Consider the following 71,454-nt stretch of genomic DNA (forward strand, 5'->3'; position numbering starts at 1 on the left):
GGGACATGCATCAACAATATTGATTCATTAAAGAGTGGGGAAAACGAAGTCATTAAAAAGTTATTCTTAGCTTTAACCGTGTTGCTGCTCGCAGCTGCGCTTGGAAAACTCGACTCAAACACAGAGAATAAGATGTTAAAAACTGAATAACTATCAATGCTGGAGATACTGTGATTAGCAAACGTGGTGTGAGGACATGTTTGTCCTCATGCACTGAAAGGGAAAGCGGAGGTTTCGTTTTAGACACAAGCGTAAGGTCAGAGTTGGTAAAGAGCTAAATACTGCATCAACTCCTAGTGTTTTTGCAATGAAGACCAACATGCACCGTGTGAGTGTGCATGTGTGTGAACCCTGCCAGCCTGAAAATCAGTTATGGCTGTGAAATCCCTGTCAAGACCCAGGGCTTAGGCATCCAGCACCGGCTTGGGAAAGCTGCTACACTAATAAATTGCAATTACCCGAAACGGTCACATTGTCTCATTGTAAATGTTCTATTCATTTTTCATTTGTCCGTGAGCAGCAGGCCTGCTCTCAACAACGTGTTCCTATTAGCTACGTACAGTAGCATGAGGGGTAAAATCCTACGACTTCTCTATAGAGCGTTGCTGCTTCGGGGGTTACTTTATAAAAGAGTTCAGTATTCAGTATTTTATGAAGCTCTTGAGTTTGCTGTCAAACCCACGTCAGGAAAATCAATCTGGTTTTGATTCATGTGCCTCCACTACAGAGGCTCAGGGCCTGTTAGAGGTTTGAGCTACAGTATAGACTTTTGTTGGTTGTGGAAGGCAGCATTCGTATTATGATACATGACTCAAGTCTTTTATTGAGGTCAAAACAATCCAAATGTTGTTTTCATCCAAATCCACATAAAATAAGGTCCAAAATATTGGACTGTCCCTTTAAACCCTTTGGGCTTCAACCCTCCTGCCCAGATACTGTACAGCCTAAAGATTTTACCAGCAAATATTTATACAGCTATAGACTGATGGTTGCATAAGTTAACCAGCTGCCATCAAAATATCATTAACAGTAATTGAAACTCTCCGTGGATCTTGTGCCCTCTAGGTGTTAGGGCTGTCAGAGTCAGTTATGTAAAGGAGGCCGGGGCGCGATGACGGTGGATGAGGAGTATGTGTGTGCGTGCGTGGCGAGGTGAGCGTGGTCAGGAGCTTGGACAGTTCGCGACCCAGCGGGGACTTTGGCGCTCCGGCTGGGTAGGTAATGACATCAGATGCCACACTCCACAACAACAGGTGCCTTGGCACTGCCACCTTCTACTTCCACGCTGCGTCAATGACATCAACACCGATGCTCCGGTTAATTATAGACCACCGATCCCGTGCTCTTTACCGTCGGCCATGAGGGGTTCTGCTGCAGGTTGACAGGTTTGCTACACAACATAGCATGGGTTGATGTGGGACGTATCCAACAGAAAGGTGCATTCAGTTCTTTGGTATAAATGATACTGTAATAATTACCATAAAAAGTGACTGCAAGTACTGGTCATACATTTGTGATCATCACCTATAAGTTATTGTTAGAAAAACTATATTTAAGACGTGGCAGCTGCACATATATTATTTTCTGATTGACAATATTTCAAATCCACACTTAATTTGTTGCATGCAGGCAGAAAATAATGTGAGTGATAGATTAAATCTTCCTTTTGCTATTAATTAATGCACATTGTTTTCTGTCTGTATAAGAACATATGATTTTTGTTGTCTGGTACCTCGTATGTCGAGAAGCCTTGTGACTAATTCAGTAGAAGCGCTCAGCTCCAGGGTAGAGATTGGGAGCAGATTTAGGTGCAGCATTTGGATGACCATATGGAACTCTTTGTGGCGCCAAGAGACCATGCAGCTCGGAAACCTGATCACCATCTCCCTGGTGACAGCTGGAGCCTTTACACCATCAGAACATTCGCAGACTTCTAATTTGTCATAACCACCTCCTGTGGCAAAGAAATATGCTGCAAAAATTAGGTAAGCAAAAGTTTGGAATTTCTGGGACAGAGCAGTATTTTGGGAGAAAGGCCAAGACGGAAAGGAAGACGGCGAGGAGAGGGTTACGACACAGACGCCAGTGTGTCAGTAAATGCAAGACTCCGCCGAAGAAGCATCGACTGCTTGAATCCCTTGTTGGTGTTTTCACACCAAAGAAATGAAGAACGCACCGTGCACATTTCGCCACGTCTGTTGTTTTCTCACAATATATACATACAGTATATTGCTCTCAATGTCCACTGGAGGTTTGAGGTTCACAAGTGCAAGCATGAGTGTGTTTCTGTGTCTGTGTGCAGGTCGTGCGCATGCACCTTTGCACCTATTGGCTGTCAGTCAAGCACAAACCCCACAGTATCTCCCTGAAGAGAGCAGCTGTTTACGGTAGGTTGTCAGTAAATTCATCTCATTAATATTTCATAAAACTGTTTTTTTTTTGGGTTGAAGCTTTCTCTCAGTACTTTGTCGCTGCTCCCCATTTGTCTGAATAGGCCATGTACCTTATGCTCATCAACCAGAAAGCGCCCCTCCCCTCTCTTGTTTCCCCATCTTCAGTGTGTAAAGTGTTTTCTGCCTGAAGGCACAATCCTCTTGTCATTGTCGAACACTCGGGGCCTTGTTGTGCTGTGATGTAATTGTTTTGCTCTGGAACCTTTCACGCTGCAAGCTGAAAACAAGGGACGATTTCATGATCTATACGGCTCTAAACCTTTTAAACTCACAGTTAGACTGGTTAAACCGTGATTGTTTAGCTAATGACTCCCTAACAATGGCTCACAGTAACAGAACTGTAATTGCTTGAATACAGCGCGTGTATCAGCAGTCGATTTGGTGGCGCGGGCCTGCAGCACCGGTAGTAAACAGAGACTTGAATTCTCATTGCACTTAGAAGTGCACTGGGAAAGGCTTGTAGGTTAGTATTTTCTAGTGGGAAATAGCCTGAGTGTTTTTTTTGTTGCATGGTGGTAATGCGCTCTAATGCTAATGGTTGACTCTCTGCAGGCAGTCCCACAATTCTCAGGTGGGCCTTCGCGAAGCACTAGCAGAATTAAGTGGATATGGCTGCGAGAGTTTTAAAGTGCGTCACAGCTACAGACCGCTGGTCTACTGTGACATTACTTGGTTGTTAAGTGTTCTTTAGTGGATTACAGCCGGCCTTGGCGCGTTTCTGACAAAACAGAATGGGGCTATCAAAACCAGTTGGCCTGATTGAGGGAGAGATTCTGTTTCTGTTCATTTGGTTCCAGTTGGCGCCTCTGGGAGAACAGCAGATAACGGACTGTCCAAGTGGGCATCGGGGATGGGTTGGAGGAAAACAATAGGCGAAAACATGGAATGTGGTTGTGTTTGGTGGAAGTGGTCCATAGATGAGGCCTCAGAGCTTGTTGATGTAGATGTAGAGAGTACGTCATGTCAAGAAGAGCTGGTTGTATTTTCTATACAAATCAGCTGAGTGTGTCCGTGGTTCTATTTGCTGTGCGGCCTGTGAGGAACACCTGTCAAACAGCCAAGAATCCTCGACCAGCCGTTTCCTGACAGAATGCTGTTCCATGTCGGCAGCCGGGAACAAAAGTCAGGCTGAGAGCACAAAAAAGAAGAATAAAGGGAAAGAGAAAGAGTCTGGCTGTGGAAACGCTTGGCTTCAGGGGCAAAGCTAACTGAACTGTAACTTAGATATGTAGTTGGGAGAGTGAGTGAGAGAGAGCGAGCTATGGATTTTAATCCGCCAGTCGATAAAGGTCAGTGCTCGAAAGGGCTTTATTCCTCAGCTCCACATCAAAGTGTAAATCCGCTGATTGCAGTCCCTGAATGGGGAGACAACAAGGCTCCATTTGTGGTCTTTTTCTATGGCTCAGTGTGTGTAAGACCCCGCGTGCGTGGACCTATAATACAGGGGGTTTCTATCAGGGGCCCCCTAGATCAATGGGCCGCCTGACCTTTGCATTGTGCTGCCGGCTTGGCCCGTGATGTCATGCCATCTATCCGGTGCTCCACTAAAGGGGTGAAAGAAAAGCAAGGCAGAGTCCCACACCTTCCTCCCACTGAGCCACAGAAAAGACAGCATGAAAGGCATCATCCGCAAATGTATCCACCTGAAACAGCATTTATTCCCCCTCAAAACACACCCTCGCAGATTACGGGGCTTTCTTCGCCGCGCGTAGGTGCTGGGAACGAGGTGCCCGCTGGTCTGGCTGATGTATGTTACAGTGACAGTTGTAGGTCGTTGCTGAATCACCCGAATGCGTTTGTTTGCTAATGTTAACGCAAGTCTAGGTGGCTGATTCAGACGAGCCCTATCACTTCTGCAGCGTTGTTCCGCATTGATCTATGGCCATTGAAATTAAACACGGTGCGGCAGAAACTCTGAGCCACGAAAAAAAAGAGAAGCCCTCTCATTGTTCCCGAGTGAAAGGTCCTCTTTATAGCGAGGAGAGACGATGGCAGCTGGTAGGTTCTTCCCTCTATAGAAGATAGAGCACTTTCACAGAGTTGTGGAGTGCATTTGAATGGAAATCTAAAGAGGTAGGCGTGGACCATTTGTTTTGCTATGTTTGTGTTTGCTGTCAACATGTCTGTCTGTGTTGTGGGGCGGCCCCTTTTTACTGCACAAAGTGGCTAACCCTCTTCCACCCACATGACCCCACCAACTCCCACCGCCCCCGAACCAAACCCAGACATAATCGCAGGGGAGGAAGAGTTGCCCCAAAAGGAGAGTACGGGAAGCCATCTTTGCATGCGGCTTCGTCATGGCGACAGATGTTGTAATTGCCGACTGATGGATCACTTGTCAAGGACGTCATTAGGTCTTTTGGTCGCCGCGGTCGGGCCCGATGGCACAAGGGAAGGGGTTAAAAGAAGGACTGGGAAAAGATGGGGATGGTTCAGGTGGGGATGGATGAGCGATCAGGTCACATATATCAGCCTTTTGACTGCAGCCACGGACATAATGATGTGATTGGCCACGCGTTAAAACCACCGTCAAGGATAAAAGGACCTTTATGCCTTCCTGTGATGGCATGAAAGGTTCGAGAACAGAGTATGTAAAAAAAAAAAAAAAAAAAAAAACGTCTGTAGAGCTCTATTCAGTGCACTGGTATTATGGTACAAGCAACAGAAATGATTTACACATGCGCATATTCCCACAAATACTTAATATTTATGTAATTTAACTCTAAGTGCTATCTCTCCCAAACTACAGCAGCTTCCCTTCCGGAGTGCTGCTTCCATGTTGGGGCCCTCAGTGCAGGGTGAGGTTTCTGAGGGGCCCACTCAACACAGAGGGACTATTCTCTGGTGGCACATTCAAGGTCATTTGAGGAAGTGTCCCCGCGTTTCACAAAGCGTCACTCGGCACCAAAGTAAATTGTCAGTTTGTTTATACTCGCCATTTGATTGTGTAAGGCGCCCTCCAACACAACACACACACACACACACACACACACACACACACACACACACACACACACACACACACACACACACACACACACACACACACACACACACACACACACAGCAAAAGCTCCCCAGAGGTCAATTAGGACAGACAAGGGGTTTTCAAACAAAGGGTGCTCGTGGCCCAGAGCAGCCGAGAGAACCACATAATTAACAGTTATAAAGTACTTTACTCTGTTAATTTAATTAGTTAATCCTTTTATCAGTGATGCTTTGTTGAAGGGAGTCATTACAGGGCTCCTCTTCCAGTGTCACACATGGACCGGGCTGCTGCTCCAGTCTCAGGGCTGAATGGCCGGTAATGGAGCTTCAGATGTGATCTGATCTGCATCCGGCTACAAAGACGCTGGGAGAATTACACGGCGCGCCGGAGATCTGTGGCCTTACATAATAACGAGCCCAGTCCAGCGTTGTGATGTGCTAATTGTCCTCATTAACGTAGACTACGGGCCTCAGTGTGACGTAGGGATGTGACAGCACATCCGCTTTTTGAGGCCTTTGGTCATTTTACTTTTTCTTGTACAATCCCGCAACAAGTAAAGAAACACGACCGGAGCAAATGAATCTGAGGAGGTGGAATCACAGGATTCTTGTCTCTGTTTAAATTGGAACGTTTGAAGTCGAACGATTATTTTCATGTGCTGCCAAGTCTCATCTCTTTGTCTGCCTTTTGAAACGGAGACTTCCTGCCTTCAAATTTATATCTGTCGTCTCTAAAAAATTATTCAAATGAACCAACCTTTTCCTTTACGGCGCTACTTGAAGCGTAGATAATAACATGCATGTAATCCTGTGTGATGCAGCTGCGCGCGCCGTCACCTCATTTCAGGTGCGGCACCTTTGAACATCAAATCTTTTTTTTTTTGGAAAATATTTAAATAATCAGCTCTGCCGAACCCCCCGTCAGGTGGTGAACCCGACATCCTAAATTCTTCGGGAGCCACTAGACAGGCGCCCTCCGGCCCTCGCCTCGCCGCACTTACACGAGCATTTAACTCACACCTAGAGGTGGAAACGCGGCGTTCAACTTCAGCTCCGTCAAATATGCACAAAACAAAATCATCAACAGGCTCTGCGTGTGTCTGCCCTCACCCCACCCCGCTCCACATTAAAGTGGTACACAAGGTCCTGCTGATTGCTACAAGCCTTACAGTCACAGCATAACACCATTGCGGTTGAATGCGCTGGGCTGAAGATAGATTTCATAGCTACGGTATGCACACATTTTTGCACACAGTTTGCAACACCTTCGCGCTTTCTATGTTGTAATTTATTGCTGCAGCACGAGCGAGAGTGTGTTGTGATTGCGGGCCGCGGCGCGTTGACAGAAAAATATATATTTACATACAAAGGTGTTGCATTTGTTAAATTTTTGCATCAAGACCGTGCATAATTAAAGTCTTTGTCAAATGCAGGTCAGTGTCAAGACAATGAGTATAGAGTTTGCAATCAAACAAAAACTCATCTGACCAGATGGCTGATTATGGAAAAACATATCTCTGATTGCAATCACTCCCAACCGTCGCGGCTTCATTAGGCAGGGCTGCAAAAATCACGCCGGTGTAAATACGGAGACACCTGTTAGTCGCCACGTTAATGATAATCTGGACCATGTGCATCTTCCTGAGATGCCGCCTAAAGATGAGTCCTCCTCACACTGGAGAATTAGCCCCTGGTTAATTAAATGCACCTGCCTGAGCATCCCCTCCAGTGCCCCGCAGACCTCTGCCCTGCGGCTTCCAAAACCGATGCATGTGGTTCTTTTTACACCAGGCACTGACTAAATAACACACTGATATAAAGCACATTCCCATTGATCAGTAAAAGTCTGAGTCTAAAACTAAAAGTCATACGCAATAGCAGAAGTCATTAAAAAAAAAATATATATATATTTGTGAAATCAGATCAGGCACTGATTTATATACAAACTGGCCACTGGATTTAATATGAAATTAGTACAAAGGTTAATTTTAATCAGCAATGCCACCCAAATTAAAACAGGCCAAGAAATGCAGCCTGCATAAGCTCAGGCTATAGGATGAAGTTTACAAACTCCCCCAACCATGAGAAAACGACTCCCCTACAATTTCAGGCAGTCTTTGACAGGGATTTGTGCCCAAATGAAAATGCATGTGAAATGAGCAGCCCTCTGCGGCCACCACAGTGTGCAAAGATGGCATACAGCAATAATCTTAAAAATGTAATTAAACACAGATAAGATTAATACAATCAGGGAGAGATGATTGAAAGATGCTGTTGTGTGGGGAGGTGGCGAGGCTCCCGGGCCCCTGGGCCCCAAAACGAGGCAGCGAGCTGTGGGGAAGGGGGCCCTTCGCACTGGGATTAGCTCAGCCAGGTGGGGGAGCTACGTGGTTGGAGCATTCAAATTAGTGGTGACATGACAATCCCCATTAGGAGGGATTAAAGGCCTGCTGGCAGGCAGAAATGCACTGGCACTGGCAGGGGCATCCGTCACACGAAACCCAAGGCGATGCAGCACGAGTCCGTCACTCGACAGCTGCTGTCGCTCTCCTCATCCCGATCACAAACAATGGCGTACTGCAATTATCCGAAATGTATATTAACTCCAGATTCTGATTTATTCATATGTGTGTTGTGGAGAATTATGCTGTCATGCACAGACGCTTAGTTTTTGCCAGCTGCACTTCTGCTCAGCTCTGCTTCGAATGTGTGGGTTACAGTGGCCCAACTATGCAGCCTCTCTTCCAGTTAATCCAAAAGGACAGCACCGAGGTCCAGGGGCGAGTCTGCACAGAAGCCCAATCACCGTGGAGGTCCCCGCAGAGAACCTGTCTGTCGGCCCGATTGTGCTAACGTCAAAAAGCTGAGAGCAGAATTACTGGCTTACTGCCACCTCACAACGACACTTTTTGTTCCCGATGCATTCCCAAGTTCTGCACGCAGGCCAAAACAGCGATCCGATTAAAACAATCTTCTTGTGTTCGCATTAACATACATTTACATGACTGTAGCTCCCCCCGTGATTAAACAGTAGTAGGTGAGTCCAGCACCCAGAGTGGCGTTATGGCCTCTCAGAAGAAAACCCACAATGCCGTGCACCACGACCCGGGCATCTTCCCCCTTCCACTGTATCACGGTTGCTGGGTCTGAGCTGCACATCATAAATGTGTCATTTCTCCCAGGGCAGCTTCCAAAGAAGAACTTTTAAAGCCCACCCCCTGCTGGAGTAAGAACTAGGATCCATATGGGATGAGAAGCTCATATCTCTACTGTATGTAAACGAAACGAAGCGTTCCACACACACCAACCACAGCGGTCAGGACTGAGCAGAGCGGGAGCGTCTGTATCAACATGATCCAGGATGGTTCCTGGTACGGTGACTATGCAAACATCTGCATTGTGTTCTGTCCTTATTAGCCGCAAAACAAACCAGAACAGGCTCTGGAAGCGTGTCAGTAACCGCTTGAAATGGTGGAGAGCGGAAAAAAATGAAGCCCACACATGTGAAAACTGTAGACAGACAACGTCAGATGTCACTGCTTGGTATTTCTGCAAAGCTCCAGAGAGAGAAAGTAGCCCGGAGCCACAGCGATGCCTGAGACAAATGAAGTAAGAGAGTGCACGCTCCTGTGCCAACCTGGGCCTTCTCTCTGCCCCTGCAGTATAACCCGGCTCTCCAGCGGCAACAGGAAATCAAACAATTAGCGGGAGGGAAATAAAAGGTCCTTTTTCTGCCCCCTGGCACTTGTAAACATGATAAGAGTGTTTGGAAAACGCTGCCGTAGTTTAGGAAGCTTGTTATGTTTATCAGGTGTTGAAGAGGCTGAAGTATGAAATACATTTTAATAATAATAATAATATTAAAATATTTACCATTTGTTTTTATAGTTGCTTGACTAAAATGATCTGTATACAGATTTAACATAGATACAAGCAGAGCAGAAATTAGATTAGGTTACAGTTATTATCTTATTTTATTATATATACACATCTTAAAGTTTATGCTCTTGATACCAAACACCACAGGGCATAATAATAAAAATAATAACTTGAAATTAATACAGATCCTGCCTGTGACAAACAATTACAGCCACGGGCTTCTAATATTCATTAACACCGTTTCAGTATAGGTTCATATATAATAAAAACGGCTGTTTGTTAAGAATCGTTGTATTTATGCTCATCCAACTGGGTATTAAAGCTCCATTTAGTGCTACATGAAGTAGATCTAAAAATAAAGTAAAAAAACAAAAACACAGCGCAGGAACATGGATGCGTTCGTATCGCGGCAGAGTTCAGCGCGCCCTCTAAGTGGAATTCTTAACTATGGGACCCCATCACAGCGAGGAGGTTTCTGTTTACATAAAAGAGCCGGGCCACGGTCTGGGACATTGCACCCGGGACTGGGGCATCCCAGCTCTCTGTCTGAGTGGAATGGAGAAAACATGGACGCTAATGTAAAAGCAGAAAACAGGAACACGTGTTTGTTCCCGGAGATGAAAGTTTCCAGGCTGTTTTGTTTTAGGCGAAATAAGAGCGGCATAAAACAGAACGATGAGCTGCACCTGGAGCTTTTATTTACTTCCATTTTATCAGTTCTAATTCTTGCCCTTGACGCAGTTGTTTTGTTGCTACTGAATTCAATCTTCCCCATTTCTATCTTCTTGCAAACATCTTTAATCAATAAATTGCAGATTAGCCATAAGTAGCATTTATGAATAATAAATTGCTTGTTTATATAAGATATAATAAAAAACAAGCTATATCTAACATTTTAATTTAAAACACTGCAATAGTAGCAGATTTGTGAGCGCGGTGCAGCTACAAAGCATAATTAAGACAACAATAAGTAATATTTTTGCAGAAAAGCTAATATTATTGATAAGGTATTTTTCACGTCAGAGTTTCTTACACAAAAAAGGGAATAAATCACAAAAACAATCAAAAAGTAACAGATGAACTTTAAATAACTAAACCTTCTGTAGAGATGTAAACGGTATTACATTTTATATTTGAAACATGACTTTGAGATCGCACACGTATTCACGTCACAATGTGTGTGCTCGGTATAAAATGGGCTTTAATTCTCATTTGAAATTAAAGTAGATTATTGGCCAAATGCATATGAGGGGATTTGAGTAATATATACGAGTGGAACTGATGGATATTGGCACCGCGCCCTTATGGTATTGAAATAAAGATTAGCGGCTGTTTGTCGAGGCGAAAAGAGCAGAAGTAAGTGCGACGACTTCTTTCTCCAAAGGGCTTTTAACCGACAGTACTGAAGCTCATTGACTGGGTCTGGATGGAAAGTGCTGACCTTAGCCGACCTTCTGCAAGGAGGACTTTTTCCGCCTGCTGGACTCAAAAGACGTGGTTTAATATCAGCAAGTTCGAATTTACACCTGAAATAATAAAGTGTAACCCAATTTTGACTGACCTTCAATCAGTCAAGAGCTTTTACTATAGAGTAAGTACTGATGTGACTAGCTTTAGATTTAGTTACAGATGCATATTCAAATTACTGCATTTACTCCCTTTTATTCCTTGTGCATTTATTATGAAGGCGGATAATTTTAGTGTTGCATTAATTCTAATCTTTCTATTAAACATAGTTTCAAATGAAGAGTGCAAATACTACGCTGAGTCCATGAAGTCACTGGAGTCCGATGTTGTCCTGACCCGTCCACATTTCCCCCGTCTGCCTCTGTGCTTTAAGTAGTGTTTTAGACTGGGTCCTCTGTGGCTACGGCGCTGTGATAGAGATGGATGCGCTGGTGCTCTACTGCCCTCCAATGGCTGCCGCGGCGCCACTCCACAGCGCTCCGCTCGCCAGTGCCGGGAGGCGGTGGACTGGAGACCGGGAGGACTGGGCAGAGCGGGGCGAAAGGAGACGGACCTCCACTCAGGAAAACTAGTTCGGGCAGATGATGCCATGCAGGAGAGGCGTGTAGTGGGAGGCTGTGAACACGTGTAAAGATGCATGTGTGTGTGATGGATGCTGCAGCCTGCCACGGCTTCCTCCTGCCGCACAACCAGGCACGGCCTTGGTTTAGGAAGCAGCCTCGTCCTCCTGCTTCTACGTTAACAACTGTCTACTTTACTGTTTCTATCCCCGAAAAACGCACATGTGCGAGGAAAGTGTACACACACAGACACGAATAGTTCATAGAGATAAATGTAGACAGTGTGCAGAGGCCCAGATGGCTCAGTCACAATGGCGGTGCAGGGCAGCCTTTGATGGGTGTGAGTGATTGATTTCAGGCTTGACTGGCTCTGATAGAGTCACCTCAGGAGGCGCCTGGCAACCACAGGCCGGCGCCGGAGCGTTTCGGCGAGAAACAAGATGGAGCTGAGATTTGCCGGATGCCCAGTAGCGTCACTCACGTCCCCATAGAAGTCCAATACATTGCAGGTACGTCCAGCCACTGGAACGGGATGGGTTTTGTTAGTGGCTTCAGCTTTCAAAGGCAAAGCGGTTTACATTAGAGTAATTGGTCATTCAATATGTCACAGCATGTTACTCTCAAGACAAAACATGTCTATTTCTTATTTTTTGTCCTTCATTTTTGAACTTTCGACTTTATAATTTTTAAAGCGCACTCGCAACTGTGAAATCATGATAAACTATCAAATCCACAAATAAAGTACAATTTGAGAGTCGCGAAGTCCTCGCAGAAATAATTCCAGTTTGTTTTCTATCCATATGGCTTTTCCTTTGTTACTTTATGCTCTGTTGAAATGCTGTAATTTGCCCGGCGTGAAGATATTGAGCGATAACTGTAATGGAATACGGCTGTCATCTTGGGGTTACATTTTCAGCACTGCCACTGTGCCGCGTCTGACTCTGCTGCGCTCACTGGGCAGGAGGGCACCGTGTTTACGAGTACATATTTGCCCTGGAGTCATCTCAGTTACCCGCTCCGCTCCGACATGATTTGACAATCAATTAACCATCCCATTACCGAACGAGACCTCTCAATCTCCCGACGCCGAGAAGCAGCCGGTCCGTGACGTCGCCGCCGCTGTCAGACGCGTCAACGACAACGCGGAGGCTTGAAACAATACGGTAAAACCATGTTAAAGGTTTCCCCCTGGCGCATTGGTTCCTGAGCAGGGCGATTATTCCACCGCTATGTTTTGACTACATCTAAATAACCATGTCTCCAAACACAATCCATTTTCTGTATTATGCACAAATCTTATATTTGCCTGTTTCTACAAATTGTGGAACATTTAGAGTCTTACGTCGAAGATTTTTTCGAGCGGCGCTTTAGAAAAATACAAACAAAAGCCACAAATATGTTTACCTCTGCAATTATGTTTGTATTTCTAATCACACCTCCTAATTGCTATAGCTAAATAAGTCGCAGTCTGGTTCACTATGGCGATAGCATTACCATGGTAATAATTATTACTGTGATTGACATCAGGCAGGTAAACTCTGCCTCATTTGAATAATCAACAGCTTAAGCTCTTTTTGTGTTTTTTCCCCTCATCTTCTATTTCTGCTTCTAATTGTGAGTTTATTAAGGAAAGGATTGATGAAGGCTGCGCATAATTTACCAATTAGCCCAGCGCATTCGCAAAACTCCAATTCTAAATAACACGTGTCACATTTATTTAGGATTAAAGTTTAATGTGCCTTGTTTCTTGTGAATGAGAAATTAATTTGTGTAAAAATGTCCCCCAGCTATTCTGTAAGAATATGAATCATAGGTTGGTTTTGTGAAGTTTACAAAAAGCTAAATAATATCAAGCAGACCCCATTTATGAAGAATGGATTAGCAATATTCCTAAGACATGATGATGAAGAGCTCTGCCTAGTCTGAAAACAAAAAAAGGGAGTATTTTCAAACACCACCGCTGATTTTAGTGTAAGCAGGTTGTTCACATCAACTATTAACTGATGGATTTTTAAGGGTGAAAAATCAATTCCAAACGAGAAATTTCATATATGCTAACCTCATTTCAGCCTAGCGCACCTATGTAAGTAGAGAGAGAAGGGTATTAGCACATTCATGCTGCCCCGGCTCCACACAGACATATATCTAACTGGAGACAGAGGGGCGGGCAGGGAGGTGAGAGAGAGGGCAGGGCAGCTCTGCCCGCCTGGGGAGTTTGGCATGTGCCCTCCCTGGGCCTCCCGCAGCTCCCGGGTCACAGTAAATAAAGGGGCGACGTGGACCGCCTCCAGCAGCCCCCTTCACCGTCCCGCGTCCCAGTAACAGGAATCGGCCTCTTCACTGGCGGCCACGCCCACTCGCAGCCGTCCATACCTCCGCTGCCACATGCCGCCTGTGCCGCATTCTCCAGCCCCATGTCCAGACACGAGGCCAAGGCCCCTTCTCCACAGTGTCTAACAGTGTGACAGCGAAACCCAGCCGGGTAGCAGCACTACATGGCCTCTGGTGGTGGTGCAAGCGGCGCCTCTCCATGTGTGGAGAGCATTCACCAACACACCCTACGACCGAGCCACACGCGGATTTGCATGCTGGTTCAGTTTAAATGAGCGAGGCGGCGGTGGAGAGAGGGTTCAACCTTTTTCCCGGGAAGTGACAACTGGAAAAATGCTTTACACATGAAAACAAGCAGTAGCCCTGAAGCTTAGCCGCTTCAGAACATCATGTTAAATGTCTATTAAGCCGCAGAGATTAACACTCCACACATCCTCCTAACCACCAAAACTTCAACGAAACAACCTACTTCTCAGCGTCATCTTCAAACTTTTACATACATCTCACATTATTTGGCCCATTCGCTGTCTGATAAAAGAACAATGCGCCAACATCCTGTACAAGTTAAACCAAAACCGTGCAGACACATGGAGACGGACTCGCTTCCTCCTCCTCCATCGCTCCATCCCTCCTGCTGGAGGAATTCCCAACCCTCTCTGCAGGTAGCCAGCCAACCAAGACCAGCAGAACATGTGTTTTCCTCCCCTGGTCGGGTCAAAGCGAGGTCGCCCATTCATTCCCCGCGATACGGCGGCTCGGCTCACCCGCTCGCATGCTTATCATGTGCCGCGCCCTCGCAACAGATGATGGATTCCACTCAGCCGATAGATCGCTAGATGAAGAGAGAGGGATGGAGGAGTATGGGAAAGATGGAGAGGGACCCCCTCCGACGCCTCCAGACACATCTCATCCCAGCCAGTTTGCAACTCAATCAGCGAGATGCAATTGAAAGGGGAATTGTATGTTGTGTTAGTTTTTTTTTTTCCCACGTCTGAACCAGGGAAGGTTTTGAACTTTGACCACAAAGTTATGAATTTTCTTTTAAGGCCTGCGTGAACTTAAGGAAAATATTTTCAGGACAATGTACACAGGATCTTCATGTTTCAAAGCAAGTTTAGATTTCAATAATGATGGGACGTCTGGATTCTAACCACGCTGTTACCACAAGTTTGCGTTGCCCGTTCTTCAGAACATTCATAATATTGACGCAAGGAGAACTCAAACATAACGGTTCCACCGCCCATCGTACGACACTTACTACCTGATTTACAAAGGAATAAATTACACTTGAAGATAAAACTTTGTTTTGCCAAAATAGTGGCTCACATTTAGTCCACTCTTATTATTGGTCCACATGGCATGTGATGATGCCAGAGGCAGCCACTTAGGGGGTTCGACTACTGCCAGGAAGAGCAGAGATGTTTGGTATAGACACAAGAAATAATAGGAGACTGTATAAAAATGAATATAGGGTTGAAGTTTGTGCGGTTTTTTGACCACTCTGTTACATTATACAATGAACTTGGGTATGTAAAGTTTGATTTGGTTGCTTTTGTTATCATAATTGTCTCCACCGTCACACAGTAGAAGTAGCAACAGCACAGCAGCTTCTAGTGTTTTTGGAAAAAAAAATTTCACAACCCACTTAGAAAAAGGGTGAGGTATTTTTATACACTCCCTCAATGTGAAGCCATAGGTGTCTGTGTGTCAAAACAGGACTACGCAGTTATCTGGATAAGTCGGCTAATTAAATCCCAAAGCCCATTTAAATCCAGAACCTGGGCTTAAGGGCTTAGTTTACTTTCTCCTGGTCCAGAGAAAAGTCATCTTACAAACACGCGAGCTGTCGTGTTATCCCCTTATTTTACAGACAAGCTGAGGAGGCAGTAAAACACTAAGGGGACATAAAATGAATAAACAACAATAATAACACTTAGGTATCACAGCCTGTGCTTAATGTTTATCAGGTGTCTTGGCGGCCATGACACCGTGCTGAGTAAGATTCTCTACAGGAGGCATCCTCTTGGCCCCGTCGCCAGCATGTGGCCACCGACGGGAGCTGAAAAGGCGAGACAAGAGATTAAGGAGGCAAGAAGCTTTGTCTGTGCAGCCGCCCTGCATCAAACACAACAACCTCTCCATAAACCCACACCCCTCCCGCCCCGCAACACGCACATATGCACTCCACTCCCATTTTTTCTTATTACCGTAAGCACGAAGGGAAAAAAGGGACAAAATAGTCTTTGCTAATGGACTAAAAATGTCCGCACCTCTCTCCCCTTTCACTCCCAAAAGCCAGAAAACCACTCACCCAATCTGTTCTCAGTCCCCACTGTTGAGGATTACATTTAGTCAATCATACAGTGCCCTATAAGGAATGGATTGGGGGACATCTTGTGAGCTGGGTGAAATGTGAGTTAATGGGAAAAGAGTCTGTGGTTGAGCGAGGAAGCCAGTCAGAGTAGGTAGTTAAAGAGCAGAACAGTGCCTTAGGGGTACTCAGTGTATCCGGAGTCACACTGGGAAAAGTGTATTTATCAACTTAATAGCAGGTGTCTGATTGAACATGACTATGATTACAGTAAGTTGTTCCTTCTTTCGACTCCTCTTCTCCTCCTCTTCCTCCTCATCACGTCCCCCCTTTCTGCTCCCCTCCTGTTTCCCACCTCGCCATCCTCTGCCTTCTCTCCAATGCCTCACGGAGACGGTATAGTGGCTATTATCATCGTCAGCGCTAACTGATTTAATTATTTTATAGCTGCATAATATATTTAAGGCGGCGCCGAACATTTGAAATTCAGATTACGAGGCGTATAAACAAGTTGTATGTGCGGAGGTGAGCCTTTACTGTATCTTTCGTTGCCAACTTTTCACCGTTGAACTCATCCAGATCGAGTTGTTCGCAAGCAGAAACGTGCGCCTGCTGGAGAATCAAGTGAATAAACAAGGAGGAGCACGGCTCGCGGTGGACGGGGAGCGGGAGCCATTTAGCTGATAAGGCAGGGAAGGCCCTTCAGGTGTCTCCTGCTTCACTGCTGTGTAAATGAGCTCCAATTAAACAGGCGGCCCCTAGCTCCGGGTCTCCCCGCAGCCCTCCTTCGCCTCCTCCATCCCCGAAGCCTCCCCCAGCCCCTCGCTGCTCGCCGTAAGGCCCAACCCACCCCATGGCTCCTGCAGCTGCTCGCTCACTCCCACTCTGTTTTTCACTCACACTGTGTGACCCGGAGGCCTGCTTAACTGGCGTGTGTGTGTGTGTGTGTGTGTGTGTGTTAGCCCCGCAGCGTGTCAGCTTACTGTCATCTCTCAATAAATGGCAGCGCGGTGGAAATGCTCCATCCCAGTGTCGGCTTGATTTGTGTATATTGCAGTAATTGCTCCAAAACTGGAAAGTTATTCTCGCGGCCGAATATCAGGCAGGAATTGGGCAAATTTGGCTAATGCTCGATGCTGATCATAACTTTCCTCACCAGATCTTTTAACCTGCGCTTTCCCAAACGGCGGCTCCGAACGCCGACCAAACATAGCGCTAACAGTTTGCAAACACCGTCTGATTCCTCAGAAGGCCTTTGCCGCCCAGCAACGGGGGTCTGAGAACAGCAGGTGATTTGGCCAATTAGACGAGGCGCTGATTTAGGTGTCCAGATTGGGACAGTCGCTCTTGGCTGCCGGCCAGGACACTGGGGTTGCCACCTCTGATCCTCCAGGAGCCATGCCACTAGCTCCTAAATGACCACGGCGAGGCGGGGAGGAGGGGGCACGAACATCTGATGGCGGATTCTTAGAAAGCATTAGCATCCATTTAATCATCGGATAATCAGTTTTTGCTATTTAGACTATTCCAAAAGTCCAAAAATGCACAAGCGTAGAAATACACTAGACTGCAGCGTACGGAGCTTCTCATTTCATCACATCGGTGAAAACACAGTGAGCTTGGCCTGAAAGGTGCCAGTGTTTGCGACGGATGGGTCAGAGCCACGGCTTGCGTGCAAGAGAGCGCTCCCCACCTCCTACTGAACCGGGAAAGCACAATTACCTGTTCTGGCCGAGGCGTACACAGGCCCTGTCAGCAGCACCTCGTGCATAATACATACCTGACATTCTGCTAACGTTACCTGCCACATGTAACCAGTCACACTGTAAAAGGTGTTTGTCCTCTCCCCCGCCACTCCAAATGCTAGATATTTAAAATTAATGGCTGTGATTAAGATAGTTTAAAACCCGCAAATGGTATATTTAAATATTAAGTCACATGTAATTAAGCAGGGAGAAATATTCATCCCCGTTGTTAGGGCAATTATAACAATTTCCATCAAGGGATTTCTCAGCTTGACTTTTGTTCTGAGCAATAGTGATTAACATTATGCTTAATTGGAGTCATTTTCCAAGAGTTGGGTATTTCTTATTCCCCGGCCTTAGAATAAAAATAAGCGCTGGACAGAGAGGAGGCAGCGGGCCTGGTGCAGAGTCTTAACAATGTGATTTTCTCCCTTCCAGTTCCTTCCTGTGAGCATATTTAACTGTGCGTAGGGGGGTCGTCCCCAGGTAGCCAAGAAGGTCAGTCCCCCCTGTGGGAGCGGTGAATCAGCGGACAGTCGGAGATGAGGGCTCAGTAGGGAAACGCCACGCCGGTTCCTTACATCACTCAGGAAAAAATGAATTGGATGGCGTGATGTCCACCTCGTTTGGTGATAACAGCCTTGTTATAACTCAACATGGAGCGTTCCCTACCTCAATCCTATTAAAGCTAAATCCACGATTGAATTATTAACCGAATGATCCACGAGAAGTGGCACTCGATGGCGTAAATACTGACTCTCAGCCGCCCTAATCAAAAAATGTTTTTGAGTTTTGATAATAGACCGTCGACGAAGGACAGAATGTTTCTCACCTCTAATGCCATTTACAGCGGCACAGCCCAGAAGAAACAGGATGTACAGCAGGACACGCACAATTACAAACCTTGATAAAGTTCCCCAGACGCGCCGGTTGGTCCGTTACAAGAGCAGCAGACGCCGGGAGTGGGTTCTGAGGGCGATGGTGCCGAGGCCGACTGGCGCTGCACCGCTCAACTGTTTATACAACAGTTCCCTCCACCGTCTGTCATTTGCCAAAATTGACGTTTCATTACTCTAAATCTGTTTACATGATGATTTGATGATGCGCCTCGGTATCACCTAATTGCTCTTGTGCAGAAGGCATGCAGGCAAATGGTGGCCCCTGTTAGGGTGCTCAAATCAAGGCATAATTGTCCTCCAGCGCTCTCCCCAGACAGTGCAACTCCATTTTCCAAATCTGTCTCAGTGTAAGTAATACGCCTGCATACTGTCATGAGTGACACGGGCCTCCTCTCTGCGACGCCGTGACCCGTTTTAAAGATCAACGCCAGCCCATGAGCATGCACCCAGCAGTTGTCCTCCCTCTGAATGTTATTACAGAGGTAAGCAAGGTCAGATTGCAGAGACGGTGATACATGGGAAGCACTCCTGAAATAAGAAAGTCCTCTTTTTTTTTTTTTTTCCGCTGTTGCCGCGTTGCATATTGACCTTGGCATTTCTGACAATAGCATCCATCACACATGTGAAACCTTTCCAACAGGCAACACTGGTCTGTTGAGCGGCCAAGTGAATCAGATTAAGGAATAACACCAGTAGATGGATGCCTGACGTCAAAGCTCGGGGATCAGCCTCCTTGTTCCATTGCATTCCACTTCCTCTGCGCAGCCCCGCACCGCCCGGCTGGGTTATGTTTATCCGATTTTGACATGAATGATTAATGGCCACGGGATTACTTGTGTTTTCGATCAATACGCCGCATTATGATGGTGATTAATTCAGCAGAGCATTGAGAGGCTGTCAATTCAACCATCTGCCAAGCAGGACTCATCAGTTTAGAAACAGTTCAGTGAAAGTGAAGTCTATACTCATAATGAAATCACCTGTGCTGCTAGAAGTTAGCTTGTTTTTGCTAAACACTGTTTTTTCACTGTATATATTACAAATGACTAACATAAAACTTTTTCCTTCTAATAAAGTGAAATTCAGTACTTTTATGGGCTTTCCAGCTAATCACTGCAGGATCCCTTAGAGCCCTAATGAAATACCCAGTCACCGCACAAACCTGTTTCAAATGTCTACTATGACTGGATTCAATTTTCCTGAACCATAAATGCTCAATTATTATAAAATAAATAAAAATGATCTCATGAAGTATATAAATCTAAAATTACTCATTGTACAAAGTTTTCTAGCAGCAGGTTGCTTTGCCCTCAGCAGCAATAATGGCTCGACAAAAACCTAAATCTCCCACAGACTGACTGTAGAATTTCTAATAATACAATATCCCCAGTTAAATTAAAAACACCAAATGTTTCAGTTTTAACTAGATGTTTTACTATGAAGGCTGTTGTTTATTAAGAAGAGCAGAAGAAGCCAGCAAATCTTCAGCTGTAAAACAATGCCTTCAGCTTTTTCCTGTTAACGAAGGAAACAACGTTCAGTTCACAGCCGTGTTCCTGCTGCCAAAGCTCTGCACTCGGTGCCAACGTGGAAAAAGACATTAACACAATGCATGTGTGTGTTTGTGTAGGTGTGTGCGTCGCAGAAAGGTTGCGCTGACGGCGCTCAGCTGGGAGCATCCAGGCAGTGACCCCTGTCTCTGTCCGGCTGCGTGGAGAGAGCTGCTCGGCGTGTGCACGAGCCGATGCAGGCGGTGCGAAGAGGAGAAGATGAGCACAGAGGAGCACAGAGGAGCTCAGAGGAGCACAGAGGAGCACGCACGCCCTCCGTCTCGCGCCGCCCGAGCGACCCGTGGACGCGGGCTCACGAGGCCACGCCGGAGCAGCGGCTCCAGGATGAGCCACGGAGAGAGTGTCCAAGTGGAGTCAACAGGGCTGCTTTAACCCATTCACATGTGTCTCTGTGGACACGTTTTACACATATGGAACATATAAACTATTTATTCCACTTATATATAATTAACCTGTGAATAATTAATGTTTGTGGAAACTGTTACATAGAATTAATTTTTAAAATATAAATATACTAAACAACACATTGTACCTAAATACTGGAATTTTATTTTTACTACATTTTTATTATGGCCATTTTTGTTAATTATTTATTAAATAATTTGCTGTTAGGGTCCGATTCTAAATGGCTGTCACATTTAAAATGTATGTTTTAAATAAGCATAAAAATGAAAAAAATATGCAACGCTGACTTTCCTCCTTTGCTGTTCTAACCTAAATTAAAAAATAAAAGCATTTTTTTTCCCCTTTCAAACAGTCTCAGCGTGATGTTGCTTTCCACAATCAAGTTTTGCCACGAGCCTGCAGGACACCGGGTCCACAGGGACCCTCCGGAGGAAGAGGTGAGTACCAGGTGCTGCGGAGGCTCCAATGCTATTACCACCACACTGTCTTTACCTCGCACGCTGACCCCCCCATTCCCAACACTCAACACAAGACGACGGCACCGGGACAGCTGCATGTTCCGCAGCATATTTCACCGCCTGCATGAACTTTGTTTTTGTTTCCACCGGGTTTCGTGAAACGGACACGGCCGAGCGGCACAAAACATGGAGGACTCATTTTGTGGAGGCAACTTGCAAGCAGAGGCACAAAACTAAAATGGAGAGGGGGGTCTGATTTTTTTTTTTTTTTTTGGGGGAGATGAAGAGAAGGCGGTAGTGTAGGGTTGCAAGGGACCGAACTACATTCTTCTCAAACATGGACTTGGAGCACCCTCTACCCATCACAAGACAAAGTGCAGGCTCCCCGCGGCTCAGAGTCCTCCCATTACTGCGTCTGGAAACGTCTGGGAGCCAGGCCTCGCTCCGCAGCTCCGAGGTTTTAACAGAAACCATGAGAGGGGAGGCTTCTTTAAAGGCTTCATCAACTGTGACCAACCGCCGTCAGCAGTAACCCATGTTATACAGGCCACAGTTATGACACCCTCAAAGGACTGCCCCCGAGGAGACAGGCGACAGAGGGGGGGGTGTGCGAGGGGAAAGGGGCCTCAGAAGTTTCCCACCTTCCCTTGAACCGCAGCCGCACACCCTCGGCAGGAGGTGGACAGGCCAGCTTTGAAAAATAACACCTTTGTGATCCCCAGTGTTTGGGGATAGGTCGTGGTCTGCAGATGGCTCTGGATCCCCTCTCTGTGGAGGATGGATGAGAAAGACGGAGGCAAGGTGAAAGACAGCAGACCGAGGCCCTTTGTACACGGAGGCGCCCGAAGAGTCAGAGGATCCGGGGCTCAACAGCACAGTTGCGATAACAATTAAGTTACACAAAAAATGCGCCGGTCACACGTGTCTCGCATGTGGCTAATGGCTGCGCGTGGAAAAAACTGAGGAGCAGGCGAAGGAAGACGGAGCCAACGGGATTTTTGACCAGGGGGGAATAAATTATTACAGGCCCTGCAATGGTGACAGCACTTTTCCCTCCGTCGGGGGGGGGGGGGGGGGGGGGGGGGGGGGGGGGGGGGCAGCGCGCACGGCTGAACTTCTAACCCTGGACACTGAAATCATTTTTAGCTGCAGCTGACAGTCAGTAAGCGGCACTTGACAGCGAGCTCCCGGAGGGCCCTGGAGTGATCCGCACGCAGCCTCCTCTGCAGACCAGGACCGGCTGGACCCCGACCAGGACCGGCTGGACCCCGCTTCCACCTCATCTGCATCTTTCGCCTTAATGGGGGACAAACCACGGCTTTCGTTCAAATCAAATGTTTTGAAGTTTGAATTTCACGGGCAGTTCTACAGAGTTTTCTTTTTTTTTATCCACAAATTTGAAGTGACGATCGCGTTGCAGCCGCGGCGTAACAGCTCCGCTTACAAAGTCAGCGTGTGTGCCAGTCTGGGAGCTGTGCAGCGCGGAGGACGGTGCCTCGCGGAGCCTTGTGTTGCCTCCAAACAGCTACGCTGCCTCCTTTGTGTTGCTTGGAGGGCCTGTTGCCCCTGCTCTATTCAGGGCTTTCACACCAGTCTCACTCACTTCTCACTCCCTGGGTTCCTCCTCACAGGTCATAAATTAAGCGAAGGGAGGGGGGGGGTCGAGATCAGAGAAAAAAGATCAGTCAGGACCTGATTTCAGCTACATTTTTACCACATATCCTATGATACGGCGACGTGGGGGGAAAAAAAAGCCAAAGTTTCACAAGCAACAGCGCGAAGGGAGCGTGCGACTCCGAGGGCGAATCTCCGACGCACAGACAAGGGTCTGGATTTGTGAGTTAGGAAGCAGCAGTTGGGGTTTATCCACTTGGGGCCACACTGCTGTTGACACTATATGTTATTTTAATGAGTGTTGCCGTGCAGTGGTTAATGTGGCCACAGCTCACGGCTCAGAGGGGCTGCTGGGCTGCGTGTGTGTGTGTGTGTGTGTGTGTGAGGGGGGGGGGGGGGGGGGGGGGGGGGGGGGGTCGGTGGGGGTCACAATATGGTTATAGTGACAAGCTCTGGGATAAGTCTTGCTGCCGCTCCTGTCAAAACAACGGCGTGAATGCGCTTGGCAGCGATGCTTCGCGGGGACTGGAGAGGCTTCTGGCGCGGCGCGTTTTGATTTCGCCGTCCTGCGATCAGATGGACGTCGCTCCAGTTTCAACCATTCAATTTTTTAAAATGCGTCACCAAGGGCATATTGTTCAGCAAGGTCGCCATACTCAACACAGCAGTGCATACTGTGACAATGACTTAATGACATGAATAGGGGAAATATTGCACAGTTCACTGGCTCGTATTGTGTGCTATTATCCCTTTGTAATACAAAAAAGATCAAAATTATGAAATATCATGCGACACATGTGGGATCTATTCAGCGCCGCCACAAAACTCCCATTGAAAAATGGTTAAATGGCTTTGCATGAGGCTGTGTACGGAACCATATGGACGCCTCCACATCTCCTCATTTCATACATGTTTCTTTTGACATCAATAATGCCTCGGTATCCAGTGGCGTTTGGAACACATCCAAAACAATTATAAAGTTGCCGTGGAAACTGAGGTCCTGTGCCAGGGTGAGGCATACTGTCTCCGCTCAGATAACCGCATGGAAAGTCACAGCAAACAAAGCACTTGACAGGGGTGCAGAAATGGAAGGAATAAAAAGGAGGGAGGGTGGTGAGGGATGGGCAGAGGTGAAGAGACAGGAATAACAAAAGAGGCGAATGTGGCAAATTTGGACATCCGTGAATGATGGCAAATACACAATGGATTTGCATGTTTTAAGTGCGGGTGTGAATTACGTGCAGATTGTATTGGGAAACCTTTGTGATGTGAATATTTATAAGGGCCGTTCTATCATTATATGAAGTGCGCGGAGTCTGCGTCTTGTTGCGGTTCAGCTGAAGGTTAAGTTTAGGCAAAGACGCTAGCTCCACGAGCCTGTGTGTGTTTGTGTGCGCTCGGATGGAGATTATCAGGGCAAACTGACACGCCAGCCCTCAGTGACACATGCAACGCGGCGCCCAACACTGGGACTGGAGTAATGTATTGTAACCTTATGCTAACCTAATGAACAAGCGGATGAAAGCGGTGTAATGGAAGCATTTTTCCATTCATCTTTAGGCTCCTCATTATGCGCGGAGCATGACAACCTCGTTAGGAGTGCACGAAAGATTACCCATGCGGGTAAAGAGCACCACCTTCACGCAAAAAAACACACAAAAAAAAACAAAACACAAACAGAAAAATTGTAAAACAGGTAGGAATGTAGAGAGCGGTACAATTGGTGCACACACACATCCAAACCCCTGGTGGGAGGAACTGGGCTCTTGGAGTCGGAGAGACAATCTGACCGGCTTTCAAAGACCCCTGACTGTCCGGGCTGTTTATTCAGATGGGAGCGCACAACGCCACCATTTCAAAGCCACTGCGTTACTTTGTTTTGATCTCAGTGATGAAGAACATGAGTTTCAATGCTCTCATTGGGCACTTGAGGGTACAAAGAGGTTAGATTGATTGACACGTGGCATTGTGCATGTAAAGCTTAATTAAATCCATCTCAGGAATTGTGACTTGTTCACCTCATGCTTATAAAAATGAGCAAATAGCTCTGTGTCTCCTTTTAAATGTGTTTATTGTAAGGCTTACAGTGCGCTACTGGTTTCATGCAGCGCTTTCCAGCCTATTTCGGGTGACTATAAACACTGGCTATAACATGAATCAATTAAAAGGTGTTTTTCGTTGTCTGCGCCTGAAGTGTCAGCAGATCTGCGTGCAAGTCATCATTTGTTCTCATTAGCGTTTCTTGGAGAAATCAGTAGCGCTTGAGGAAATCAGGTAATTTGTATTCGCAAATAAGGATACTCGACCCAACGGTGTAGCATCATTTGTAACAGAGTAGCTAGTGTGTGTGTGAGTGTGTGTGTCTGTGACTATTTTGTTTTACAATGAAAAGGCAAATTCTGCATTAGTCTCAGTAATGGCCACGAGGCCGAGCATCACCAGCTCAACACTGCTCTCCAGTGGACACGAGGTGTCATAACCCAAATGTGCACTATGGAAAGGTCTCAACAGACAGTGACAGCAGCTCTGAAGACTAAAATGAGCTCAAATAGTGTAATTATTTATTTCAGGTAGACACCTTGAGATTTTGGTATAAGACTGAAAACATATTACTCAGAACTCATTGCTCTCCTGGTTCAGAGGCACCAACTCAGGCCTAAAACATTTCTACATGTATCACTGATCATGTATCAGTGAGTTTATTCTTTATAGTGCTCCACAAATGTACCACATCAGCTTTTAAGTTCATGCAATACATATTTGGGCTTACTTGATCTTTTGACTATGTTTCTGTCTAATGTTTAATATCTGAAGATCCTAAAGTACAAGCACACTATTGTGACTGGTAGTTTAGCTTTAAAAGGTCAACAGGACAAAGTGGGATAAATGTCCCTAAAACGTTTATGTTTACAAAAAGCTAAACGTCAGTTCTGCTGTTATTATACTGCCTATTGTTTGATTAAGTAACCAAACACTATATTTTCTACTCTACCTCGTTCTAGCGTCGTCTATTTCGCTCTGCTACGTCGTGATCTACGCCGCTGTGCTGTGATTGGCTCGCGCCGCAGAGACGTACAGCAACGCCCACCAATGGGATTACAGCTTTATTCCAGGGGCTCGGTTCCGGAGTGGCCTGTCATTATTTTAAGTAGCAGGTAAATATCGGTGAGTATTTGCGATTCCGGTGTGATCGCCGTCTCCTCCAGCACGACGCTCAGCGGTAAAACGTCGCGGCCTCGTGTCGGCGGCGGCTCGTGCCGTTTAGCCTCTCGCTGCCCCCTTTAAATCAAAGAGTCGGCGCGTCCCTGTCGGCGCGCGCTCAGTTTAGCAGCTGACGACACTGACACACACCACATATTTAACATAATCATCCACGGGCATCCGTGCTCACGTCTATTCGCGTTTTCGCACGGATCGTGTTTACGACCGCCGTTTACGCGTGAACAAGCCGACTGAGATGCGTTGTCGTGGTAGTGTTATTCCCCGTCACTCGTCACTTCCAGACACAAACAAGATTATCTGTGTCGCCCACCGTGTGGGTCTGCAGCCCCCCCCTCACCCCCGGCTGTGGACGCGCTACACCGCTCGCTATGATTAAGGCCGCTGTGGAATAGACTGAACCGAAGTCTTGCAGGAGGTTCACTAAGCTGGAACACAACACGGACCACATCGCTGTCCATCTGCCGCGATTCATCTCCGTTTGTTTACGCGTGTCGCCGAAACGGCCGCTAGATGGCGCTGTTTACACGCTTCATTTATCAACAGGTCGCCCTCAGTCTGACGAGATGAACATGTACGCGGTGCCCAGTCCGGGAATACCGGGCTGCCCACCGGGCCTGGAGTACCTGACTCAGGTAGATACGGGTCTGTTCCTGTCAGATGCAACAACACATAGAAAGTATGAGATTTTTGGAAAAAATATATTTATTATATAAGAGGTCAATGTAATTTTGCTGGACAGATGCACTAAATTATTTGCCTAAAACACAAAAATAATAAATAAAAAACCTGCAGATGTGGCTCTTTGTTATTTTAGGTGGATCAGCTACTCATCAAACAGAAAGTGGAGCTCGTTGAAGGTACGGTTTGACGTTCTGTTCGTTTCAAGCGCGGGTCACCCAGCGGGTTTCATCAACGGCAGCCTTTTTCCCCATTCCCGCAGCCCTCGTCGGCTTCGAGAGCAACAACAAGTATGAGGTCCGTAACAGCATGGGCCAGAACGTGTTCTACGCCGTGGAGGAGAACGACTGCCTGAGCCGGCAGTGCTGCGGCCCGCTGCGCCCCTTCACCATCCACGTCCTGGACAACCTGGGCCAGGAGATCATCACCGTCACCAGACCGCTCAAGTGCATGTCCTGTTTCTTCCCTTGTTGTTTACAAGAGGTGGGTGTTCATGGTTGGTGCCCGCTGCCAATCTGTGGGTTTTACTGCTAATCTCGCTGTCCACCCTCCCCTCAGCTGGAGGTGCAGGCTCCGCCGGGGAACACGGTGGGGTACATCATGCAGCAGTGGCACCCGTTCTCCCCCAAATTCATCGTTGCAAATGAACACAATGAGCCCGTGCTGAAGATTCATGGGCCCTTTTGTGGCTGGAGCTGCCTCCCAGATGTCGACTTTGAGGTGGGTTCAGCGAAGCCAAAGGCGCGCGGTACTGCATTTGTAGGAACATAACACGGCACAGTAACATTTGTAGCTGGAGCCTGGATGAAGCCGTCACACGGGCCGTGCTCTTGCGCGGTACAGTGTGGCCATTGTTCCACGGCTCGGTTGGTTTTATTAAAGTGAGCTGTGAAACAGATTTGGGTCAGCGGTACCAACCTCTTTCCCAGACACAGGGAAGCGGCAGCTGAAGCATGATATTACCATCCTGGCTCCTCCTGGGCCATTTTGAAATCATTACCGATGACACAAAGCTCATGTTGCAGCGGCTGCAGGAAAATTGCCGACGCTGGACGGAATCATGAATTATTCTACCATCCTTCCTCCAATAAAAGCAAACAAGCGATTTGTCTTCCCTCTGGATCTTTGTCCTCAGATTTTGACCATGGATGAAGTGAGTAAGATCGGGAAGATCAGCAAGCAGTGGACTGGGCTTCTGCGGGAAGCGTTCACAGACTCAGACAACTTCGGCATCCAGTTCCCCATGGACCTGGACGTGAGAATGAAGGCTGTAATGATCGGTGCCTGTTTTCTCATCGTAAGTGTGACCATGAATGCAAAAAAAAAAAAACCCTCATGTTTGCTATGAATGCACGGTCTCAACAAGATTATTTTCACAGGATTTCATGTTCTTTGAGACGACCAACTAGAAGCCAAGTGGAAATTCCTTGTAAACGCGCCACATTCCTTGAAGAACAAGGCCACAAAGCCATGATGACCAGTCCAAAATTCCCTCGTACAGAACAGCCTTCAAACAGACATGATCACAGAACGTACCAGCAGGTACCGCAGCGTTCTCATTTTGCATGTACACTGACATAGAAGGTTCATTTTAGTCTTAGCTGCTCAGGTCGGTCGTCGTAACCGTGTTTGTGAGGAAACATTTGTGTTTACATTATGTTCGCTGAGCCGACGTGGGCCCAGATCCTTTAGTTAGTACCAATAAATAAACTTGAATCCATAAAGTACATCCATAAAGTACAGTACATGTAAAGGACAAGGGAACACCAATAAAGGCAAGTGTATTGATTGTCTGCAAAGGTGGTCGGCCAGACAGCACTTGGGTAATAGAGTCATTTTAATTATTCAATGCCCTTATTTATTGATTTAACAATTTGTCAGCAGATAGAAATGTGTGCCCTGCTTTGTGTGTGTGTGTGTGTGTGTGTGTGTGTGTTAGCTATGAGTGAACTTTGGAGCGCTTACTATTGTAAAGTAGTGTTTTCAATGCCGTAATAATAATCCATTGTCCATTCTGTAGAGGTTGAGGGAGCGACGGGTTGCAGTTGGATGTAATACAGCAGCAATGTCCACAAGAGGGCGCTAGCTCCTCATTTAAGAATAACCCAACAAAGTCAATGCCCGCTCCTGTCATCAGCTTTCACCCAAGCATCCCTCTGCTGAAAGCTTATAATTTGGGGACAAACTCAGGTTGAAATGCACGCTATTAAAGTAGACATCTGCACCTGATACGATAAGGAGCAAAGAATGTTAATCATGTGTTTAAATATACATAGAGCATTTTACGTACAGTACGTTTACTGGTAAATGATAATGCAAAAGTTGAAATGTTACGGGAATCAGCCATCATCAGCATTAAGAGAGCAGGAAGAACAAAGAGACATGATTGTACAATCATAGAAAGTGTCTGGTCTCTGGAAAAACATCCATCTTAAAGCAAATACTACTTTTGTAAAATGTCATTTAGAAAAATGTCAGAGGGACAAGCTGAGGTTCGTCAGGTCCTGTATCAGCAGAGTTTCTGCTAGTTCTGTTGGTACACGTTTTATCTTCAAGTGCAAACTGGATCTTAAGGATTTAGGATGGAGGTTTTATGCAGTCTGACCAAACCAACAGTTGAGTTACATTCCTCATTCTTTGAGCGTCCAGGGCGTCTCAGCCAGGCAGGAAGCATTAGTAGTGGAAGATGCTGGTGCTACGTCCTCTGAGGCGGCTTGATTGTGTTTAAAAGCCAAAAATCAAGGTCAGAATGTGACGCTGGGTGAATTCAGCAATTCCAATACGTCAAACGTTTCTTTGAAACACTCAAAATACTTACTGTATACTTCTACTTTTGCACTAATACTGTGAACTAGTCATGCAGTTAATGCAAACAGACTCTGTGAGCTAAACTTAAATTGTGCAAATAATCCCTGGAAACACTTCAATAAAAACAATGTTCTAATGCATTTGTTTTTAATTTTTTTGTTTCTTCAATTATTATTGTGTAAAAACACAACTAGACGATTGTTGTGATTGTTATTATTGAAATGCTTTGAAACTACAGTGCAATAAATCCCTTGAGTGGAGTTTGTAGCGTTGAATGATTAAAATCGTTGACTTCATGCTTGTTAATTACTGGACTTCACTGTCTTCTGTATTTTCCACCTTCACATTATTGCAGTTTTTTAACCAGTGCCCTTGTTGAAGTCTGCACTATGGGGCCGATCAAACAGATTAGGATGTCCTTCAGTGATAAAATGTAAAAGGGAAATTAAAAGTTTGATGAATGAACTTCATCTTGCGCCTGTTGAACTACGCCAGCGGCGTGTAGCTGTTAGCCTTGGGTGCAGCCTACAGAAGTCTCATTCAAAGGATGCTTTTAAAGCTCACATCCATGCATAGTCGCCCTGGGGCAGAGTGGAGGGAGGTTGAATACGGGTCACGCTTAAATCCTGACAAATAGTAGCAAAACATCGCTGTTACAAAAGCATTGGCTGGTCTGTACAGCGTGAGCTCAGTCATAGTTATCTGTTCTTACTACTTGCTGCAGTCATTGTCCCAGTAAATACCAGTTGCCTCTCTGACCTCGTGTGACCCGCCTCGGAGCGGTTTCCAATCCTTTCCCTCCCCAAACAATGAGGGTAATTGGCAGCATGACCCGGCCCAGATTAACCTGCCGTACGCGACCCCAGGGACTTGGATTTCAACTCAGCCCAGAACAGACTCGGCGTCAACCAGCAAACCTCCCTAATCGTTTTGGTTGTTAACAGGCTAAGTAATGTGTTCAGCTGCTTAAAAATAGGGTTTGTATAAACGCCTTTCAACAAAACTCCTGCTACTTCATGTTGGCAAAGCGCTCACGCCATTAGTGTGTGAGGCCCACGGTGTGAAGGAACATGCAGTTCTGCATTACTGGAAATGATCAGAGGCAACGCTCCACATTTGGGACGCATTAATCCGCCAGACCCCACGCAAGTGATGTCACTTATGTCACTGCGGCAGTGATTTGCTGACTCGCACGCCCCAAACGTCGGGACGCAGGCAGATGTTTTCTCCAGCTGCAGCGTGAGGGATTCTGTTTTGTGCAACGCTTCAATTTGTACGTTGTAATTAAACGCGTATAAAAGCTTCGCAGCTCATAAAGCGCGTGATAAGTTTGTGTTACACGTCTTTAAAAAACAAAACACGATTGGTCGTCAGAGTATATTTGACGTCTGGGAATCAGTCTCTGGAACGGGCCGTGAGTGTTTACATGCAGTCAGGAGCCGCGGGCCGCGAGCGGACGCCGTCACTCCACCGCTGCAGGTTAAACGCTACGCATTTCTGACACACGAGTGTCGCTGAGCGCAACCTCAGTGCGTTTGTTCTTTGTGAAAGCCACAGTGATTAACAAATGGCTGGAGCAGCATCTGTGCAAACAGCCCAGGAAAACAAGCCAAACGTAGGACGGAGGGAGAGCAGCTGTAAACGCAGCTAAACGGGGGAGGTGGTCAACGCAAACACGCCGATACCCTGAAAGTGACGCTCCCAACGAGCATCCGACCCAAGAAGCCAAACCAGCAGCCAAACCGGCAGCGTGTGTGTTACAGGGCATGAAGGTGGCACCGGGAGGACGGGCTCGGTCCAAGGTTGAATCCTCCTCAGCCTGCTTCTTGTATATTTTTGGAGCCGTGTGGTTTCAACATGGCCGCCTAATGATGACATTGAAATGAAAGGCCGACAAAGGAGCTCATTATGTATAATTTTCAATGAACACTGCCCAAAACCCCCGGCATGTCCAGGAGAAAAGGCTAATTTATGGGGCAGAAAAATCACACGGGCTGGTAAATTGCAAACATCTTTTAACCCTGCGTTCAGTCAGCGTTTAATACGGAGACGTTTGCTGCTCCAGTCTTTACAGTAAGTTCAGGATGAAGCAAACGGATGAAAGACCGCCCACGATCAAAGTGAATTAATCCACATTTAACCCCTGTCTCTTTGTGGCAAGTCTCTGGGGTGACATTAAAAATCTACTTGCTGTGCTTGTTAAAAGTTCTTTGGTCCTAGATTAAATGAGGTGTTGATGAAACCCCTTCAGATCCACCCTCCCACCAACCCTAGACCGCATCCTGCGCCAATAGCTGCCCTGCAGCCTCATAAATGGAGCCAGCAGAGTCACGTCGCGGCCAGCGATGTCGTCGTGATGAGGAAAAGGATCTGAGCGGAGGCGAGGGCTGCTGCCCGTTCCATTGATCTGGACTAGTAATTAAACTTTCTGTGGAGTGATCAAAGCGCCCGGGATAAAAATAAAACCCATTCTTCGACAATCACGGTGCAATTGTGGCTTCTGAAGTAGGGTTCAGGGGACACGGTGTCTAGGAAATGTGATTCATTGGGGCAAATTGCAGAAACATCCAGCTCTCCCTTCAAAAGAGGCTGACATCAAAAATAGAGCAGTGAGTACAAGGAAAGCCGGTCCTGAGGATTCCTGCTCAGTTATTCCCTCACGGACACGGACACAAATGATTGGGACAACTAATCATTTCCTAGTTTCTACAGCCAAATATTTATTGATGGTAGTAATTATAAGAAGGTCAGTGAGTAATTTCAGTTTCTTTCCTGTTGAGTGTAGCAGGAAGCTGCACTCAACAGGAAAGAAAGAAGAACAAGTTTAATCCCAGGCTACTGCAAGGACAGAGACTCGACGCTTGTGTGTGGGTTTTTTTCTTTTTGGTTGTGGAATAAACCGAAATTAAAAGGCAGAGTTGACATCACGCCACCTGTGTTGCAGGAATGTTTCCAACAAAGTCCGTGGCCTTGTGTCAGGTTTTGTGGAAATCCAGTGTCTGCCTCCATCCACTGGGGCCCAGCGTGTGTGTGTGTGTGTGTGTGTGTGTGTGTGTGTGTGTGTGTGTGTGTGTGTGTGTGTGTGTGTGTGTGTGTCTCTCTCTCACTCTCTCTATGTGTCTGTATGTGTGTGTGTGTGTGTGCGTCTCCCTCTCTCTCCCTCTGTGTGTGTGTGTGTGTGTGTGTGTGTGTGTGTGTGTGTGTCTCCCTCTCTCTCCCTCTGTGTGTGTGTGTGTGTGTGTCTGTATGTGTGTATGTGTGTATGTGTGTGTGTGTGTGTGTGTGTCTGTATGTGTGTATGTGTGTATGTGTGTGTGTGTGTGTGTGTGTGTGTGTGTGTGTGTGTGTCGTAATCACGTGCAGGTGTGCCACGCCGTCCAGGAGCCGCCGGCATTCAGCCCTCGCAGCCACTGCATCTGCCAATTTTCACGTAATTAAATGTAATTTCCTCACCCGCACCGCATGTGGGCCCAGTTTAAACCAGCGCCACCGCTGCACGCACAAAAACACGCCGCCTTGCTGCAGCTCCCGGCCGACGCCGAGGGCCGGAATCCGGCGGGAGCCATGACTCGTGCAGACGGCAGTGCAGTAACCCCCCCCCAAGGACCCGTCTCTGACGGCAGATGAAATCAGCCGTGTAACGACAGTAATCAAACCCAAAGGAGGTTCCACTAGCGCCGGAGTGCTGCGCTCCTCCGTTGGGCCAGTGAACCGGATCGGGACGTACCGTAGCAGGCTGCCAAGATGCAGCATGAGGCTCTGCACCACAAACACCATTACGTTTACATACATTTTCCAGCTGCAGAGAGTTCCCTCACGAAGCCACAGGGAAAAGATCCCTGTTAAATATCTGAGGCGCCGCCTTTCGCATGTGTGAAGCTCATTTCGATCTCAAATAGGATCAGCGCGTGTTTGTTGTACCTTGACTGGTGCTGGCCTGAAGTGTGGCCGTGTCGCTTTCATGACGGATTTCGGTAAAAGCCTGATGGCTGAACTCCAAGTCCACTCACCCACTCCGAGGGTTCTGGCACGGCTCCACATTTTCGTGGTTTATCAGAGGCCCCGCTGGAAAGAAGTAACTTATCTCATAAACATGTTCAACTTTTCCTCCCCCTCAGTGATGTCATGGCGTGGAACAGCCCGGGCTGTCATCACAACAGCCAGGCAAAGTGTTACTGCAGCGAGCGTCTGGGTGAACGACAACCAGACCGGATTAGGGTCAAAGGCCGATAAACAGCGAAGCCGGCGTCGACGCAGGCTTTCTGTTTCCCTCGTCATCGCGTGTTTACGCTGCTGTGGCACCAACATCTGCAGCCGTAGTCAGGCTTTAATACACTTTCCATGGCCAGATAAGGGTGTGTGGTATCTGTCAGAGGGGCTGAGGAGAGCAAAGCTGGGCCAAATTGCACTTTATTACAATAGGCAGCACATGTTGATTTATAATTTAGCCTATTTTTCAAAACAAAAGACCGGGCTGCCATGTGGTCTTATTTTAGACTGGCTGATGTCTCCTTTTTTGGCAGGAAACTAAATGCTTGTGGCTCAGATAGTTAAAGATGTCATTTAGTTGTTGTTGTTGTTTTTAATCACATTTATTGGATGCTAGAGAAAATCTTTTAATACTCAAATACACAATTTCAGGGGTTTTCGTTAATAAGTTTTAAGACTGTATTTAACTAATTCGCAAAATACAAGCGCAGGCTTTGACATTAACGCAGGGAAAATAACGAATAAATAATCAGTAGCGAGAACTAAATAAAAGCCCAGATGTGGAGCATTAGCGCTTGCACCGCTGCGGTTCTGTCGTCGGGTTCCAGGTTTCAGTCTAATGAGGCTGCAGAAGGAGGAGGAGGGAACCGGGGAGGGGTGTTTGACGAGGGGGTGGGGGGTTCAAATACAGCCGGGCTGAGTCACACTTTCGCTCAGGACGTCCCTATGTCAGGGGTAAACGCCGTCCCTTTTCCTGCTCCGCCGTCTCGGCCTGTGAACCTAAGTGGCCGCCGTCGCAATTAAGAGGCCACGCCTGTTGCGCTCTAATTTCCCTGAATTGCAGCTCTTTTAATACCTTCAGCGGAGCAGAAAGAGCGGCCGCGGGAGCTGCACGTCCACAAAACTTATTTTTTTATTACAATCAGAATCATCACTAATATCGCGAGACATCTTTACGACCCTCCGGGACCGCCGCCGTCCAGGGGGTGATAGTTCAGTCGGGCACCGAGCTCCGCGTGCGGGAACGCGCACTGGAACCGCAATGGAATATCTCACGCTTTGTTTTGCGCTTTCGTGCTGGATGAAGTTGGCCGGTTCCGTCTCCTCTACCGATGCGCCCCAGACTCCTGCGCCTATTCCCAAAGGTAACGAGCAGACTGCTCACGTCCCGTCACCGCTTCACTGTTTGTCAAACTTCACCAGCCGTTTACCGGCGTCGCGCGTGTTTTTCCTCCTCCGTGATGCCACCGCTAATAGACACCTCTCTTTAACCACAGACGCAGTTTTCTAACTCCACGCTGGTGAGCGCACGGGGGGTGCGCGTGCCTGTGGCTCCCTGTGCGCCAACCCAAATACGCGCAGCGCTACATACGTCGAAGCGCAGAATTACACGATAGCGCCCGACACAAGAGAGCTGTCTGCGGTTTCTCACAATGTCGCTTCTGCTTCATGTCGCCTGGCCGCGCGCAGCTGCGGCTTTTTTACGCGCGCGTCGGGCTGTAAAGCGTCTTTGCGCAAAATCATTAAGCGGCAGGACAGAGTTTTTCATCCGCCCTCCCGTTTCCCCGTTGTTCTGCAAACCCAACGATCACACAGCTATAAATCCTGTTTTACTCTGCACCGTAATGCACAGGGGATCCATTAGTGTTCGATTTTAATGGCAAACAAGCAATTATGTGCTCGAGAAACTGGGGAACAGCTGTAAACATGTTATAATTGAAGGTTCGTGCAGCAGAACTGAGCACAACCTGCTCTTACAGTTAACTGCTCTGCCTCCAAGACAACATACGTACATGCATACAGTGCTGTGGAGTGAGTGTGTCATAGTTTTATTGACCTCTTTAAAAACCAATGTTGCCTTTGCACTAAGTTCCCCTAAAACAATCTGAGTCAAACCGGGCTATTTTCACAGTCGTGGATCATCTTGTAAAAGCTGCAGACGTCATGAGCGCTAACTGTTTGTTGCCACTGTTTGTGTGAAGTCCTGTGGACTTACTCTTTATCAACTAACTGGGAATCTGACACGTTGCTAATTGCTTATTCTGCTGCTGGAGGCACTGGACTAAGAATCAGGGCCCCGCCGCCGCCTGCAGGCTCCACACAGAAGCCAGAAACTTTCAAAATGTGTTTGTGAAAGTCTTTAAAAAGCTCGTTAAGAGTCCCGTCACTAACGAGCAGCTACAGCACAAAGTTTCAGCCACACGACTGAGCACATGTGCCAGTGGAATAGCTTTGTGGCAGCTTCGCCCGCCCTAAAATGTTCAAAGAGACGTTTTTGTCGTCGTATTGTTGATGACAGTGCGTCGACTGGCGTCACAAGCTTTTGAATTGGCTCCGGTCGAAGTTTAAAAGTCGGCCGACGTGTCAGCCACCACGTCAAACACAACAACGTGCCCCTGCTGTTTCCTGAGAGCAGAATGCCGGTCGTCATGGCGACAGGCAACACACAAGGCAGGAATAGCAGTGGGCAAGTTACAAGGCTACAGAAACACATTCGCAGGTACAATGTTTGCATTTCCTGAGCAGTGTGAGCAGAGATGCGGAGGGATCGCTTCCTGTGTTGCCCCCCCCCCACCCACCTCCCTCCTCTCCCACCCTTTACTCCGTCGGCCACGGCACAGGCAGGAAGCTGCGATTCGAGGCAGGAACGCCGAGCCACTTCTCACCTATGTGCACCTGGCAACTGGCAGAACAGCGGACGTGGCTGTTGGTTTATCACTTTTGGAAAGTTACAAAACCTGGGCGGCACAGACCCCCACTGTCTGAGCACCTGAAAGGAGCCTTTCACCGACGCCTGACTCACCGCCTTAACAGCACTTCTGACACGGTACACACTGGCTTTAACAGGTATTCTTGTGATGTGAGTCTGTGCTCAGCTCCTTTATCCCAGTTCAAGGCTGATTAGCTCATGACTATTTAATTAAGACGTATTTGATCATTCGAGCCGCTTTGAGTCATTCTTCATTGCCAGATTCTCTTTATTTCCCTCGAGTCTGATGGAAAATGATTTTATCTAATTTAACAGAGCAGCTGATGGAATCTAACAGATATTCATCACTGAGGTGGTCGTGATGTTCTGATTTATCAGCTGACCTGGAGCGTGACACCACGTCACGAGCAGTCAGTCCTCAGATTAAACCTTTCCCAGACGCCTCTGACGTGTCCGGCAGCGTTTTATAGAGCAGAGGAGGAAACTCCACCTGTGGTTGTCCATGCTCTGTATAACTGTGTAATTCCAGTCTAACAAACTAACAAACCCTGCTGGCAGGCCAAGCGTGTAATCACGATTTAGAACATTGTCACTATATCACCGCACGGTTGGTTCTGTGCCGCCGTTGCTGCTAAATATGTGTTGTGATGTCTGCGTTCAGCTCTGTCTACTGGACCAGATAAATAACAGCAGGGTGACGAGTTGAGAGCAGGAGCATGGCAAGTTTATGGCAGGACTGAAAGCAAACACGCAAGTGGCAGAACATTTATATTATGGCTGTTTGTGATGATTGAGCAGCTATTGATCTTTGGTAGGAGGTGTTTTATGCTGTTCAAAATGACACGTCACATATAAAAAACAACACTGTATTCAAAATGTTGCAGGTGATCATTTAGATGATGAACCGCCTCACATAAAAAGTATTCCAGCGGCAAAATATCACATTTCCTTTTTACGGCCTTTTAACGAGCTCGTGATGCCGCTTTACATCCAGTAACCACCAACGCTCGTTAAAAGAAACCAAAAAGCTAATTTATTAAGTGTCACACGCTTAGCGAGCGTCCGACTGCTCGTCCGGGCTTTCTCTTCCACGTCGCTGATTCCAGTGTCAGTATCCAAATAGAATTTCTTCCATCCCAGCTGCTTCAGCTTTGCTTTTTAGCACAACAATAAATTCAGAAATTAAAGCCCACTGTTCAAATGTTCTCACTTGGGAAATGAGGCTAAGTCTGTGTTGTTGTCGTTAGAAATAGTTGAAGAATTTACATTACAGACACTTGTGCCACCAGCAGGAACGACTCTCCCCAGCGTGATCATTACTGGGGACACAAACACTGCGTGACACAAACCAGACCGGACCTGTCGCTTCTCCTACATTATAGTGGTTCTCCAGGGTAAATTGTTTAAGCTATTCTTGATGCAACATGACGTTTGGGGAGACTATAAAACCGTTTCCTGGCCCTGCGCTGGTGACATCATGCCACAGCCTACAGCCTGTGGTCTGATGTTTGTGACTGAAAACACAGACTTAAGTGTGGATACCCTGTAAAAGTCTGGCATTACGAAAATACCACGTTTTATCAATTATGGCAACTTCATTGTTAGAAACTAAACCCTATCACAACAGCGAGCAGCTGAAATCACATCCAGCTAATCAGCCTGGGAGCAATTAGGAGTCTCCTGGTCCCCTGGGTGCCCATTCTTCCTGACGCTAATTGCAAACACATGAAGTACTCGCCCAGGTAACAGCAACGGTATGTGGTAATGTGGGTCACGAGGAATGTCTGCATGTCTGCAGCCTCCTGGCCGTTAGATATCAAGTGTTACTTCGTGGCCCGAGCTGCTTGTGGCTGCATTAAAATTGTAATGCATTCTAAAGCTGGAAGACCTTTCACGGTAACTGCAGGGTTGGGTCGTGTGCATCTATGTTTAGCTGAAGGCTGGGAAACAACCAGAGAGCAAAGTCGCACATGTGAGGACTCGACAGTTGACGATCGTTAAGTCCGGGTCGATCATTCACAAGTCTTCCTATAAACACAATGGTCAAGATGTCTTAAAAGCTGCCAGCACGTTTCGTCAAGGCTGCGTGAACCCTCCCACCAACGCAAGCTGTTTGAGCAGCTTTCCAGAACTCTCATTCCAATTCATACTCATTAATGTTGCGATTAACCAGCTGGAGGAGCTGGGAGTCGTTTTTTCTAGCTGTAAGAAAGTAAAAAACGCTAAAAGATCCACAAATGATCAGCATAAGACTGCAGGGATACACAGTTAGTCAACCTGAGGGTAACGTAGCCAAACACACTGGGTGAAAAGCCAGATATATCCCCCAGGAGCTGATACGGATGAATAAGGATAGCCAATAATCCTCAGGAGGTGGCTCGACACATCCCAGTAGGAACTGTCAACATGTGGCTCATCTCAAAGGCAGCGGCTCACTCATGTAAAGCGAAATAACTGGGACTCCTGTACTTGAGATCAGCATCTTTAAGTCTGTACCTCGTCTCCGAGGATCCTGACATCTTTCATTATTTTAATGCGGAACCGCACAGACAAGCCTGGGGCTACAGCTAAATGTGTACCTCATAATGCATGAGTTGGGTTTCGGGGAAGGCTCTCAAGCTAATTTCCAGGTTCAGGAAATGTATATTGGGTTTCAATCAAAGGAGCAGAATTAAGCATCTGTGCAAGCCTTGAAGGAAAGTCTGAATAAAGTCTAATTTCACCGAATGCTTTTTCAGTTCCTCCTCCTAGTCTATTAATTGAACTGCTTTAGTTTGGAGAGTTTAGGAAAATGGCTTATTTACATTGATGACCAAAATAGAACAGGTGTTTGTGTTCCCTGGCCGAGGCTGTCTCGTCAGGGAGGAAAGATCCTGTTCTACTTTTATTTAAGGCTGCGACATTCCCATTATGCTTCTTTCCGTTCTGCAAGAAATGCTTACTTAGGCTCAGCCTCCAGCCGGTAAGGCACGACGCTGGAGCACGGAAGTGTGAAAGTTTACCTAGACGGCTGAGCCCCATGTGGTTGAGAGGAAGAGTGGGCGAGAAAGGCCACTTGGCATCCGTGTCCTTACTTGGAGATGAGCTGCTGCAGAGCATTCCTCGCCTCATGTGGGATGAGCACGGGGCCGACGGCAGGAGCAGGTTGTGTTTACTTTGACTATACACTCATCCCCCAAAAGCGCACTTGCCTTTAAAAACCTTTTTTCGAGCACCGCCATCTGTGTCTCAGCTGTGTTAGTGCGATTAGGACGTTTACTTTAAAAGATGGCACTTCACAGAACCGGACAGTTGGCCCACGATTTAATTTGTGGGTAGAGAACGATGTAGATGTGTAGATCTGGGTTCTAACAGTTATTGTTGTTCTTCCCTGAGTTTTGCTACAGTAAGGGCAACAGAGCAGTCTGTACCTTTCCATCCTCATGAGCCCAGCTTATTCAGCAACATAATTAAGTGTTTACTGTATATGGCATTTTTTTTCCTGCACTAGTGTAAAAGTGATTTTCGAATGTTTATCCCACATAAAGAATAAAAGTGTCCGTCTAAGTTGTTCTAAATCAAAGTTGGTTCATTCTCAGGCTGTACTTAACTGGGAGCTCGCTGCCCGTGTGGCCTGCACGTTGATGACAGGAGGATATTTTGCAGTTAAATGAGGTCAGAGAGAGGTCAGAGGTGTGAATGGGGTCAGGAAAAGACTCCGACATCGCAAACAAGTCAGATTTTCAGCAGAGCAGGAATAAGGGATCGCACCATGCTTTCACTGCACAAACCCAAACTGAGCTACTGGTGATAAGTTTACATTTCATGGGAACAGGAAAACAAATTAAATTCACTGGAAAGAGAAACACAAACCATGTGTCCCAGCAGTAATCACAGCAACGGAGAATTTTTTCCTGGAGGTTTCAAGTTCAGCCAAGAAGTCCCAGAGGACAAGGGCGAGTGTGGCGATGTGCTTCGTCAGCGCCGCCTGTCAGATAGTCTAATAGCTCTGGAATCTCGGTGCATTACTTACTGAAACTGACAATACAACACACACCCATTTCCAAAAAAATTACTTAGACAGTTTTTAAGCTCTACTGTAAGTAATTTAATTTAGTTTTTCCTCTCTCAGCTTGACATTGAATTCACCTTTGCCCCCTCGATCGCCTGATTTATGGGATTAGGAAGCATGTAAACCATTCTTGTAACCATAAAAATCACCTGTTTTACACAACAGCATGGTCAATGTGGTTCCCAGATGTGGGAGACCCTGTGTCACTCATGTACTGTGCTCCGCTATACTGTATTCCACCTTCAAGGCTCGTAGCAGGCGTCCGCCTTCTGTGCAGGACTTCATTTCAAACCTATGTTGTTCTCATTGCGCTTCATCTGATTAACTATTTCCAGCTTGTAATAGAACATTTTGTCAGACGAGTTCTGGGAATGCTATTTAACAGACCACAGCTCCACATGCCAGACTGGGATGAGGGAGCAGCTACGTCATGTCGACAGTAAAAGCTGGGGAAACTGCATGTACTGTCATTTAACTTGGGTCCGTGGGTGGGAGACGAGAGATTTAGAATAATGCTTATAAAATGGGAAACAGACTCTAGACCCTGTTTAGTTTCCTTTTCCAGAATCCAAACAAGGTGAAAAGACAGCGTTTCCAACTAGGCTGTTAATATCCAAAGAGAAACGACTGATCTGATTTGCTGTATGAATCAATTTCAAAACCCGGTTTCCTCCTTACAGTACAGTATATACAACTTTGCCATCCACAGAGGCCACAGTGCTTTTATATGAAACAGCTTAAAACCACATCAACACTTATCTTCTGTTTAATCTGTTTTTATAACTTTACTCCATGTGAGTGAGACTTTCTATGCAACAAACATAATATCGTTTTAAAAATGTCAGTCTCAAAGACATGTTAATCTTTGTAATCTTTGAACGTGGCCTGGAGCGGAGCACATTTGGAGTTAGGTCCCCTCAGGGTCGTTCTAGTCCCTTACTGGGAGCGCTTTTATACTTCCAATCCTGCTTGCCAATGTAGGACTGTAAATAATTTACAAGGGTTTAGTGGGACGTAGTGTCGATATTATGTAGAAGTCAGACCAGCTCTCAAGGCATGAAAAGCAGGATTAGTAGTCAAGTGTTCCCATGAAATCAAATTAAAGCGTCTAACTTTTCTTGGCCTGGCTGACTTTTGCACATTTTACGATTATCTGTTGGCAGCAGGGAATGAATCATTTCCTCCCAACAGTCTGGTAGAGTTTGATGGACTAGATTTAAAAGCGACTACCTTGATCTTGACTTGTGATGAAAGACGGCGGCCTTTCTAATCAACGGTATCCTCAGTTTGTTTTCTCATCCAGACCAGAACAAGTGAAGCCACCCCAGTGGTTTACAGTCTTGCTTTAGCATAACATGAAGCCATAAAGCTAATTCGTATTTGGTCTATGCCTACCTCAAACCTCAGATTTCAGAACTGGGGCCACTGGAAATGTCGTGGATGTTTGTGGGAATTTTTTAACCCAAGGAAATTATTGAGTTCATGTTTAAAAATAATACAGTCTTGTATCAAATTAAAACTGCAGTAGATGTCCCTAATTTAAGAGGTGGGTTTAGACGGTTGAACAAAATTGCTACAAATTTGTTGATTTAGGTCTGAGGTTTACGAGGAGTTTAAGCATGAATTGCAATGCCCATATATACAGTACATGTACACAAGCATATGGATATGTGCAGTGTGATACTGTATCTAGCATTTATAGGAAACCAATAAGAGCTGCTAATTTAAATCTAACCTAGAGTATTCATTTTGTCCCCAGATTTACCGCCGAACTGCCTGAAAAACACACACAACAGTTCTTTTTTATTTTTTCTCTTCCCAGGAAAATTGCTCGTCCTAACTGTTGCAACAGCGGAAACAGATGGCTTCCATCGCTTTATGCAATCCGCAAAATATTTCAACTACACTGTGAAGGTAAGATCGTGTTCTCCTAGTCTACATTAATGTCAAAAAATGTGCAGTTTATCCCCACGGGCTAGAATACTCCCGCATTCTGCAGCCAAGTGCTACAACATAGGCTTCACAAGACTGATTAGGCCTGTTAGAAGAAACAATGGAGTGTAGCAAGCTACACAAACCATCCGTCTTAAAGGGACAGTCCACACCGTGGGTCCAGGATTCCTCCAGGCTGAAAACCACCAAGAGTGTGATCCTCTCCTCCTCCTACTGTGCCACTTTAAGCATTGCAGATGTGTCAACACATCCCTATCCTATTGTTAGTCTGGTACCTTATCCAACCCGTGTTCTGTCCCAGGTGCTGGGACTGGGAGAAGACTGGAAGGGTGGGGACGTGGGGCGCTCTATCGGTGGAGGCCAGAAGGTCAGACTACTTAAAGAGGCCCTGGAGGCTGTGGCTGACCAGGAGGAGCTTGTTGTCCTGTCTGTGGACAGGTATGTTCTTACCTTCCTAGTCCTGGTATCGTTTCCTCCTTTCTCTCTGTTTTTTTCTCTACCAGTACCTAATTTTTACTGACGAAGAAATAAATGTAAAACAAAAAGTTGCTGTAGCAAAACGTCTGCCTGTAACAAACGTTTTGAAGGCAAAAAGTGTTTTTGCACTTTCTGTAATGCTCACCCTCCATTCGCTCATGCAAGGGCATTATTACGGAGCTTTGCCAAATAAATGATAGCCATCATTTTCAGGCAAATAGAAAGTTACAATGAATTAATGTGAAAGGTTTAAAATAATTACAGGGTCTAGATCTGCTCAGAGCGCAGATGATGGTACAGTACTTTGTATATAATGTCAAGTGAAAGAGATTAGTTATTATTACAGTGAGAAGCCGTCACACCCTTAAGTTAGTAGCTGAAATGTAATTTTTCATTGAGGAGGATTTGAAATGATGAGGCATACTGTAAAAACGTATCCTGCCTTTGCATGAATGGGTCCGTCAGGTGTGGCTGAAACTCAGGTTCTCTAAAAGGCCTCTGTCTTCTTATAAACGTCAGCATGGACAGTACAGAGTTAAAGGCTGTCGTACAAGTGGGTGTTTTGTAGGCGGTTACGCTGGAGTCACCTTATGGCGATTTTCTGTTATGACTTCACACCTCAAAGCAGTAAAATCACCAGAAATATCATGTTTTCCCACATCCTAAAATACCCACTCTGAAAAGCAGGGCTCTCCTCGAGAGCATTCCACAAATGCCTGCCTATGCCAACGCTCACTGGGGAATGATCAGCAGTGTTTACACTCAGATGTCCGTCTACCTCGCAGTCAGATGCAACGAGAGATGCATTTCCCCCACAGTAATGTGATAATGATCTGTTGTGTCTCATTTTCTCCTGTTAGCTATGATCTCATCTTTGCTGGGGGACCAGAGGAGATTCTCAGGAAGTTTCAACAAGCCAACCACAAAGTGATTTTTGCTGCAGAAGGGCTCGTATGGCCAGATAAGCGACTTGCTGACAAGTACCCGTCAGTACGCAGCGGAAAGCGCTACCTCAACTCCGGAGGTGGGTTCCAAAACCTCTCTATATGGTCAACTAACAGTGTTAACACTTAATATCTAAACCTAACTAAGTCTGAGTAGGGTTAGGTTTAGTTCTTGAGTTCACTTTCTATCAGCTGTCAGACAGAAAACATCCAGGCCTATTTGGAATGCAGGCAGATACTGTAAGCAGCAATGCATCTTCAGTGTTGCAGCTTTAACCAAGTAAAACTTGCCAAGTCCATTCACATAATATGAAATCCATACAACAAGAGAAGAGTAACAGTACGTTCTCATGTAAAATCCAGCCGGCGCGGGCAGCTGCAGCCAGCCAGCTCTCCAGGACACTGAATTGCTGCTTTCCCTGTGGTCATCAGTCTGGTCTGACCTCCCAAACGGGAGCCAAGCTCTTTCATTCTGATCAGAGCCTGTTTTTAGCATTCATTGTCATTGACATGACATGTGGATTTGTCTTGGCCCCTCAATGTGCCACATTGTGCATGAAATAGTAGGTTTTATAGAAGGTTCCTCCGGCTACCGCCCAAGTGACCATTGAGGGATGGTTTATGGCATGTAGACTCTCACTGCTGAGTGTTGGGGAGATGGAATCCAGATACAATACAGCGGTGTTTATGTGAGCAGGCTACGGGGGGATGCATTAGCCAAACAACTACAGTAAATAAGCAGAAGGTGGGCGAGTGGACTGGAGTGAAGGGGGCAAGAGCTGCAAATGAGACTGCTTTCTTACATTCTCAAAAGGCCAAACGCACACATTCCAACAACAAGCGCTATTGTTTCAGTTTCGCATGCTCCAAGCTGTAATTTCGTGGACAACCTCCTGACAGTTTGATTTGCATAAAATGCTACAAGTTCCTTTAAAGTGTGTTTTCCTCCTCCTTCCATTGAGATGACGTTACGTCTGTCCATCCACTTGTTTACAATGCGCAAGGCTTTTGTTAATGATGGGAATGTACAACAGCGCACATCGGCGACAAGGTCCAACCCTGCAATCTGTAGCTGTGGTCAGTGTCCGTGACCAACAGTGGGAAAATGAGAAGACACGGCATGGCTGAAATGAGAATGTACATTTAGAAAGGATGTGAGCTACCAGCAGCTCAGCTGGTAGTGACTTGTGAAACATATAGATTATAGCTTTCCTACTGCCCGTTTGCACCTCAGTCCAAAAGGCTGTGGGAAGGGAAAGTCCCAGGCTACTTCTTGTGTGATTGGGATTCCTGCCAAAGATCACACTTTATGGAAGGCGCCCCAGCTTCCTGAAGGAAGGTTTTCAGACCATGAAGCCAGAAGACTCAGTATAATTGTCACCAACAATGTGCTTGTTGTATATGGCCTTGTAACTGGAACTATATTCTCCAACTCTATACTTTGCACTGGGCAAGCAATCAGTTCATACCGTTTATCGCCTGCAGGTATTATTGGCTATGCCCCGTACGTGAACCGAATCGTTTCTCAGTGGAACCTTCACGACAATGACGACGACCAGCTGTTCTACACTAAAATATACCTGGATCCTTTGCAAAGAGTAAGTATCTTGTGTCAAGACCAAAGTGTAAGATAATAAATAGAGTAACTAGAAAAGCTACGATAGCTCAGCTCTCCCTGTTCTCGTATCTTTAAGCAAACTCTCAACATGACGTTGGACCACAAGTGCCAAATTTTCCAGAACCTGAATGGAGCAGTTGGTATGAAATGAAAAATCTAATTAAGTATTGTTTTAAAGTTCTGGAACAAAATAGAACATGAAGCTCAGTAGCTGACATTGGTGTGAACCTTTGCAGTTTGTGCCCAAGTGATGAGCTGAGCATCGGGTTTCTGAGCGTGCCCCTCAACGGTCTACTTTCCTTTTCATTCCGCAGATGAAGTGATTCTCAAGTTTGGAACTGACCGAGTGAGAGTCAGGAACACTGCGTACGACTCCCTGCCAGTGGTCGTCCACGGCAACGGAAACACCAAAGTGAGTAACAAGTAGCTTGTCTGCTTACAGAACAGCAGGGATACATTAAAGTCATTATCTGTTGTCGCACTACTTCATCACCACAGACTGAGCTTCAACGCATGAATTCCCACACATACAAGAAATATACTGTTTATACTTGTCACAGCTTCAGAAATCTGCAAAGCAGGATGTCCGTGTTAAACCATCATCACTCCAGGGTTTTTCCTTTTTCTTTTTCCTTCCCCTGACTCTCCACCACCAGCCGCCTGTCTCTGGTTGTCCTTGGTAAAAACCCAAACCCACCACATTGTTGAGTCATTTTTCCCCAACGAGCTCAAAAACCTGGAGGCAATGTGAACGGCAGATCACAGGACGTGTGTCCTAGCCGTGGTTTCACCCGCTGAGGCTGCCAGTCAGCGTCCGTAACCATTCGTTTATTCTATTTTTTCATTTCGCGTGTCAGGTTAAATCTGGTGGCACATACATGATGGCTATGTTAATGCAACCTTGTGAACAGCACAGTAGAAATTATATTTTTCCCACAGACTAAAAACAGAGCAGCTAAGGTTGTTAAAGATATAAAAAAAATGAACAATTACCTAGATTTGTTCCATAGATCATTTTCAGATCAGACAGTCTATAGTCTCAACCAGAAGTGATTCTGCACAGTCCTGTCACATTCCTACAGGCTTGGACAGTTCAAACACAGCGTGGAGGTTTTGCGGTTCATCTTTTGTGACCAGCCGTTCACCTGCTCTGAACTCTTCCCTTCTCAGATGTACCTGAACCACTTGGCCAACTACGTCCCCAACGCATGGAACTACGAGCACGGATGCAGCCACTGCGACGATGACGTTCTGGACCTAACCCGCTTAAAAGTAAGTGCTCAAATTAAGACATTAGGCATTTTCCAGCTCATCGCTGTCCACTTCAGACCATCTTTAAATAGCTGCTGTGGGAAGACTGTTTGAGCCGCCTCCCTGTACACATAGGAAAGGATGAAACCAAGCCTGGTCCTCTAGCATGAACCCATCCATCTATCAGTGACTGTCTAGACGGTAGGAGTGGAGCCCAGTTTGTCCTCTTTCTACAGATAAGTCAGACTGCTGGTGACTTCTTTCCAAGTATAATAGGTTATAGGCCGGCTTGAACCCTTTGAAAAGGAGGAAAGTGCAAGGGAACCTACTTGGGAAAAGGAAGCCGTGCACTGCTGTGGTGGAGAGTATGGCTTCTTGGGTTTCCAGAAGGCTTCATTTAAAGGGGTGTCACTGTGGAGCAGCCTGCCTTTAGTGGGCTTCTCAGTACGGGCTTCAACCACCATAGTCAGTTACAGCGGTCGTGCGGAAAATTTGTCGCCGAGTTCAGCCAAGGCTTGCGACGTATAGACAGCAGCGATGGCAGGCACTAGGAAACGTCTCCGGCTGTGCGGTTGCATCTGTCAAATATGTAACTCGGCCTAACTTCTCTTTTTGTGGGCAGAGCATTGATGCTTACACACAGTCCTGGGTGATCCGTCCTAGAAGCCTGGTATTTAGGCTTCGAATGTCAAAACACGAATGAGAACATACACGAGGATGGTGTTTGCTGCTAAAAAGGCACAAAGTGTAACACAAAATGACACATGCCTTGAGATTTACGGTAATGTCAGGCTACTTTATTGGACCTGGAGCTGATTCAACACAAACACAGCTACTGTGTCTGAAAGCTGCTCCGTGACCTTCCATAATAAGTGCAAATAGCTTGTTCCCAATAATCGGAGGGTTGGTGGAGTCGCTTCATTTGACTCTGCCCGTGTGTGTGTTCAGGACAGAGTCTCCTGGACGACCGGGTCACATGGCAATGCTGCTCGAACCATGTCATTCTTGTGTGGGGGTAAACTCAGGTCACTCGCGGCGCTGCTTTTGTTTATGCACTTCAGTTTTGGACAAGAGCAGCTCACTAGTTTGTCTGCTGTATAAATAAATCCAGCTGAATCCTCTTTCTGCTTTAATAGATGCTTTACTGTAGCTCAGTGTTTGCCGTCTCTGCCGCTTGTCCACCGTCCTTCTGTAACAATTTAAACGGATGCTGGCTGGGTGAACCAGCTCCACGTTTTGCGCCTAAATCACAGTCATTGCGGAACCTGCAAATTAGACGGTTCTGCTCGGGTTCCTTTTCATCGCCGGCCCAGAGGTTTGCTGTGCACTGGTCAAGATCAGGAGTCCAGACTAAGTTCTGTCATGGGAAAGTTTTTCCTCTCTGCTCCTCCCTGGATCCTGGATTCTGGATTGTCGTCGGCATATAGTTGGAATGGGTTCACATGAAGCAAGACATTTTTATATTGGATAATGGATTTTAATGTGTTTCCTAATTAAAGTTCATTACATCACATCAATAATGGGAAGAGCAGTGATTTCCAAGCATTTTTGCAGTGTAACCTAATGCTACGGAGAATTAAAGGAGGCGGCTCATCCCATTTTTAAAAGGAGGAGAACGCAGCCATGGGTTCAATCTTCCTCTAATGTTTACATGTGGAACAAAAACTGTCCAAATCATCCAAGACTGATGTTAAACAGTGTTGCATTACCAAGAGCTATTGTTTAAAACTTTTCTAATTCATCCTCCATCAAATCTAAACAGGAGTTTCCAAATGTGACGGTCGGAGTCTTCATTGAGCAACCGTCTCCGTTTCTCCCTGAATTCTTCCAGCGGCTGCTGACTCTGGATTATCCCAAACACAAACTCAGCCTTTTTGTTCACAACAATGTGAGTTCACACACCTGCAGCCATGTGTGTGTTGTTTTTTCTTTTTTTACTGTATCTCCTTTATACTTTAACTCACATATGGACTCTAATCCATTAATACTGGCTGCCCCCTCAGGAGGTTTACCACGAGAAGCACATCCAGAGATTCTGGGAGCAGAACAGGAATGTGTTCAAAGGTTTTAAGGTTGTGGGACCAGAAGAAAACTTAAACCAAGGAGAAGCCAGGAACATGGGCATGTATGTGTACTCACATTAACCATCTACTGTATTATCTAAGCTTTGCAGAAAGCCATATACTGTAAGGCCTTGTGTTTTAAATGACTTTTTAAGTTGTAGAAGATATCTGATGACATGACCTTTATTAGACCTTTATAAGTGTAGACGTGCAACTACAGGTCAACATGCGCAGCATGTCTCATTACCGATTACAGTCTGTTGTCACAGTGATAATTTGTTTCAGTGCAGTTCAAGCACAGCCTTAGAGAATGGGTCAGGACAGCCCCATAATGAAGAAGTCAAAGGTGTATTAGCAGTCTGTAATCTTCCTAAAATCACATTATCCACTGGCGGCTTAAAGCTAGTCAGTGTGAGCCTGCAATTCAACATGACACCTTATACTTAGGAGCTGATAAATTTCAACTTGTGCTGTGATTACTTCACTCAGTGTAATCAACTAGACTGAATAATCACCGCCTCCCTGCCCCGTGTGTGTGTGTTTCTTATTTCATCAGGGATCTTTGCCGTAAGGACGCCGCGTGCGACTACTACTTCAGCATAGATTCCAACGTCATGCTCACCAACCGACAGACGCTGAAGCTCCTCATTGAGCAGAACAGGTAATCAACACAGCGACTGGGACACGGGCCGCACTAGCGCTGTTGTGATCACTGAACCAGTGAAGCCGTCCCTCAAGTGGCGAAACCACGGCAGCGTTCGGGTGAATGAAAGTTTAAAAATAAGCTGCTCCGGCTTCCTGTTTTCGCCCGGCTGCATGGAAACGGTGAGGGAGTCTGCTGCGCTAACCCTGGAATGCCACTTCGCATTATACAAAAAACAAACACGCAAAACCCGCTTTCCCTGAAGAAAGCCTGCCATACAGTAAATTAGATGTCGTTGCGGCTGTGGCAGGGTATTGTAACTTGTTGGAGGCATGCAACCCAAGAGCCTTTGTCCACTATTTAAAGACAGCATGAGAATGGAGCTGAGGAAGGAAAACGTAACTTTAACAAAAGGAATTATTGCAAAAACGGACAAATCACTGGACATGTTGCACCTATGTACAGTACAGGTACTGGTGATGTACTGTCCATGTCTGGTAATCTGCTATTAGCTGAGGCCAGTCCTACCACCAACGCACCCAGTGCGTGAGGCGCTCGGCTGTGTGCGAGACGTCTCCACGGGTTTTTATCTGCCCTGACACGATAACCATCTCTCCGCTCTGCCGATTGCTTCCCCACAGAAAAATAATTGGTCCCCTTGTCACTCGTCACGGCAAGCTGTGGTCCAACTTCTGGGGGGCCTTGAGCCTGGACGGTTATTACGCCCGATCCGAAGATTATGTCGACATCGTTCAGAGAAAACGAGTGTGAGTCAACGAGGCTGCTCTTCACATTCTGGCTGTTCATTCTCCTGCATGTGACACTGAAGCTTAGTGTTTATGACCGTACATAAATCTATATTACAAAGAAGACAAATTAGTTTGAATGAACCTCATTTACCAGTTGTTTGTCCTCTGACACTCCCTTCTCCTATATCACATTCCAGCTCACATGGCTGGTAATAAACTTAGGAATCCACTAATACTAAATGTTGAGGGTTGTTACAAAATTCTAACTCTTTTGTTGTTGTTTCTAGGGGTGTGTGGAACATTCCTTACATGGCCCACATATACCTGGTGAACGGCAAAGCCCTGAGGAACGAACTGAAGGAGAGGAACTACTTTGTTCTCGAGAAGCTGGACCCGGACATGGCTTTGTGCAAAAACGCCAGAGAACTGGTAAGAAAGGTCATTTGAAAGTTAAAGCCCTGCTAGTTTATACGTGCGGAGAGCCTTAACCCTGAAGGTCAAAGGTCAACAGCTGGACGGGAGGCAGAGATGAAACCCTGGCAAGTATGAGTGGTGTTAAATGTCCCTGCTGGTCACCAAGGCATGGTCCTTCTCTGCTTGTGGTTCCTCCGCGGCGCTTTAATATTCCTGGCACTGCATCTGTCGTCCTCTCTGTCCTTTCTGTCATGTGACCCGCAAACGGTGCAACCAGGTCCGTGGTCCTCTCTGCTTCTAAGCTGTTGGTGCAGCTCGTTCTGTGTCACCTGTGCCTCGTTCTAACTCGGCCCTCTTTTCAATGGCTCGGCCTTTTTCCTGGCACGTTTCCTCCCGTGATAACCCACCAAAACATCAGCTTCAGAGGGAATCTTGCTCCTTTTACACGCAGGCCAATTTCCTCCCCACCTGAGTAGCTGTGTATGTAACACACATTGTCTCTTGCTCTGAAACGATGATTACTGTTATCCCTATTTACACAATGCTTCTCCTTTATTTTAGACCAGTCACAGAGAAAAAGACTCCCCTTCTCCGGAATCATTCCATATGCTCAAGCCCCCAAAGGTTTCCATTTGTTTTAATTATTCTGCTTTCTGTAACATCATTTTCCAGTGGGATAGTGCTCAGAAGCCGTTCCAAGCTTTGGCTGATTTCACAAGCAGAGTCCTTTTCATGGACAGTGGAGTGTTTGGGCACTGCTCAATTACCCTCTTTAAATTATATATGCATCATACATAACATAGACTGTGTACACTATCAAATGTTATTTAATGTACACTTTCATGAGAACAAGTTTGTCTAAAGATAGAGTTCTGCTTTATAATTGTTTCCAAGAGGAGATTATGGAGGAGTAAGAAGCTTGGAGTCCCCTGTTCTGATGCTTTAGAGTGAACAACCACCACACATAACCAGCTGCTCCCTCAAACACTGGCTGATCTCAGACTAGGCTCCAAAATCTATTTAACTCACGTAACTTATATAAAGATTTTTTTATACTGGCAATTGGCCGTAATTACAAAGCCTAGTCTGACAGTGAGTCCAAAGCCGCCCACACGGCCCCCTCCCCCACGCTTCACTGGACAGGGAATTCAATTCCTGGATTTGCTTTGTCCCGAGCTCCCCAGCACCCTTCTGTTCCTGCTCTCCCACTACTCTCACTTCCCCGACTTGTTCTGTTCCAAACCCACCAACGACCCAAACCCATAAATAATCTGAGATTATTTATATGGCATCTGTATCGGCTTCTTTCACCTAAATTGAGCACAATTCAGTTAATTGTAAACACACTTTAATCTTATTAAAGATTCTTAATTTATAATCAAGTTCAGATAAAAAGGTTGCTTTTTATACGACTGATGACTGTTCAGGTAACAAACATACAATAATAGTAAGGTGCAGTGTGCATGCATTACAGTTATGTAGCTATGGAGGTGAGATCTTTGTGACTGACTGCCGTTTTTCCTGTTTGCTACAGGGAGTCTTCATGTACATAACAAACCGTCACGACTTTGGGAGGCTCATTTCCACAGCCAATTATAACATTTCTCATTACAACAATGACTTGTGGCAGATATTTGAAAACCCCGTGGTAAGTCATTACAAGCTCTCATTATTCTTCCTCCACAAACAACGAGATTTCGGTGAATAGCTGAGATAAACAGCAGACACCTGTAACAGTTATTAGCCGTAATGGAAAAGATTAAAGATGAGGAGATTTTGAAATAATGGTTCAACTTTGATAAGACTCCTGACTGATAAGGAGTGCTGAGACCTGGCCTGCGGGGGAGGAGGGGCGGAGGGGCATTGACCCTGGGAGGAATGCGGGTCAGCAAACAGTCATCTGAAATTCCTGCTCTTTACAGGATTGGAAAGAAAAGTACATCCACCAGAACTACACCAGAATCTTCACCGAGAACCACTTGGAACAGGTTTGTGTTCATCTGTAACAAGCTCAGACAGAGGCTGGGAACGAGAATGACATAACGTCGCACTGGAAGCCCCACATCTGTTTTGTACATACACTATCGTATCTGGCGATCACGTTACAGCGGCAGCAGCTCAAGGTGAGAGCGTGACCCGCATCCGCCTCAGCCGTCTCTTTGTGTGTGTGTGTGTGTGTTGCAGCCGTGCCCCGACGTGTTCTGGTTCCCCGTCTTCTCGGAGACTGCCTGTGATGAATTAGTTGAAGAGATGGAGCACTATGGCTCCTGGTCTGGAGGCAAACATGAGGTCGGTACCGTTCTCTGGCACATACAGTATACTGTATCTGTGGTCATGTTCACACATTTCAGCCGGGGCAGGGATTGGAGGAGATTAATATATCAAATAAGGATATAAAGTAATACATCCTTGGAGTGAGGCAGTGGAAAGTAGATCATTCTTCTGAAGTTACAGACTTCTATGGCTTTACACAAACATGCTTTATTTTAGCACCATCCACCCACTTTAAACATTAAAAAAGAGAAAGTTTATGATGTTTGTCTTTTTGCTCATGGTCTAATTCATGTAGCCTGTTTGATGTAATTTGAAATTAACTATTAATGTGTGTAAAAGTTTGCCCTGGGGACTAAATCTGTAGAGATGTGTAGACTGTGCTAAGCTGTATGGGTCATTAAGCCTCATGAAAGCAGACATCAGGGACGCCCGAGGTTTTAGAGACGCACACATGCACTTACTGATACATCATCACTCCGGAAGCTGCGGTCGCACACACAGTGAAGGTTGTTGGGTCATTTGTTCCATCGTTAATCACTCTGTTTTTTCTTTTTCTACTTTTCTTTTCTTAGGACAAGCGGATTTCTGGAGGCTACGAAACCGTGCCAACAGACGACATCCACATGAAGCAAATTGGTTTTGATAAAGAGTGGCTGCACTTCATCCGGGAGTTTATCTCTCCGGTCACGTTAAAGGTTTTCGCTGGCTACTACACTAAGGTTAGTGTGAGGCAAACAGCTACGACGCTGGATGCGTTGGGCTTTTGTAACTGATGCGATTTAACCGCACGTTTGCCTTTGCAGGGTTACGCTATAATGAACTTTGTGGTGAAATACACGCCGGACAGACAAGCGTACCTGAGGCCCCACCATGACTCCTCCACCTTTACCATCAACATCGCCCTGAACAACAAAGACAGCGACTTTCAGGTAAGAAACTACAATAATGGAGTTGAGTCACAATATTTCACGGGCATCAATCCTTACTACTGTAAGTATTTTTCATCTCCTCCTCAGGGCGGCGGTTGCCGGTTCCATAGGTATAACTGCTCCATCGAGTCACCGCGCAAAGGCTGGAGCTTCATGCACCCCGGACGGTTGACTCACCTCCACGAAGGCCTCCCCACCACCAACGGCACCCGTTACATCGCAGTGTCCTTCATTGATCCCTGAATACCTGATAACGCTGCACATGACCTTTGACCTTGCTTTGCTTATGTTTTTTTTTCTTGATTTGACGCCTTTTGCAGCAGATGTTAAACTGATGCAGTTCTTCTTTAAAGTTCTTTAAAGAGTAAATAATTGCATTAAACAGATCTCTGTCAAACAGAGTGTAGAATGGAAAAGGAAGGGACAAAAATAATTCATACATGCAAAGGGAGTACTCCAGCACGCTAGCAGGGGTCACGTCCTCCGTTTCCATTTAAACCACGTAGATTTAGATTTAAAACCAAGATAAGAGGCGATTATTGGTGCTGTAGCTTGTCGGGATTTTCAGCTCAAACACGATCATTGTTTGACACACACTCATGGCTTTGCTGGAGGTAAACTGTACCATGCAAGGCAGCTGTCTCAATTTGTGTTTCAGGTAAAATATCACTGAAGACTTTTTACTGTAAGAACGTCACTGCTTCAAAAATTACTGTGGTGCTCAAACATTCAACCTTTGCATTGTTGGGGTATAAGCTGGGGTATTTTCCACCCTGTAGAAGTGGATATACTGGATACTAGAATTAATTAATTCTGGCTAAGGACAGTATTCTTTTTTACTTGAAAAGTTTTTCCTTCTCTATTTGGTCAAATTAAACTTTCCTAAGAAACATTTCTGCAATACTGATTTTGAAAGGTGTGTGTGAATGAGTTTTGAGATTCAACAAAGTTGTTTAACTTATTGTCAACATTTGATAAATTACTTTATTAAAAAATGTTTTCTCTTCCCACTGTGATCTTGCGTCATTTGAGTCTTTTACTGGCAGAAGCTAAAGAATGTCTGGAAGTGAGCCCTCGCTCTGCAGGGAGAATGCTCCATTGTTTATGGCTGTTATCAGCTCATCTTTAAGGTCTGTCAAGTTGTTCTCCCTTCAACACGCCTCCCATCACCTGTAGAAACAATCAGTGCAAATGCAGTTCAGTTTACACTAGGGGTCGAACAGATGGATGTTGTAACAGCGATGACAGAGCAAATGGAAAGATGTGGACGGCTGCAAAAGGAGCTGCTCATTGATTTGTAGCGTACGTGTACCTGCCATGTTAATCAGCTGTTTCAGGCTGAGGCGTAGGACGTACCCTGGGCGGTTGCTGACAGGGGCGTACGGCAGTATTTTAGCACTTACAAGCTTTCGCGTGTTAAACTACACACAACATCAAGCCTGGCTCTGTACTTCCCTTATGAGGAACCATCTAAGATCTCACCTTCCTATCAAACCTCATTACCTTTTAGCACCCACAGTCCCTGGAGACCCCTGGCCACGAGGCACATGTGTTTTACCTGCAGGGTTGACTCCCTGGCTTTCTGCTCCCTGTGAAGGCTCGCTGAAGGCTGAATGTCTAAGTAGCAGCTACGCGAGAGGTAGTGGGGGGTGGAAGGGGGGGGTTTAGGTCAGCACAGGGGAAAGGCTCTCTCCTGGTGAAAGAGCCCTTTGTGGCCATAATTTCCCTGAGTCCAGACCCTCTGAAAGGTGACATTGATCTCGGCCAGGCACGCAGGAAAAGCTGCATTCCTAGCAGTTTGCCAACAAAATTGCTTTATCAAAAAGGAAGAAATGGATGAAAATAGTTTTAAGCCAGTGAGTGGCTTCTACAGCCACACACAGATTAAAGACAACCCAGTGAAATTCAAAGGCGAGTCGCTCTAAGCGCTTCTGTTCCCTTGATTTATAGGAGATCTCTGCTCTTGTGTGCAGAGTCAAAGCTGTGCACACAAGTAGGCTACACCCCCTCCCGTTTACCCACTGAACACCCATGCTTAGTGGCTCGAGATATGGAAAACACCATCCTAAGTGAATACAAGTGTCCCGCTAACTGCAGGGTGCCCGGCGACGCTGATCACTCATCAGTCCTGGCCAAACAAAGGCTTTAAGTCAAGTGGTTTTAAGCAAGCAAGTGCATGAGGCCTGTCTGAGCATGGGCACGGGTGCATACAGTAACGAACACTAACCACTGGCACCAGCGGGCTCCAACAAGAAAACCAAGGGACAGACATGAGACATTCTGAGCCACTGTGCCACGTAGTCCAGTTTACACATTCGTATTTGTTTGTCGATTACTGGTTTCTCGTCCTGGTGCAGTACTGTACATGTATATGCCACAGACAACATTAGTGCACTGAAATAAATTGTGCACGCAGAGTTGACAGAAAACATTTCCTCCGGTATGTTAGTCCCAATGAAGTCACGCATCACATTAATGAGTTTGCAGCCATGAGTCTTGAGGCAGGTTAGCGTTATCAGCTCTTGGCGGTAGGCTTATAAAAGATCATCTTAGCAAAGATTACCAAAATGCCAAATTCAGTGCAACCTGTTGATCCAAAAGGCAACAGCATGTGGTGCAGGGCATGTGTGTGCAATATGTACAACGCTTCACATGGTTGACTTGTTGTAGGATCCTCATATTGGGTTCAGGCTCAGTGCAACCGCTAGTCAGACACCAGTGGAAAAGTACTGGGTTGGGAAACAACTGCAGTGAGGAAACATTCAATACAGCTGTGCACAGCTGTGTCAGTGGGTGTGGGTAAATTTGTCTCCATTATTTTTTTACATGTGTGTGCAGTTGAAGGAGCGGTGGCATGAAGCATTGCGGGAACTGTGCATGTACTGTACTGTAAGCAAGACGTGTTCAACGCTGGAATGTACGAAAGCCTGGAACAAGCTCCCCTCTGTGCCGAGCAGCTTCTCGTTCAGCATTCTCTGAAAAACGGCCAAGCTGAGGAACGAGGCCTGCTGTTGTATTATGCGTATTCATTATGAGAAAGGAAACGGAGAATGGAACAAAGCAGCGTACGACGAAATGACTTATTTCGTTCTAATGTCCTGAGGTCCAAGCAACTAAATCCTGATTCTTTACGATAAGCCGCACTGCTATAGAATCATATTGTAGAAACTAGCCAAAGTAGTACTTCTTGTGGTAACAGTACTTTAACAGGCTGCCATCACGCTGATCTCCCAGGTAAGTAATCAAACGAGTCCACAATACCAATTATAGCTGATTGTATGCTTTGAGACGATCAGCACACTCCCTTTTTACCAGCCAGACTGTTTACCAGCTCAGGGTAAACTGGGTGCAAGTGGCATTTAGCTAAATTACACAGCAACCCTCTGTAAAAACAATCAGCAGCCCCACACTCGCAGACAGATATTGATTTATGGAAAAGACAAAAGTGGAATGGGAGATGGGTGGAGAAGGAAGAGACGGCTAAAACCACAGCGGCTCCATTTATAGTCAATAGAGAGAAAATAGTCACACAATGTTCCTTTCATGAGATATTCTGGGGTCGTCTGGATGATTCTTTGGGCTGTTTAGTCTGGTCGTGCCTCCAATCAGTAGTTTACAAGTTGAACTGCAGATGAAAGAAAGGGAACATGTGGAGTTCTGGGGTCAGGGGTGTGTTTGAGTGTATCCTGGAGTACGAGGACATAAAGGAAGGCTTGAAAGGAGGTGGGCGACAGTGTTGGGAGAGGTGGTGGTGGTGGGGGGGGGGCATTTAATGTTTCATGTGACAATCTACAGTGTGATGTAATGAAGAGCATATTTATGGGTCTGAAGGAGGCGATCAATCAAATGAGAGCAAAGCAACTGACTCGACTTTAATTCATTTCATAATGTCTTGACATTCGAACTTAGAGTAATGGGACGACTGGAAGAGCCACGATCTCGTGTCACTGATGCACAAATAACTCAAGCCCCCACACCAACACCCTACAAGCAACACTGATTTATAAGTCTCTCTGTTCCCACACAGAGAGTTGTGTTCCTAGGACACATTTTAAAAAACAGGATCTTGACACGGGCTCAGATTTGACAAGCACCAGATGATGACAAATTGCTCTGTTCAGAGACGGGCCCCAAACGGCACATGGTGATTTGTGCTCTTTCCCCGTCCGTACTGCCCTGATCACAGTTAGCTTGTCATTGCTGGCTATGATACATCACCAGAATGTGGAAACAGTCGGGCGTTAGGATGCCAAGATCTGAAAATACCCCAGCTTCCAAGTTTTAACTCAATCAAAACACAATCCCGATAATAATGGAGGCTTAGGTGTGAAAGTACGGTGGAAAGCTGCTCGCTTTCAGCTGACAAAGTGACCTGAAGTCAATAAATGTCCACAAAAGCCTGACATACTGCATCACCGACAACCCAGAGGAAGCCTAAGAAAACACCACGGTGCTCCCTCACATCAAAGATGCCCAATGGTATGAAATGCTGGGGATTTCAACAACACAGGAAAATATCCCAACCTACCAATTGTGTAATGATGGATCGAGCCGCATATCTCAGCCCACATCCACACACATGCAATGCATCAACCATATTCATTTCTACTGGTGACTAAGTCTGTATTTATATGACTTCAAATCAACTGTGGATGAGCAGCAGCGCAGGCTGGGCTCTGGAGAAGCAGCGTTCTAACAGCACATTCCCACCATTGCCGTGGACCTCACGCCATAGAAAGCCGTCTCCCAGCATGCATGTACATACATCGGTATGATATAATTGCACGGTGCAGCCGTGCGGCTCTTGCTGGATTTGTAGTTAGCGCTTCTCCTTTTAAGTCCTAATCAGATTGAGAAGGAAGGAGCCCTCTGCGGGGGCGTGTTTGTCTCCAGTCAGCCATGTGAACCTGTTGAACCGCCGGGCAGCGGGCTAACAGCAGTGGACTGGCAATGTGGTGACCGCAGCACATCAAGACAAAACCAGTGGTGATCCACCCTAATCCCGCTAATTGCTCTTTGGCACCAACTTTAAAGACCAGCCACAAGTGAGGGATGTTTTTCCCCTTGGATACCTCTGCTGCATGTGCAGAGCGAAGCCGTCACGCTGGATGCTGTGGCCTGTAGCTCAGTGTTGTGGCACTTGAATTCATTGTGCATTCTTTACAGATTATATGTATATACCTATTTTTTCACAAGTTTATATAGAGGCATGGTTTCAGGTCTGGGTCAAGTGTAACTATTCACGAAGTGCTTCAATATAAAATTTGACAAGGGAGAAACACCCTGAAGGAAGGAACTCCAACCATCCATCGTCATCCTGACAAAAGTCTAGGCCCTGTGAAAGAGGCCATTCCACTCAGACAATAACCCTAAATAAGCAAAGACTGGTTCAAGAATCAAAAAAGAATCAACGTCCAGTGCAAAAGAAGGGCCTGAAGCAGGAGACCGACCAGCATTCCAGAGATAAGGGTGAGGGATGGGCTAAACCGCTCCAAGCCAAAAGGACAGAGCTGATAAACAGCCCCGCAGCTAAACATTTAGAGAAGCTGAATGCTCCGCTGCAAAAAGGGCTAAACAAAAGTTAGTGGAAAATGGGTTTACATATTTGGCCACAACACTATTTAAGAATGCTTAGTTTCACACAATAAATAAAAGATCATATTAAGATTTGAAATAAAGTTGGATTCTAGTTTTAGTCGTATTTCTGCGGACATCGATACAAACCTTAAAAAGAGCCCTGGAGGGAAGACTGTTTATGTCTGCTCCACAGCACGTCTGCACCTGTTGTTTATTCTGATTCAACATCAAGAACACGACGACGACACGGCCTTATGCCGCCATGAATATTCATGTTCGGTTGGAGCGATGATGTGTGTTTTGGATGGTGAAGTAATGGCTGCAAATCATCGAGTATGAGGTTACCTGACGAGCATCTGGAACATCGGTCACGTCACAACGAACCCCAACTCATTCATCAAACATTTATGAGCGAACCACCACAATGAGGAAACCCCTCCACAATATGAGCGTCAAAACACCAGGCCTGTGCTGTATTTTCTTTGGAAGCTTCATAATTAACACCATATTCCAGCTGTGGTTATCAAAGACAAATCAGTGCGCATACAGTAAATGAGCAGAAAAGCAGGACGTTTCTTTCTCAGCGAGCATGTGATTCATACATCTCCTGGGTGGAATACTTTTTATACTGCAGCCTTACAAACAACAGCTTGTAAATGTAAAGCAGTTACTTTTACTCTAGATTTAGCGTCGCACAGAACATCCACCTCAAATCACAGAACTTTCCCCTTTCAGATGAAATCGTTTGATCAGTGGCGTGAAGCATCCAATCACATACAGACTCTTTCAAGGCTTGTATTTAATTTAGAGTGGTACGTTGGCTGACACTACTGTAGCAAATCAGCGGTTAGCATATGTTTGCCTACGTGCATATTCACACACAACTTGTATAATTTCTCGCACAGGAAGCCTGTTAAATGCACGGTACACGTGCAGGCTGGTCATCCAACTATGCAGTCTGCAGAACTCGGTGCTGGGCGTGTTGATTGCTGGTTGCACCTACAACGTGTTGATTTTACCAGGGAAGACAGTCTACGCCTGAGCCATAAACAGTGAATGCCTTCTCCTCTGTTCACGAACTCTAATAATTCATAAAACCTTATGAATTCTTACTTTCAAAGATAGACAGTAAAACATTTACGGAGATGTTTCTATAATAATTAATACTTTAGCTCACAAGGCAAATATCCACATGCTAAAAATAGAGACATATATATCTGCATCAGAACAAGCCTGTGACCCTGAAGTGAGCCATGGTGGAATGAAAAACATTTAGCGTTCTAGACTCTCTTTTTGCCAAACCCCAAATCATAAATCCTGCATATTGCATTCATACTCATACAGACATACAAATTTCCTGCCTGCTAACAAGGCCCTAAAATCTGCTTTCAAAGGCAGCCAAAAGAAAAAGGGTGAGTTTGTAGTCTGAACTGTAGGATTGGCATAATGAAACGTAAGAACATGGAAATGGGTGTTGAGAGAATAATAATAACCCAGGTGTTTTCCTGGCCCTGTTACGGTGCCGAAACTCTTCCAACTGCCAGGGTTTTGAATGTAATGCAATATTCAGCCACAGTCTGAAACTAATGAGTCATAATCGTCTGGGCAAGGGTGACATCATTTCCTCTTAGCCTAACCGTGTCTGGAATGTGACCCTCCTCTCCCACCACCTAGCTACAGTTGCAGGCACGTCTGTGTGGGACAAAGCTGTGGGAATCCACAGATGGAAGCATTAGGGCAATATAAGATCACCGAAGGCCCATCAAACAGCCTAGAGAAAATAATAAGAGTCCTAAAATGATGGCATCATTTTGGTATTTTCCCAACTGCTATTCACGGAGATGTGCTGTAATCCAGCCTTGTCAAATTGCAGGGTTGTGCCACACAAAACAGACATTAAGTTTCTCCTCCATTATGTCCTGGGCATAGACGGAACATTAAGCTAAACGCTGAATTGAACAGTGTTATTACTGCAATCTGATGAAATGCTGTGGAATCTGAATGAGACCATGTTGCAGACTTAGAAATAAATATGAATACACAGAGAGAAATACACGGGAGGACTGGGGAGATATGCTGTAGTCAACAGAGAGCTGAGAATGAGTTGCTTCCCTTGTACTGACACTGTGACTCAATCCTGATAAAGATTGATGGATTCTCTGGTGGTTTATAAAATGTGTGAGGGAGAGCTGGGCTCTGTGAACAGTCATACATTATGGCTGGAAACACTATAGAGCCTGGGCTGCGTGGGACAGGCATCTGGTCAGTGAAGTATGGGAGTGGGAACGCAGCCAATCTCTGCAGCGCTGTAGGACTAATCCTTCACTCCCTGGAGGGTTGGTGCTTTTAAAATCTAGGGTACATGCACATGCTTAGTAGAAACGAATTCATATTGTCCTCATATTTTTTATACAATAGCTTAAACTGCCTCATCCAGGGCACATCCAAAGTCATAATATCAAAAAGTAAAGGCTAAGAAATTTTACATGCAAAATGTGACCCTGTTCTGCATAAACATATTCGTTATGCGAGTTAGAACTAAGCAGAGGCGTCCACATATTTTACATCAGATCAACCCCTGACTTATTTCGGTAGAGAACGTGAACACAGCTGTTGACATTCTCTGGGGAGGGAAAAGCGGCAAGAGGTCTGTTGTGGCATCGCTCTGTAAAACTAGACGGCAGAGAGCGTTTATGGTCGAGTTGTTTGGGGTCGATCTGAGTCCAACACTGGGTCAAAGTATCTGCGACAGTCACACAAAAGCTATAATAACTTAGAACTTGTCCTTATTATGAGGTGATCGAGCACAGGAATGTATCTGTGTGTATAATGATATTTAGATCTAGGGCGTTTTTTTGTCTGAATGCTCCCGTTTGAACGGTGTCACTTTCACTGGCCGGTCTCCACAAGGTGTCACTGTGGGAGTGACCCTGCTGCATGGCTCTCATGCAAACTCATTACCCACACATTACAGGGAGATATTTAAAAACACGCTTCTGAAAATGATTTAGATCAAAAACCTAATTAACATTTGCTCATTTGCATTTGTCAAAAGCTCGCCCACCAGATTTAAAAAAAAAGTTGACTGAAGTCCTCGTCAACATCATTAACAACAAAGCAGAATTTCAAATGGAAAAGAAACATTTGATCAGGGAGATGAGAAGCGCTGGGCCTGCATCTGTTCCACTCTTGTTCCCCCTTGTGGCTGAGGACGGAACACAAAATCAGTCCTAATGAAGGAGTCAATATCAGATTTGCAAGCACACGTTTAAATGTGTATCATTCTAACTGTTAAATGCTGGGCCCGGGAAAATAATATTAAAACTTGGATTTCTATAATAAAAGTGTAAACAAAAGTAATCGTTCTTCAAAGACAACCCAATATAATTTAACAACCAAGGATTGCTTTTAATAAGAATTAAAACGCTATAATGTCTAATAACAGTCTGTTTCTACTAAAAAAACATGTTGAATTATGCGAATGGAGCCATTTGCTCCCAGACCAGAAGGTAGCGCCAGTGAGCTGCAGATTAAACTGCCAAACTCCACAACCAACCGCTGGCAGCATCTGCGAGCTCCTAATTGACAATGTGGGTTTTGAATGTCGGCAGCACTCACTGGGAGCAAACTGGGTCATAATTTACAAACATCATTTAATAATAATGTCAATTCATTAGTGCAAGACCCAAGAAAAGTCTTTCATCAGCTGAATGGAAGAATGCCACTGGGGCTTGAAACCGGGTCGGAGGGTGGGGGATACGCAGCCGAGCGCCTGCCTGGCTCGTTTCTGTGCCTTCAGTGAATATGTGATCAGAAATAAACTTCATCTGCAAACTATAAGTAAGTGTTTTTTATGAGGCGCAGAAACAATTTAGGAGTCGCTGATGTCTTTGGGAAAAGCATAAAAAATTATGGGCTTCTCGCTCTGTGCTCCCCTTTCATAAACAAATTGAATGGCCCATATCTTTTGTAATAAAACTGAGTGCAAAGCAGACTTTCGCTTGAGGATTCAAGTGCGTCGGTGCTGGTATTTTCCGAAGCAAAGGAGGCGAATAAGTTGGATGGTGAAATTGTTATTCAGGCCCGTCCCGCCTCATAGAAGATGAGAGGAGACTGCACAAGCAGAAGAGACGGATGGTCATGGAGGAGCCTTGGTTTATCTCCTCTGCATTTGTGTCCAGGGAGATATGATGGATGTCTGTAGGAGCCGCGACTCTAGGTGTTGTCTGGACGGCAGAGGCATAATAGAACGTGAGGGATTGTTCTCAAGGTGGGTCCCGCATCACCCGAGGATGAGGACACTTATCTAGCAAAATTGCAGTCCTGAGAGACAACATCAGGTGGCAGAGGAATGGAATTGGCTCTCGTCCTGCTTTTTGTGCCTGATAAATGACGGCACCAGCAGCAAATTGCACTGGCATCACTGAAGCACCATGTAAACCTCGGTGACTGACTCACTATGACACTGTACTGCAAATGGTTAAAAAGAATCATCTCCAGTCATATGCTTAGCAAAAACAGAAATAACATTACCATGAGGTTGGAACTGATAGGTCCGTTTCTCTAAGTAGTACAGTTATCAGAAATCCATTCAGCAAAACTGGCAAACTTATTTTGGCTTCATTGTGTTTCCTCCTTTTACAGACTCCATTTATGTTTTTAGACTACAGGCTGCACAAAACAAACCATTTCCCTACGTCTGGGTCTGAAACTAAATTACTTTAATTATTGATTCGTCTACTGAGGATTGTCTCCGTTAATCGATTTGCTCGATAGTTTGTTTTACCCCCAAAAAATGTCATAAAATAGTTTAAAAATGCCCGACACACTCTTTCAAAGCCACCGAAGGGAATTTTATACAAAGCAAACAAAAAACAAAATGTTCAGCACATTTCTCTAATTTTTCCCTGACAGAAACTTTAATAGTTTCGGCCGAAAATATCACTTTTAGATTCATGAAGCAGAAAAGAACAGTAATTGCTAATAGAAAATAAGCTGTTTGTTGCAACCTTCATTGTACGGATGTAATTATTAGCATTATAATTGGTCTCCTCTACCCTCAGCAAACATGTGAAGTTATATTCCATCATTTAGTTCTTGGATGATGAAAATGAGTTCAGGGACCGCTTCCCTGCAATGGAAGGTTGGTCAATGGCTGTCAAGCTGATAGTCAATTCAGTTAAGGCCGTGTCTATTAAGTCATCTGGCAGCACGTCTGAAGACAGTGTCAGTATCTCCATGTTGAAGCACATTGAATTCCTAAAGTATTTTGGAGCTCATCCCCAGAGCCAATCTCCAGAGCCGCACAGCAGGACAAAGAACCAAGGAGAATTAATTCAGCCGAGAATGAGACCTATTCAGGCCCAGACACCTTTCAGTGTCTCGGATGAAGTCCCACACGTGGGAAAGATAGATGAATTATTAACATTCAGCCCTACACTCTATAGAGCGTTGTGTCCGTACGGAGCCAATCTGATTTCCCACCATCCTGTCAGGATGATGAGGTCACAGCGTCGCAGACGCGCGACTCCCGCGGGTTCAGGACCTTGCGGCTCCTATTTGAATTTCTTGGTTTGGGAAGGGCAAACAGTGGGACTGCTGGACAGTAGCAGCTGTGTGCTTACAGTGGACGACCAACGACAGCCACCGTGTGGTGGAGGAGCATCAGGGAGACGATTTAAGGAAAAATGAGACATCACGTCTCCTCTACCGCTGCAGGGAGCGGCGCGTGGTGTCAGGCCTCCCATATTCCCATTACACACTCCCTCTGTGCGTTTTGTTTAGCGAATCACGGCGAGGTGGAACAAACGACGGGCCGACCAAGGACTGAGCAGAAACAGGGGAAGGAGAGGGCCTCAAGTACAGCCTTCCTATGTTTGGAGCCCTCCCTCCATAAATGCTGTTGTCAGTACCTGGTGCTGGAGCAATTAATCTCCGCCGCGATGACAGGACTTTGCAATTTACCAGGTTTCCAGATGTCCAGGATATACATGCAGTAAAAAAAAACTGCTCGGATCTGAGGCCTGGGTTAATATTCTTGTAATTGAGATTTTCAATTACATCCAATCTGCAGCTAATGAAGAGAATATAGTGTAGTGTATCACACACACACATGGATACATATATAGAGATTAGTGGAAGGATGAGAGTAGAGGAGCTTGTTCTCCACTAGAACATAAGGCATCACATTCCTGATAATAAATTACTTTGACAAGGCCGACTGTTATAATGCCACATACCCAACAATGGGTCTTCAAGTGGTTGACGTTACCTGAAGCTCTTATGTTGATTACTACTGTATAGTCGTTTTACAACGACTGGGAGCTGAGCGAGCAGCGGAGAATAAAACGTCTAAAACACTTGAGGTCGACTGAGCCGCAGGTCAGTTTGACCGTGACATTTTAAACCTCTCCCTCCTATTTGTTAAAGCAAGGCCTTCCAATACGAAGTTATCTGAAATGAGGTGTTACCACGAGTCTGATTCATACGCGTGTAGGTGTTACAGTACTCACTAGCTCGCCTGTCGCGCGTCCTCTCAGGACTCAGCAGGATTTGCGGATCGACGGCGGTGAAGCGCGCATGCAGCGCGTACACTGCAGCCGGCGATAATTCTGTGACAAATGCATTCATGTTCACTGGCGTTAAAAAAAAAAAAGACACATCGCGGGCTAAATATGTCCCTTGCCGTATCAGTGTGACAGCTGAGTACCCATGCACCTTTTTTAAAATCTGAGGGAGCTGCTGATCACCGTGACGCTGATTGAAGCGTTTTACAGGGCATCAAACAGGAGTTTGCCACTGTAGGTACAAACTGGCGGCAGCGCATACTGTAGGCGGACAGATCCCGGCCACATGTATAATGCCCACATAATAGTCCAAAGCGCTGTATGGCTGTAATTATGCTGGTTCACATTTTATGCTTGTGAGGTTATTACCTAGAGAAAATGAATCTCATTTATGCGCCACTGCGAATGTACAGAATTATGAGTTTCGAAATAAATCACGGCGCGGGCGAACGGAAGCCCCAGCGTTTAGCGCGTTAAACCACTGCACTGGCAAACCCTCAGTGGATTCTGCGGATTGATCTATCGACAGCAGGACCCGGGGTCGCTTACCTTTATAAACTAGCAATGTAAACAGTCTGCAGTCGTGACAGAGGCTTCAGTTTGCATTTGCGGCTGCAGCCACTGTGGTTTTCTTAGATGTAGAATGTGGACGACTGGGATGTCACAGTGTGCGAAGCTGCCATCAGAGCATGAGGTGACTCCTCCGGGGATTCAAGATACAGTACATCTGCAGGTCTCCATGGCGATAAGGTGTTATTCAACCAGGCTGGGATCAGCTGATGGAACTTTTCCCATAATTGGGTTTATTGAAGACGCGGCTTCCCTTTCATGCCGCCGCGACGTCCCGGGAACGCGGGCGACGGAGGAGGCGATGTTTGCAGAAGCGCGGCGGTAACCTTCCCTCAGAGGTGCCGCAGCGCTTTACATTACAAAAGCCACAAACAGCGACAGGCCACGCTAATTATTCACCTGATATTTACCATTCAGCCAGACAATCCAGCGCCGGGCTGTTTGTGTCATTTTGGTCCCTGCATTTGATAAGATACTGAACACAGAGCTGACTTTTAATAAGCCACTGGGCACCGCGCCGCCTTTCTGCTCCCCAAGAATCAACATCCCAGCAGAGAGAAGCAGAAAAACGCATACCAACGAGGAAATCATTATTTCTGCATTTCACAATGCGTAAATGAGGGGCAAAAGGTTTCCCATCGGCTGCAGAGGACATGGAAAACATTTGGTTTGATTTATTTTATTTTTTTTACTCACGCAGATCTCGCATCAAGTTACCGTGTGATGTGGATGATGGTCTGCTCTGTCACACGCTTCTACCTGTCGACTACAAACTACAACCAAAGAAGTGCACAACTATTTTTTTAAATAGTGAGCGAAATTGTGTGCATTTGCATTTCACAAACTAAAAGGAAATAAGGAAATTAGGACTTTTAATCCCTGTAGTCTACAGCGACTCATGCACAGCTTAGTGACGTCAGGTATATTGTAAAGTCTGGGACACAAACTTGTGTTCTGGCCCGTCGCAGCTGCGTGGCTTCGTTTCGGGCCGGCCGCGGTTCCGGCTCCCGCTTGGACCACGCTGGCATCCGGCTCCGGTCCTGAAGACGCGGCCAATCAGCGGCTGTAATTGAACAGCCAATTAGGCTGATTGTGCTCAGCTGTGCAGCTCGGAGTCTGTAATCTATATCTGTGCAGTGACCCCACGGCTCTGTGGCATAATTATTGTTTTCCGTGTTTCCCAATTGCATCTCGCTGCACTGTAACGCCGCACACCCAAATACAAAGCCTATTAACTGGATGTAATTCACATTTGGCCAAATTGTGCAGCACGTGTACCCGACGTTGTTGTGTAAAACAGGAGCAGTTTTCTGGTGCTTCCTCCTCGGCTGAATTATTCTACAAGCAGAATGGTTGATCAAACAGCGTCCAGGCAAAGGTCAAAGCTTTAATACAATCTGTTCCTGTCCAATGTTTTCATACTCTACTCTTCAAACTGCCAGATCTTATATCAGGTGTACTCTGCACATCTAAGTGAATTATATATTTAAATACTCGAGCTCAGCGGTTCATTATAGACAGACTTCAAGGCCAGTTGAAGTAGTTTTCTCGTGAAAAAAAAAAAAAACTCCCCATCCCACTGTTTGTGAAAATATTCAGTATGCAGTTCAGTGAGTCCACTTCCTTTCAACTTTCACAGCACGGCACTCAGGAAAAGCAATGGTGGTAAAGAAGGCGATAATAATGAATTTGGAATCGTCGGCTGTACTGTAGATACCGTCGGTGGAGAAGGGACGGGACGGCGGCGCGTTCCTCTGTCAGCTGAGACAAAACACACTGATAATGTCCTGATGTGTCAAGCGTTTAACTTTATCCCACACTTTTTTATTTTGGGCTCACTCACCCTCAAATATTATAAATCCGTAGGTTCTATCAGAAGCACACACAGCTCTCCTAGTGGCATCGAGGCGCAGCAGAGCATCCTCCCCTTTGTTCCCTGAGCTCCGCTCAAACAGGCAAGTCCCTCCACAACGAGCCGCAGCCCTCCCTCTGCGCAGGCTTCATCCTGTCACATCCTGTACCGCGCCTTGCTCCCACTGTGAAATGAGAACTTGAACTAATATAATAGAGTTGCAGGAGGCTCAACAGAACGATAATTTGTTCTGACAAATTTGTTAAAGCTATAAATATTTCCCCAGGAAGCGGCTGGAAAAAATTACAATTCTTTTGTCAGCATTTCTATAAAATTGATTCCAGGGCTGTGGGAGAAAAAAAGGCCTTCAATTTTTCATAACTGTGGATAACGCTGATGAAAGACGAGCTCTTTCTGAAGGGCTGAAGTGCATTATATTCCTCACATTCTGACTAACTTTTCTTTTCTGTCACAGTTACCGTACAGACAATGAGCTTTGTAATGAATTTGCTCACTTCTCCTGCCTACAGGTTATTGAGAAAGATGCTGTGCATGACTCGGACTTGCCTCATTGTTTCCCTTCACTGCCTTTGCTGGGGATGGAATTTGCTCATATAACACCTACTCACCTCTATAAATTAAAGCAAGAAAATGTGATTTATCTTTTCCCTCTTGCGGTTCCTTTCAGCCGACTCTCTGGAATAACGGCAAACATAAATAGGGGGTATAAAAAGAGGCTGTGAACGCTTGAGAGAGTGGATTAGGCCATGAATCAGTTTATTAACGGTCGGCCACGGAGCGGTGTCGGCGCAGGGGGAATTTATTCATTCATAAAGCAGTGTTTACAGCATTTATCTTCACCCAAGAGCAGGCCCCTAAAATGTAACAAAGCACCGCGAGACAAAGATACGGCATGATGGATCTAAGGGTTCCTGTGTCAAGGCCACCAGCAGACTCGGAGGTATACCTCTGCAGCCGTAGGTTAGTGGTGAATAATATGATCTTCAGCCCAATAGTGCGCAAAAGACAACGTAACAATTGTTTCAAATTCACAACTGGATCCGATTTACGCAATAAAATCCCCAGTCAGAACAATAAAGATGTGAATGGATGTCACTGTAAGGCATGTTTTATCTTACTGGAAGGAAAGAAAAATCAATGATCTTTCTCAAGAACAGGAACTCACACAAACACATTGATTTATACTTCAATATGAAATATTCTTTAAGTACTACTGCGGTTTGAAACATTCCCCATAAGCTGCATAAGTCAGAACCCAGGCATGTACAATATGGACGCAATAAAACTCAAGTCTGATTCAGATTCCAAACCTCGTTTCTCTTCCCCCGTCTCTCAGGTGAAAGCAGTTAGTGGACTCTGTCTTTGAAGTTTACTCAAGCTTAATAACGGACTCCGGCTTGAGCTGCTTAACATTCAAAAAGAACATTAACAAAAAAAGTGATTGCGGACATTTGAAATGCCAGAAGGTAAATAAAGTCGATACCAGGCCACAGCAGAATCAATCACGCTGGTAGCTAAAACAGTAAAAAGACCAATTAGGGAAGTGTGGTTCTCCGAAGGACGTGCTCAGGATAAAGATCTTCTTTGTTAATATGCAACCAGACTTCTCCAGCCAATCATTGTTCACTCAGCTTAAAGGTTTGGATATAATTTTCTAGACTAGTAATGACAAAACTCCAACTCACTCCAACTCAATACTTTAATCACCAGCACAAATTAAATTTTAAAAATGCCAAAAAAATGAGTAGAGGTAAAACAAAAACAAAGAGGTCCCACAGTTTCGATTTAGATAATGACTGTTATACCTTCAGAGTTCCACGTGACAAGACGAACCCGATCCAACCCTTGAATCCCAGATGAATGCTCAGTGCATCATCAATCAAAGCTCCAGCCACAGTGCAAGCTAACTGAAGGAAAAAAACTGTGTTGCTCCTACTTGAAAGGCTACAGAGATGAATAGACCACCTACAGTAAGTGTAGCGGAAGTGGCTTTCATGAAAAATAGACTCGTCTTCAGCTGGGACACACCGAGGTGCAGTAGGTGGGAAGCCGAGCATCGACTCCAGCAACAGTGTTCAGCTCAAGCAACTGCCGGATCAGGAGCATGTCGCAGTCGGTCCCAGTGGGGAAAAAAAGAGCTCCACAACCCAAAGTAAACTACTGTAGAGGCGAAAAGTTCACCGTGCCGAATGTGAAACACGTCAGCATCCGAGGGGAGACGTGTGCACATGTTTTAAAAGTGCAATTCAAATTAAATCACTAATATTTAACACAAAGTTCTTAAACAAGTAAACTGATGAATGTGAACCCAAAATGAATCCAGCAAAATATTCAAATAGCCCAATAAATGCCTGATTTACTGAAACACATCCTGCTCAGGTGTGATTGTTTTTCCAGCTCCTACCTGCTAACTTATTAACATTTTTGCCAATAATATCACGTTAAATTAAGAGCACACTCACTGTAAACAGAGCATAGCGTATACTTCCACTACCAAATCACAAAATGTCTCTGCTACCGAAGCCTTCAGGTGAGCAGAGAGACGGTGAAGATGAAATGTAGAGCAGATGGCACGCGGTGGGTGGCATCAGCCATCTCTGATATGGGCAGTCATGCTGTGCGAGACGGAGGCCGTGGCTGATTGGTGTCTATCTGACCCACTGGTTGGTTGATTGCTAGCATCGCACACCGCAGGATACGGGCCTAGTGTTTGCGTGGCAGCCGCACGGCAGAAGAATCATTACCAGAGTGGACTGGCTTCACAGCCATGAGGACTCATCATTCGAAGGAAGAATGGGAGATCTGACTGGGATAGAAGGAAACATAAGAAAGAGATAGTGTAGATAGATCTTCATTTATTCAGGTGAGTGAATAATTACGTTAAATGTTAATGAAATACATAGACTTCAAGGGCATTGTCTTATGATTCTCTCTATTTGATAATTACTGTATTAACAATTGAGAAATTATTGCTTAACTGCCCTTTAACTGCATCACGGCCCAGTGCTCATTAAATCCAATACAATGTCACTTGCAAGTATTTTACTGTAGACGTCTCAGTCAGATTGCGAGAGGTATTGAAGCCAAGTGGGTGTTTAGTATTGACCCATTGTCCACCAGCAATCAGCCAAGTGAGATGTTCACTAATTAAAATAATTTTGCTGCCATTTCACTGTTGTTTGTAGACAAAGATA

The 71,454-nt window shown here is 45.8% G+C and overlaps 2 protein-coding genes across 5 annotated transcripts; both read left to right on the plus strand.

Moving 5' to 3' along the window:
• Window positions 1–20,924: 20,924 nt before the first annotated feature.
• si:ch73-206p6.1 (phospholipid scramblase 1) lies at window positions 20,925–29,695 on the plus strand. 3 transcript variants are annotated; one of them, XM_029146163.3, is made up of 8 exons: window positions 20,925–21,046; window positions 25,684–25,836; window positions 26,447–26,535; window positions 26,718–26,760; window positions 26,844–27,064; window positions 27,140–27,301; window positions 27,717–27,878; window positions 27,961–29,695. In XM_029146163.3, exons 3-8 carry the CDS (start codon window positions 26,467–26,469, stop codon window positions 27,988–27,990), a joined length of 687 nt encoding a protein of 228 aa, XP_029001996.1. In that variant the 5' UTR covers window positions 20,925–21,046; window positions 25,684–25,836; window positions 26,447–26,466; the 3' UTR covers window positions 27,991–29,695. The 3 variants fall into 3 exon arrangements, with proteins under 3 accessions (XP_029001996.1, XP_040926331.1, XP_055363879.1); XM_041070397.2 differs by lacking the exon at window positions 20,925–21,046 and having other exon boundaries at window positions 25,663–25,846; XM_055507904.1 differs by lacking the exons at window positions 20,925–21,046; window positions 25,684–25,836 and having other exon boundaries at window positions 25,857–26,535.
• Window positions 29,696–34,300: 4,605 nt separating this feature from the next.
• Window positions 34,301–54,690, plus strand: plod2 (procollagen-lysine, 2-oxoglutarate 5-dioxygenase 2). Of its 2 annotated transcripts, XM_029146159.3 has the most exons (20): window positions 34,301–34,743; window positions 42,182–42,273; window positions 42,614–42,750; window positions 43,650–43,813; window positions 45,219–45,331; window positions 45,428–45,491; window positions 45,666–45,763; window positions 46,522–46,623; window positions 48,365–48,490; window positions 48,606–48,727; window positions 49,222–49,326; window positions 49,950–50,075; window positions 50,345–50,486; window positions 51,033–51,095; window positions 52,006–52,119; window positions 52,394–52,459; window positions 52,656–52,760; window positions 53,318–53,464; window positions 53,549–53,674; window positions 53,762–54,690. In XM_029146159.3, the coding sequence occupies exons 1-20, from the start codon at window positions 34,641–34,643 to the stop codon at window positions 53,915–53,917; spliced, it is 2,271 nt and encodes a 756-aa protein (XP_029001992.1). In that variant the 5' UTR covers window positions 34,301–34,640; the 3' UTR covers window positions 53,918–54,690. The 2 variants fall into 2 exon arrangements, with proteins under 2 accessions (XP_029001992.1, XP_029001993.1); XM_029146160.3 differs by lacking the exon at window positions 51,033–51,095.
• Window positions 54,691–71,454: the final 16,764 nt, after the last annotated feature.

Source organism: Betta splendens, chromosome 4, assembly GCF_900634795.4.
Source record: "Betta splendens chromosome 4, fBetSpl5.4, whole genome shotgun sequence".
In the NCBI taxonomy this organism is placed as follows: Eukaryota; Metazoa; Chordata; class Actinopteri; order Anabantiformes; family Osphronemidae; genus Betta; species Betta splendens.

What these genes read in the sequence shown, in the direction of transcription:
- si:ch73-206p6.1 (XM_029146163.3), top strand. Translation starts at nt 26,467, where the DNA reads ATGAACATGTACGCGGTGCCCAGTCCGGGAATACCGGGCTGCCCACCG. An exon ending in TCCCTTGTTGTTTACAAGAG is followed by an intron (nt 27,065 to 27,139) that starts GTGGGTGTTCAT and finishes CCCTCCCCTCAG; the next exon opens with CTGGAGGTGCAGGCTCCGCC. An exon ending in TCCCAGATGTCGACTTTGAG is followed by an intron (nt 27,302 to 27,716) that starts GTGGGTTCAGCG and finishes CTTTGTCCTCAG; the next exon opens with ATTTTGACCATGGATGAAGT.
- plod2 (XM_029146159.3), top strand. Translation starts at nt 34,641, where the DNA reads ATGGAATATCTCACGCTTTGTTTTGCGCTTTCGTGCTGGATGAAGTTG. An exon ending in GAACCTGAATGGAGCAGTTG is followed by an intron (nt 45,492 to 45,665) that starts GTATGAAATGAA and finishes TTCATTCCGCAG; the next exon opens with ATGAAGTGATTCTCAAGTTT. An exon ending in GGTCTGGAGGCAAACATGAG is followed by an intron (nt 52,761 to 53,317) that starts GTCGGTACCGTT and finishes TTCTTTTCTTAG; the next exon opens with GACAAGCGGATTTCTGGAGG.